This window comes from Petromyzon marinus, unplaced genomic scaffold (assembly GCF_048934315.1).
Source record: "Petromyzon marinus isolate PM22_M1 ecotype Great Lakes invasive population unplaced genomic scaffold, UKy_Petmar_22M1.pri1.0 PM_G_Scaffold_50, whole genome shotgun sequence".
Taxonomy (NCBI): domain Eukaryota; kingdom Metazoa; phylum Chordata; class Hyperoartia; order Petromyzontiformes; family Petromyzontidae; genus Petromyzon; species Petromyzon marinus.
In genome coordinates this window covers 81933-154021 of record NW_027423003.1, presented here as the reverse complement: position 1 = coordinate 154021, position 72089 = coordinate 81933, and the positions used below count along the sequence as shown (strand labels likewise).

Sequence of the window (72089 nt, the reverse complement as noted above, 5' to 3'; positions counted from 1 at the left end):
GCTTTTCAAAAAAAGCTACCGTTATGGAAACGACGAACAGAGAACAATAACTTCGCAAACTTCCCGCTTCTGGACGACTGTGCAAGTAAGATCGAAGATGTGTCTGGAATCGGAGATATTTCTGTATCCACGGAACTGAAGCAAACAATTGCCACGCACTTAGATGAGCTTGCAAAGTCTCTCGACGGATATTTCCCTACAAGAGAGTCATATCCAGCATGGGTGAGACAGCCGTTCACGTTTGCTGTTGAAACAGCAGATGTCAATGATGAATTCCTCGACGAAATCATTGAAATTCAGCAGAGCCAGGTTCAACAGCAACTCTTCAGAACAACAACGCTCTCAACGTTTTGGTGTCGACAAATGAACAAGTATCCAGTTATTGCTAAGAAAGCTCTGGATTTTTGTTATACCATTTGTTACAACATATCTTTGTGAGCAATCCTTTTCGAGGATGCTGGACATAAAAACGAAGAAAAGGAACAGACTTTGCTGTGAAAATGACATGAGAGTGGCACTTGCCAAGGTGGAGCCACGCATATCTGAACTGATCTCTCAAAGGCAACAGCAGAAGTCACATTGATTTCCAGGTATGTAATTTGTTGTGAGTTTATGCATTGTGTTGGTTTTATTCTTTGAACAAGGTAATGTTCATGCACGGCTCATTTTGTGTACCAGTAAAAAACATATCTACGTCTTGAATTTGAAAAAAATCACATTTTATTTTTCACTAAAGAGGGGTTCGGTGAATGCGCATATGAAACTGGTGGGGTTCGGTACCTCCAACAAGGTTAAGAACCACTGCCTGCAGTCACGAAAGCTTTAAATCAAAATGTATTATTATATTATTAGATTACTATTACAATATTCGATTAAAATATTTAATTATTATATATTATATATTTTATATTATATATTGAATGTTATTATAATATTTTATTATTATATTACTATTGTTTTATTATTATATTCTTGGTTCTTTCGGTAAAGTCACCACGTAGAAGGGAAACAATAAAAATATAAAACAATAATGATTTGCAACTCTTTGCCAAGCCACTGCTGTATAAAGGGATCTCCACGTGTTGTAGGTGGAGGAGGGTCAGTGGGCTAGGAGCCAGGATTTTGACTTTGGGGGGGGTTGCTGACTTCAATATTCTGAGACATCTCAGTGTGTTGAGGTTTTACAATGGGCCGCCACAAATGTATAAAACTAATTTTAATTGGATTTGAAAGCGGAGTTCATTAACAGGTGACAGCACACGTGGTGACATCACACGTGGTGGTGACAGCACACGAGGTGGTGACAACACACGTGGTGGTGACATCACACGTGGTGGTGACAACACACGTGGTGGTGACATCACACGTGGTGGTGACATCACACGTGGTGGTGACAACACACGAGGTGGTGACAACACACGAGGTGGTGACAACACACGTGGTGGTGACAACACACGAGGTGACATCACACGTGGTGACATCACACGTGGTGACAGCCTGCAGGGCAGCACACGAGGTCCCCGACTTACGACGGTCCGCGACTTACGACGACCCCCGACTTACGACGATCCCCGACTTACGCTATTTCGATGTTACGATCTTACGCTAAGACAAAATTGTTAAGATATTTTAAATTTCGCGTGGCAGGCAAACGCAGCGACGTGCGAGGTAAGAATCTTGGCGAGTACAGTACAACATACGATACGCTATGTTCAATGCATGTTTAAAGTTGTTATAGCTTAGATAGGATTGTTTCCTGGAAAAAACTTTATATTAAATTGCAGCTCATAGTCTAAGAATTTACCTTGTTTGTTTAACTTTACATTTCACTGTGCAATACAGTATTGTAATAAATACATGCGGTATATAGTTTATACAGTACTACTGTAAATTATCTCTGTTTTTGCTAAATAATCACCATTCTTTAAGACTCCCGGCTAGGCTAAGGACGATATTTCCGAGTTACGGTGTTGGTCGCTGTAACGCAACTCCGTCGTAAGTCGAGGACTACCCTGGAAACGCCTTACACACAATAACAACAACGTTTTATTATTAAACAACGCTTTCTTATTTTAAAGTGCGCTAAAAGGTAAAGAAGAAGAAGTCCAGTGGGCAACGGGAAGTGGACGTCGTTTTGATCACAAGCTTTAAAGATTAACAACAACAATAATAATAACAACAATAAATAGTTTATAACTCACCGCCGTGAGAGAAGGACGTGGCGCCTGCTTCCCCGGCGAGGCGATTCCACACTTTAGGGACCGCGGCGTTTCATTGACCTAGCCAAAAAAAACATTAAATTAAATAATCCGTCCATACAAAAAAAATTGTAATTGCTTTAAAAGAGCCGCTTAATTGATTGATTACTTTATAAATTAATCTTCAACGTGCTATTTTTTTGTGTGTGTGATGCTGTCCGTAACTCGTTAACACCACGCACACGGAGCAGGCGCGCCTCAGACACGCGGCGCCTGCTCGTCGCGCGAGACGATTCCGCAGTTTAGGGACCGCGGCGTTTTTCCCACCTGCACAAAATTTTTTAAAGATGCTGTCCGTAAATCTTATTTTTAATTGCTGGAAAGGAGGCAATGAATTGATTGATGCCGATTTTAATACAGGATATGCATTGTCACCGCGTGCAACATGTGTGATTGATTGGACGACAGGAAGTAGACTACATTTTTATTACAAGAATTTGACCACGACAAACAGGGGAATCAAGTTCGGTAAAAGCGTTGAAATTTTTTTATGAGGGCCAGAAATTACTCCATCGAGAACACAACATTTTAATTCAAACCCAGTCAACATGCAACGTTGAGCCAACGTTGGCATTTGGTTAACATAGATGTACACACACAGTGTGGTTAACATGGTGTACACACACAGTGTGATTAACATGGTGTACACACACACAGTGTGATTAACATGGTGTACACACACACAGTGTGATTAACATGGTGTACACACACAGTGTGGTTAACATGGTGTACACACACACAATGTGGTTAACATGGTGTACACACACAGTGTGATTAACATGGTGTACACACACACAATGTGATTAACATGGTGTACACACAGTGTGATTAACATGGTGTACACACACAGTGTGATTAACATAGGTGTACACACACACAGTGTGATTAACATGGTGTACACACACAGTGTGATTAACATAGTGTACACACACAGTGTGATTAACATGGTGTACACACACACACAGTGTGATTAACATGGTGTACACACACAGTGTGATTAACATGTACACACACAGTGTGGTTAACATAGGTGTACACACACAGTGTGATTAACATGGTGTACATACACACTGTGATTAACATAGGTGTACACACACAGTGTGATTAACATGGTGTACACACACACAGTGTGATTAACATGGTGTACACACACACAGTGTGATTAACATAGGTGCACACACACACAGTGTGATTAACATAGGTGTACACACACATAGTGTGATTAACATGGTGTACACACACAGTGTGGTTAACATGGTGTACACACACACACAGTGTGATTAACATGGTGTACACACACACACAGTGTGATTAACATAGGTGTACACACACACAGTGTGGTTAACATGGTGTACACACACAGTGTGATTAACATAGTGTACACACACAGTGTGATTAACATAGGTGTACACACACACACTGTGATTAACATGGTGTACACATACACAGTGTGGTTAACATGGTGTAGACACACAGTGTGATTAACATGGTGTACACACACAGTGTGATTAACATAGTGTACACACACAGTGTGATTAACATAGGTGTACACACACACACTGTGATTAACATAGGTGTACACACACACAGTGTGATTAACAGGTGTACACACACACAGTATGATTAACATGGTGTACACACACAGTGTGATTAACATAGGTGTACACACACACAGTGTGATTAACATGGTGTACACACAGTGTGATTAACATAGGTGTACACACACAGTGTGATTAACATAGGTGTACACACACAGTGTGATTAACATGGTGTACACACACAGTGTGATTAACATAGGTGTACACACACAGTGTGATTAACATAGGTGTACACACACAGTGTGATTAACATAGTGTACACACACAGTGTGATTAACATGGTGTACACACACACAGTGTGATTAACATAGGTGTACACACACAGTGTGATTAACATGGTGTACACACACACAGTGTGATTAACATGGTGTACACACACACAGTGTGTTTAACATGGTGTACACACACACACATAGTGTGATTAACATAGGTGTACACACACAGTGTGATTAACATAGGTGTACACACACACAGTGTGATTAACATAGGTGTACACACACAGTATGATTAACATGGTGTACACACACAGTGTGATTAACATGGTGTACACACACACAGTGTGATTAACATAGGTGTACACACACAGTGTGATTAACATGATGTACACACAGTGTGATTAACATGATGTACACACAGTGTGATTAACATAGGTGTACACACACAGTGTGATTAACATGGTGTACACACACACAGTGTGATTAACATAGGTGTACACACAGTGTGATTAACATAGGTGTACACACACAGTGTGATTAACATGGTGTACACACAGTGTGATTAACATGGTGTACACACACAGTGTGATTAACATGGTGTACACACACAGTGTGATTAACATAGGTGTACACACACACAGTGTGATTAACATGGTGTACACACATAGTGTGATTAACATGGTGTACACACACAGTGTGATTAACATGGTGTACACACACACAGTGTGATTAACATAGTGTACACACACAGTGTGATTAACATAGGTGTACACACACAGTGTGGTTAACATAGTGTACACACACAGTGTGATTAACATGGTGTACACACACATTGTGATTAACATAGGTGTACACACACAGTGTGATTAACATAGGTGTACACACACACAGTGTGATTAACATGGTGTACACACACACAGTGTGATTAACATGGTGTACATACACACAGTGTGATTAACATGGTGTACACACACACAGTGTGATTAACATGGTGTACATACACACAGTGTGATTAACATGGTGTACACACACAGTGTGATTAACATAGATGTACACACACAGTGTGATTAACATGGTGTACACACACAGTGTGATTAACATAGGTGTACACACACAGTGTGATTAACATGGTGTACACACACAGTGTGATTAACATAGTGTACACACACAGTGTGATTAACATGGTGTACACACACAGTGTGATTAACATAGGTGTACACACACACAGTGTGATTAACATGGTGTACACACACAGTGTGATTAACATGGTGTACACACACAGTGTGATTAACATAGGTGTACACACAGTGTGGTTAACATAGGTGTACACACACAGTGTGATTAACATGGTGTATACACAGTGTGATTAACATAGGTGTACACACACACAGTGTGATTAACATGGTGTATACACACACACAGTGTGATTAACATGGTGTACTGTGATGCCGCCGCCACGGAGCCGATCGGCGGGTGGCCCACTTGCGATCTCGCCGCCCCGAGCGACGAGGCCGACATTGCTCCACCCCACCACCTCCCCACCCCCCCCACCGGAACACGCACGCACGCACTCCCCCCACCATTAGAGCGCGTGGGGAGACACCCTGGCCGACAGGTTTTCACCCAGAAGCCCTCGTAAAGGGATAATCTTCACGGTTTCCTGCGGCCAGGGAATTGGACGGTCTCCTCCGACGCTAACACACACCGTGGCGCCGTGACTTGAGTAGAAATGACATGTTCACGGCGGGGCTGCCCCGCCACCGCGGTTAGTACGCACCTCACGCACACGGGTCGGCAGGGCAGGTAGGGAGGAGGGCAGAGCCACGAGCGGCGGGAAAGCAGGGTCGCCCTCTGGCTGGATGGCCGCTGAGCAGGTAAATTTAGATGCGGACGTCGCTGAAAGCAACGGCCCGGGGGATGCAGGGATACAGATGGGCCTACCGATTGGCGGGTGATCCCAGCGAGCTGATTGGCCCGCGAGTCGGCACCAGGTAGCCCTTTTGATGTCGAAAGAATAAAGCGAGTCAGGGCGAAGGAAAAAGGGTCTCTGGCTACTCGAGTCAACCCCAGGCCCGTCAACTCCCGAGTCCAGCCGCGCGAACGTCCGTGGGACGTATCGACGCGCCGCGAGGACCAGCCGGCAGTGACGACGAACCGTGAGTAAGGGAGGGAGAGAAAGAGGGAGTTGGGACTTAGCTTAAAAAGAAAACCGGAGAGGGTAAAGGGGAGAAGGACAGGTAGAGTATAGTGCAACCGTGAGTAAGGGAGGGAGAGAAAGAGGGAGTTGGGACTTAGCTTAAAAAGAAAACCGGAGAGGGTAAAGGGGAGAAGGACAGGTAGAGTATAGTGCCGACTATCGAGAGATAGATTGGTCCTGCCCCGCCGATCCCGACTAACTCGGTTAAATAAGGGCTCTCCGACCCGGTGGAATAAATCGTCAGCGATTACATAACGGACTGGTGTGGTTTTTGCGAGGGTGTGGAAAGAGAGTGGAAGCGTGGGTGCGCTCGCTGTTCGCGGTGGTCGCCGCGTGTGTGGAGCGGCGCCGCGTGGGGTGTGGGCGCTACAAACCGTCGGCGGCGGACTCCCCCGTTGCGAGCGGATACCCAGCTCGCACGCATGCCCATCGCATAGCCCTTTAAACCCATTTAACCCAATCCCCCCAATCGCCAGAGTGGGTACGAACGACGTCGCTTACCCTCCGACCTCTAACCCCCGGTTACCCGCGTGTGATTGGTGCGTGGGACTGCGCGGGCGGGGAGCGTCGCGTTCGGGTGCCGGCGAAGCGCTAGCGGGCCCCAGGGCGGTCGAGGGCGATGCCTCACCGGCAGGAAACCCGGACTCGGGGGGGGACAGCACAGGGGGGGGAACAGGAGCGCGGCGACCTTTCCCCGCCCGGTGAGGAGTGCAGCGGCGGCAGCTCCCACACTAGTGGGGAGTCTGGGAGCGTCGGTCCTTCGCGGACAGGGTCGCAGGCGGGAGAGATCCCGGGGGCCGGCGACCCTAACAGTACACACACAGTGTGATTAACATAGTGTACATACACACAGTGTGATTAACATAGTGTACATACACACAGTGTGATTAACATGGTGTACATACACACAGTGTGATTAACATGGTGTACATACACAAAATGTGATTAACATAGGTGTACACACACACAGTGTGATTAACATAGGTGTACACACACAGTGTTATTAACATGGTGTACACACACAGTGTGATTAACATAGGTGTACACACACACAGTGTGGTTAACATAGGTGTACACACACAGTGTGGTTAACATAGGTGTACATACACACAGTGTTACTATTATGATGGGCTCATCTTGCCTTAGCAGTAGCGTGACATCAGACGCTGAGTTTGTATTGTATTTTTCTTAAGCAGCTTTGAATTAGCCCAGCTAATTGACCCCGCGGTGTGAAAGTGGTAACTCTACATGTGTGGCTTGCCAGAGGCAGTCTTCACTGCAGTGAGCATTGGTGATACCACACTGATGAGTCTGATCAATGACTACATTGGCCTAGAGTTACCCATCTTTGTATTGGTGATGATACCACACTGATGAGTCTGATCAATGACTAAATGGGCCTAGTTACCCATCTCTGTATTGGTGATACCACACTGATGAGTCTGATCAATGACTACATGGGCCTAGAGTTACCCATCTCTGTATTGGTGATGATACCACACTGGTGAGTCTGATCAATGACTACATGGGCCTAGAGTTACCCATCTCTATATTGGTGATGATACCACACTGATGAGTCTGATCAATGACTAAATGGGCCTAGCGTTACCCATCTCTGTATTGGTGGTGATACCACACTGATGAGTCTGATCAATGACTACATGGGCCTAGAGTTACCCATCTCTGTATTGGCGATGATACCACACTGATGAGTCTGATCAATGACTACATGGACCTAGAGTTACCCATCTCTGTATTGGTGATGATACCACACTGATGAGTCTGATCAATGACTACATGGGCCTAGAGTTACCCATCTCTGTATTGGTGATGATACAACACTGATGAGTCTGATCAATGACTAAATGGGCCTAGAGTTACCCATCTCTGTATTGGTGATGATACCACACTGATGAGTCTGATCAATGACTACATGGGCCTAGAGTTACCCATCTCTCTATTGGTGATGATACCACACTGATCAGTCTGATCAATGACTACATGGGCCTAGAGTTACCCATCTCTGTAAAGGTGATGATACCACACTGATGAATCTGATCAATGACCAAATGGGCCTAGAGTTACCCATCTCTGTATTGGTTCTAACTGACAGTCGGTCAGATTTGCTCAGATTTATTTTGACAGTGACCAAAGGTAAGAGAACCACAATGCACTGCTTAAGAAGAAACCGTTCGTGTTTATTTGCAAGTAAAAAATGATTTTACAACCTGCGCTGTTATGATCGGATTTTTTCGTCAATTACAGGTTTAAATACTCTTTGATGGTGATATTAAAGGAATTATCAACACTGTATCAGGACCACAAATACGAATATCATGCCATGATCGTTTGAGCAGGAAGACAGTTTTATCAGTAACATAATTTTTTTCTAAATTATTAGTCTAAAACAATGAATTATTCCCTTGTCTCACATGCAAGAGATAATTCTGACTCTAAATGCTGTCACCCAGTCACACACAGGATTAAATGTGCCCATTTAAAGTGTACATAATTATCCACAATGAAATTACAGCATTACACCTGTCCGGAGGAGCATCTTTCACATGTCGATGCAGAAAACTGCGAACCTGACTTTGCCATCCCTATAATTACACGTAATTTCATTAATACACGTTCTTTCTGAGAGGTGCATAAGTGATAAGGTCGCAATATATAAAAACAAGTAGCAGACACAGTTCGCACTGTTTAGTGGAAGTGTCTGGGTGGCTTTGGGATAACACTATGCCCCGAAACAGAGACATGAGATTGGTACAAATTGCACGCATGGTTTTTTTGTTTCTCAATTATTTTAACGGCTAAACAGATAGCACATTATGTTCAGTGTATTTGGTAATGTTGTTCAGTGTAGCGCAGTGATAAAAGTGTCCAACCTATAACCAGATAGTTACCAGTTCAATTCCCACACAAGAGGTAGATTCTGCAATTATTCCAGTTTAACACGTAGGCTTTCGCGACCAATTATTCCTCCGGGATTGACGCAGTAAGTACCGCTTTGTGGAACGGCAACGATAGCTTCACAGACATGTCCTTAAAAAATATCTTCACTGGCTGAGAAACTCCCGTGAAAATAAGCATCAACCAATGCTCACTTAGGCTTGAAGACATTTTCTTACTATGTCTCTTTGGCCATTTGAATTCATGGCCAAACATAAAATGGCCAGAGCGGAGCCGGGTCCGAACAGCGTGGCTTTTAACTGCAGGCCGACCCAGTATTTGTCGGCGTTCGGCTGGCCTCTTGACCAGTGGAAGTCATCTTCTTTGGTTCTTTCGGTAAGGTCACGTAGAATGAGAATAAAATAATAAAATAACACAATAAAATTCTCACAACGTTTCGGCCACAACGCAAGCGGCCGTCTTCAGGTGAAAGGTACAGAACTGTCGGGACGACAGAGCTTCAATGAATGATGTTAAGATTCGTAGCGACTTTTAAGCTGGTTGGGAGAAGTCGCTACGAATCTTAACATCGTTCATTGAAGCTCTGTCGTCCCGACAGTTCTGTACCTTTCACCTGAAGACGGCCGCTTGCGTTGTGGCCGAAACGCCGTGAGAATTTTATTGTGTTATTTTATTATTTTATTCTCATTCTACGTGGTGGTGACTTTACCGAAAGAACCAAAGAAGACGAATCCTTGCAGTCACGAAAGCTTCAAATCGAAATTATACAGTGGAAGTCGGTTTGCGATGTCACGGGATTGCGTGCGGCACGACGCCTCATTAACTGAAATTTGCAACCGTCGCGAAGATTCTGCAACGCTTTCGTTGCCGGTAATCTACAGCTCACTCCAGCGCTGTCCTCCAGACAGTCTCGTCCCTTCACCTGATGAAGGCCGCTTGTGTTGTGGCCGAAACGTCGTGAGAATTTTATTATTTTATTTTTTACCTACGTGACTTTACCCAATAGAACCAAAGAGTATGAATCTACAGCCTCCTTGAACACCCCCCACCCCCCCCCACAGCTTGCCGACCAAAGCTCTGACGAGCTGAGGTTTGACCGACAACTCGCTCCGCGTTCTGCATTCCTGAAATCGGTGCCCTGCCGAAAATGCAACATCAATCACCGCACGGCCTGCTGATGTATCTGTTGTGCGGCTCGATGGCCAGGTTCCTGCTGACACGTGGCTTGCGCGGCCAACTCTTGGTCATCCCAAATGTTGCCAAGGGTCTCTTTGCTGAACGGCGGCGGCGACTCCATCTCCTGACCCACCTCCACAGGTGGCGTCTGCACCGACTTGGGCACCAGATGCTGCTCCTCCTGCTGCTGTTGCTGTGGCTGCTGCTGCTGCTACTGTGGCTGCTGCTGTGGCTGCTGCTGCTCCTCCTGCTGCTGTTGCTCCTGCTGCTGTTGTTGTGGCTGCTGCTGCTGTGGCTTCTGCTGCTGCTGCTGTGGCTTCTGCTGCTGCTACTGTTGCTGCTGCTGTTGCTGCTGTTGCTGCTGCTGTTGCTGTGGCTGCTGCTGTTGTTGTGGCTGCTGCTGCTGTTGCTGCTGTTGCTGCTGCTGTTGCTGCTGCTGCTGTTGCTGCTGCTGTTGCTGCTGTAGTGGCTGCGGCTGCTGCTGCTGCTGTTGAGTTGACTGGTGACGAGGCACACGTGGTATGGCTGAGGCTGAGTGGGAGGGCTGCTCAGAGTGGACAGCAGGATTTTCCTGAAGCTCCATGACCTGCTTCCTGTTGAAGTTGTATTTACTGAAGAGTTCGAACACAGGGGGAGGACGTAGAGTTAGAACAGACACACAGGTCCATGCCTGTGTGTCTAATCATGTTAGGTTCAAGCCCATCTTGACATACACAGGTCCATGCCTGTGTGTCTAATCATGTTAGGTTCAAGCCCATCTTGACACACACAGGTCCATGTCTGTGTGTCTAATCATGTTAGGTTCAAGCCCATCTTGACACACACAGGTCCAGGCCTGTGTGTCTAATCATGTTAGGTTCAAGCCCATCTTGACACACACAGGTCCATGCCTGTGTGTCTAATCATGTTAGGTTCAAGCCCATCTTGACACACACAGGTCCATGTCTGTGTGTCTAATCATGTTAGGTTCAAGCCCATCTTGATACACACAGGTCCATGCCTGTGTGTCTAATCATGTTAGGTTCAAGCCCATCTTGACACACACAGGTCCATGCCTGTGGGTCTAATCATGTTAGGTTCAAGCCCATCTTGACACACACAGGTACATGCCTGTGTCTAATCATGTTAGGTTCAAGCCCATCTTGACACACACAGGTCCATGCCTGTGTGTCTAATCATGTTAGGTTCAAGCCCATCTTGACACACACAGGTCCATGCATGTGGGTCTAATCATGTTAGGTTCAAGCCATCTTGTAATCCTTGAACCCAATATCACACCGTGCCCTTGACAGCAATATAATAATTTAACATCAATAAAAACATCTAGGATGTACTGCAGTAATTAACACCACTGCATAGTACTGTCGTTTGTAGTAGTTTGTCCTCAATATAACATAAGTGGAAACAACCCTGGGGCAAAATCTGAAATCCATACTCCCCAATCTCTAAAAATTAAGAGTGTGTAACTTAATGTTGTTATGTTTAAATAACGGTTGCTAAGCACAGGCCCAAAATACTAAGAAGCCAGCAACAGCACCAGAGGAATGTTTAATCGTTTAGCGTTCGTCTGCTTATTTAATTCAGCAAGGTGATGAGAAACCTCAACCATAAGGGCCCATCTACCAATGAGTCACAAGGCACCATGGGTAATGCTGGAGCGCCTCACCGAGTCTCAGGGCATCCGTGATGGACTAGGACGTGAAAATTCGCACGCACAGGAATCCACATATCAGCTTCATTTAGTCGTCATGGATATTGTTTAAAATATTTGCCATCTGTTGCACAATGGCATACTCTTTTCGATTTGAAGCTTTCGTGACTGCAAGGATTAATCTTATTTGGTTCTTTCGGTAAAGTCACCACCACGTAGAATGAGAATAAAATATTAAAATAACACAATAAAATTCTCACGACGTTTCGGCCACAACGCAAACAGGTCTGTACCATTCATCTGAAGACGGCCGCTTGCGTTGTGGCCGAAACGCCGTGAGAATTTTATTATTTTATTATTTTATTCTCACTCTACGTGGTGGTGACTTTACCGAAAGAACCAAAGAAAATGGCATACTCGTTGTTTTTTTAGTAGTCTCTCGTCATGCCAACTTGACAACAGTATTTGTCCTCTGGAGACACTGGCCTCCACCGTGTGACTGTTGAATCGACACGACTACCTCGGTCCCACCGACATCGCTCATTTGACCTGGGAGACAACTTTCACTTTCCTGTGACTAACAGTTAATCTTAAAGCAGTGATGGTTTGGGCAGCAGTGATGGTTCGGGCAGCGACGCATAACCTGTATTCAATTTCCCTTGGGTAAATTCGGCTTGAACGGGTAACCGGTATTGGTTTGTAAACATAAATTGTGGAGAGAAAAGAGCACGTTGCTGCCTCGTGAGCCACAACTCAGCCTTAATAGGTCTCTTAAACGGTCACTTAGGAGAGCTTTGTGTTGTTTTGTTGTGCAAATCACCAAATCAGCTGCTCCACGCACGGCAGGATCATCTCCCAGGCAAGGCCAGTGAAGTGTTGCATGTACAGAGTCCACGCAGAGGGCAGCTTCACTTCTATACGGGCCAATGCTATGCTTGCAGCCGCCACCACGGATGGACGGAAACTCAGGAATACGTGGTCTGCATACACACAAAGACAAAAACCCTCCGTTTAGCCTTAACAGACTTTTGGGGCAAGTGCTGCTAGCGAGTAGCAGCACCTATGAAGGTTGGCACTGTGGCACACGAGGGGGTGGGTGGCCAGCACCACGCCCGGCCGCCTTTGTCTCCCCAGTGCTGGCGATGTTTACACACCACATTGAGTTACTCATTTGAGGCCGAGTCGACCTAGGGGAGGCCCAGGACCGGTTCAGATAATCGTCACCGGTGATAGCCGTGAGCGGGCGTTGGACCAGGGTGTCCAGGGTCGTAGCTGCAGCGTAGCGCTAACCGCTACGCCACCTCTACCCTGCACACAGGAATGACAGACAGGCACACACACAGACGCTTAAACGCACAAGCACCCAGTGAACGAGGAACGTTGGGCCAACGGCACCCTGAACATTTGAACAAACATTCCGACTAAAATTTTGATTTAAAGCTTTTGTGACTGCAGTAATTCATATTCTTAGCTCTTTCGGTAAAGTCACGTTGAAGGGAAACAATAAAATAATAAAATATATAAAACAATAAAAATTCTCACGACGTTTCGACCATAACACAAACGGTCATCATCAGGTGTGAAAAGCAACGGCAAGAAACATTTGAAAGAAGTGTCGGTTCGCATCAAATTATTTATTTTATTAACGGTGTTTGTGTGTGTTTATTTATTTATTTAAACGTTAGCACTACGGGCAGCGATTTGGCAGTTTGTTTAGAAGGACGAGTCCATCTATGTTCTGAAAAGAGGAGGGGGGAGACGAAACATTAATGTATGTTGTCTGAAAGCCACCGTAAGCGTGAACAATCAATTAAGACCTGTTCACGCTTACGGTGGCTTTCAGACAGCATACATTAATTTTTCGTCTCCCCCCTCCTCTTTTCAGAACATAGATGGACTCGTCCTTCTAAATAAACTGCCAAATCGCTGCGCGTGGCGCTGACGTTTTTTTAAATAAATACCCTGTTTTAAAATAAATAAATTAATGCAAACCGACACACCTGATGACGACCGTTTGTGTTATGGTCGAAACGTCGTGAGAATTTTTATTGTTTTATATATATTTTTTATTATTTAATTGTTTCCCTTCAACGTGACTTTACCGAAAGAGCTAAGAATATCAACATTCCGACGTTGGAAAAAAATATATATTCGGTGACGTTTCAGGCACTGTCCCTTCTTCGCTGGTCACCTTAGCGTTGCCTACGAAGCGCTCCTCTACAGCTCTGCGAGCACCTTGCAGGGCGAGCTGAAGGAAGTGGGCCGTGTACTTGGTCGTGTACGCGTGCCGGTAGGACGAGCCTCCAGCCGGGGCGTCCTCACGCCGCGACAGCCACAGGAAGTAGTCCACGAAGTGCGCCGCTGTGGGCGTGCACAGGTTCCAGTCAAGTGTACACAGCAGCAGGAACTGTGCAGGGGGGAGGCAGACGGGAGAGTGGGCTGGCACGGCACAGCTGCCACCACTGCGTGAAGCATTCAGTCCGCCACGCTGCTGTGTGTTGCCTGGAGGGTTTATTTAACTATTCTAGATTTAAAGCTTTCGTGACTGCAAGGATCCATACTCTTTGGTTCTATTCGGTAAAGTCACGTAGGTAAAAAATAAAACAACAAAAATCACGACGTTTCGGCCACAACACAAGTGGCCTTCATCAGGTGAAGGGATCAGGCGGTCTCGAGGACAGCGCTGGAGTGAAACACAGCCACGCTCAGACCGCGACCTTTAAGCTGTGCGCAAGGAAACAAGGTGCCTTGACAAAGGAATTAGCATAAAAATTAGCATTTGATTGGCCGACTTAGCATAGAAGTGGTGTACGTGCGGGTGCACTTGCCAGTTGGCGCGGGGGGGGGGGGGGGGGAGTTTACCTATTGATGGTGTGAAAGGGGAATTTAAGAGCTGCGAAAGTTTGGGGTACCACTACTTGAAAAATATACTGTACCATTGAAAATTAGTTTAATGTTTGGTTCGATTTAGAACATCTTTCCAATGGTTGCTTAACTAGTCGGGTTGGTGCATGGCTCGCAAACAGTTCAAATGTCTGGTCAAGGAGTCAACTCGGCCCTTCGTCTGCACGGGTAAATGCAATGGCCGTCATATTCTTTTGGGTCTTTCGGTAAAAGCCACGTAGATTGAAAAATTAATAAAAAATATCACGACGTTTCCATCGCAACGCAAGCAAATCGTCACGGGGTGATTGTTTTATGGAGAGACTGAGCCCCACCATAGGGAGAATTTCCTGCACTTGTTCCAGCGCCGTGCAAATAAATGAGCACCACTCCACGTTCATTTGTCAGGTCTGCTGTGGTAATGTTATTCTGCAGCTTTTGCCTTCCTGTTATCTAGTAAGAAGACACGCTTCTATATTCAAATTCGGGCTGTACATTCAAATTGTCTACAGAATAATTAGTTGGCATGAAACAGAGATGATGTGTTCATATTCTTTGGGTCTTTGACGTTTCGATCGCAACACAAGCAATCACCTGAGGACGACTGCTTGTGTTGCCATCGAAACGTCGTAATTTTTTAAATTATTTTTCTATCTACGTGACTTTACCGACAGACCCAAAGAGTAAGATTGTAAAGTAACAAGACAAAACAATTGGTTTCTTGAATCAAATCGCGACCTTGAATCATGACAATGCACGGAACGGTTCTGGGGGGTGAAACATTGCATGCCGAATTAACAGGGGCATGCAGCTACCTCCGTCTGCTGCAATTCCTCCTTGGACAGACTCAGCCCTTGCTTGATCATCACCTCCAGCCGGTTCACCCAGTCCAGTCACGGCACGTGCTCATCCATCTCCTCGAACTTGGCTGCGCAGGGTGTCAGGGACACGCATGCCGACGGTGAGCAAGCGACCAAGCGTGCGAGCGAGAGATGAGCGAGTGATCGGGTGGGTGGGTGGGTGGGTCACGTGAGCGATTGACCGACCTGCTATAATGAGGTAGCAGATTGAGCAGGTGTAGAGGCAGCGGACGGTGATGTCGTGGCGGTCCATGAACACGTCTAACATTGCGATGGCCAGGTGGTGCGTGGCCACACTCAGCTGCAGGCGCTCGCTCAGCGTTGCCAGGAGGTCGACGAAGTGGCGACGGAGGTGCAGCTGGGGCGAGCGTGCGCAAAACCGAGGCAGCGACAGCTCCTGCGAGGGGGAAAAAAAACGAGGACACGGGGGTTGGGAGGGCAGTTGGGACGCTGTGGAGTTGGGTCAAGAGGTCAAGAGGTGTTTTGAAACGATAATAGATTATTCTGGGGGTCTAAGGAGGCGACGCGCCCGGTTACGGTGGGCCACAGCATTCAACTTTCGCCGTCACGCAAACCAAGAATGACAAAAGCCACGGCCAAAATTGTCTCCCTGTTCAAGCGAGTGAAAGATGGCGAAGAACTCATTCGGTAGTCCTCAGCCTACGATGAAAAAAAAACACGAGGTGTGGAGATCTGTACCTCCAAAGCACAGCCACTTTTATTCTTCCACAAGGTACCGTATCGCTCGTGTTATAGTCCCCGGAGAGATAGGGGGCCGGGTCGACCCGCTGGCCAGGATTGAACTTGCAACCCTCTCGCTGCGAGTCGAGCACTCGAACGTACATGCCGTGTAAATCAGTTCGTAGGATTTGTGTCTGCGTGTAGGAGGCCTATTGATGAGAGAGGCGGATACCTTCTCTCGAAGGACGCGGTAGATGTCGTCTGCCAACTCGCCTTGCCACCACTCGCTTCTGTCCATGTCTTGGTCCGTCGCTCGCGCCTCGTGCTCAGGAGTTTATTACTCGAACAGGCACGTGCTGGGTACACACAAGTGTTCACGAGTGGAGTTTATTACTCGGACAGGCACGTGCTGGGTGCACACAAGTGTTCACGAGTGGAGTTTATTACTCGGACAGGCACGTGCTGGGTACACACAAGTGTTCACGAGTGGAGTTTATTACTCGGACAGGCACGTGCTGGGTACACACAAGTGTTCACGAGTGGAGTTTATTACTCGGACAGGCACGTGCTGGGTGCACACACAAGTGTTCACGTGACAGATTTGACGTCACAGCTCACTTGCCGTGCAAAAATTAAATGCATTATTGAGCTCCCCCCCCCAAAAAAATAAAGTGTATTTTCATAATTTGTGCATGGTGTACAGTCTGGAAAGTACGCACATGGCAAATTTCCAGTTTGTTGCATGTGGAGAAGCACAAACACACAATCACAACTTTGCCTTTTATATATATGGAGATTACCACAGGTTATGCCACGGGCACTTCGTGCTCAACAGAGCATTAAGAATAAAGGTAGAATTTTCACAACACTTGGAAAAGAAACTACATTTGCATGCGTAAAAAAATGCAATTTGTTACTGACACGTGTGCAAACTTCATAATGTATTTGCTTGAGCAACACCGATTACATTATTGACGAAATCTTAAAAGTGCTCATGCTAAACCGGCTTCCAAACGTCTCAAGCTCACACCCTAGCCCCGCTATGCATGTGGAATAATGTAAAAAATGTGTCCCGTTATGATGAAAAACAAAACAAAGTCTTACCAAACACTGTCCATTATTACACGGCGGGAAGGGAAATCGTTCAATTAACAAACCGTGATTGTTTTAACGCCTCAATATGTCACGATATAGTCTAAATACAGCAAGTTTCAAGTCTTTCACGGTAACTATGGACGGAGCGGGCAGCACGCAGCCACGTGGGAGTCGTCACGTGATGCAGCCGCCGACTCCCAGGACTCTCCACGCCCCGGAAGTGATGCTGAGCGACGGAAGCCGGAGGTGACGCAACGTCCGTGAGCCAGGGACTCCTGATTGGATGAGGTGTGGGCGTGGCCGCACCCGAGGGGTAGGCGACGGCCAGGGGTTAAAGGGGGGGGAGGGAGAGACCCAAAGAGACCCACACAGACACCCACAGAGACTCATAGAGACTCATAGAGACCCACATAGACCCATAGAGACCCACACAGACACCCACAGAGACCCATAGAGACCCACACAGACACCCAGAGACCCACACAGACACCCACAGAGACTCATAGAGACTCACAGAGGCCCACGTAGACTCATAGAGACCCACACAGACACCCACAGAGACCCATAGAGACCCACATAGACTCACATAGACCCATACTCATAGAGACCCACATAGACACCCACAGAGACCCATACTCATAGAGACCCACGCAGACTCACAGAGACTCACAGAGACCCACACAGACACCCACAGAGACTCTAGAGACCCACATAGACTCACAGAGACCCATACTCATAGAGACCCACATAGACACCCACAGAGACCCATACTAACTGAGACCCACACAGACCCACAGAGACCCACACAGACCCACACAGACCCATACTCATAGAGACCCACAGAGCCCCACACAGACCCATACTCACAGAGACCCGCACAGACCCACAGAGACCCACACTAACAGAGACCCACACAGACCCACACAGACCCATACTCAGAGACCCACAGAGACCTACACTCACAGAGACCCACAGAGACCCACACTCACAGAGACCCACACAGACCCACATAGACCCACACTCACAGAGACCCACATAGACCCACACCCACATAGACCCACAGAGACCCACATTCACAGAGACCCACAGAGACTCACACTCACAGAGACCCAGAGAGACCTACACTCACAGAGACCCACATAGACCCACATAGACCCACACTCACAGAGACCCACACTAACAGAGACCCACAGAGACCCACACTCACAGAGACCCACATAGACCCACATAGACCCACACTCACAGAGACCCACATAGACCCACACCCACATAGACCCACATTCACAGAGACCCACAGAGACTCACACTCACAGAGACCCACAGAGACCCACACTCACAGAGACCCACACAGACCCATACTCACAGAGACCCACAGAGACCCACACTCACAGAGACCCACAGAGACCCACATTCACAGAGACCCACAGAGACTCACACTCACAGAGACCCACAGAGACCCACACTCACAGAGACCCACACAGACCCACACTCACAGAGACCCACACAGACCCACACTCACAGAGACCCACAGAGACCCACAGAGACCCATACTCATAGAGACCCACACAGGCCCACAGAGACCTACACTTACAGAGATCCACACTCACAGAGACCCATACTCACAGAGACCCACACTCACAGAGACCCACAGAGACCCACACTAACAGAGACCCACACTCACAGAGACCCACAGAGACCCACACTAACAGAGACCCACACTCACAGAGACACACAGAGACCCACACTAACAGAGACCCACACTAACAGAGACCCACACTAACAGAGACCCATACTCACAGAGACCCATACAGACCCACAGAGACCCACACTAACAGAGACCCACACTCACAGAGACCCACAGAGACCCACACTAACAGGACCCACACTCACAGAGACCCACAGAGACCCACACTAACAGAGACCCAAACTAACAGAGACCCACACAGACCCACAGAGACCCACACTCACAGAGACCCACACTAACAGAGACCAACACTCACAGAAACCCACAGAGACCCACACTAACAGAGACCCACACTCACAGAGACCCATACAGACCCATAGAGACCCACACTCACAGAGACCCACACTAACAGAGACCCACACTCACAGAGACCCATACAGACCCACAGAGACCCACACAAACCCACAGAGACCCACACTCACAGAGACTCACAGAGACCCACACTAACAGAGACCCACACTCACAGAGACCCACACTAACAGAGACCCACACTCACAGAAACCCACAGAGACCCACACTAACAGAGACCCACACTCACGAAACCCACAGAGACCCACACTAACAGAGACCCACACTCACAGAAACCCACAGAGACCCACACTAACAGAGACCCACATAGACCCACATAGACCCACACTCACAGAGACCCACATAGACCCACACCCACATAGACCCACATTCACAGAGACCCACAGAGACTCACACTCACAGAGACCCACAGAGACCCACACTCACAGAGACCCACACAGACCCATACTCACAGAGACCCACAGAGACCCACACTCACAGAGACCCACAGAGACCCACATTCACAGAGACCCACAGAGACTCACACTCACAGAGACCCACAGAGACCCACACTCACAGAGACCCACACAGACCCACACTCACAGAGACCCACACAGACCCACACTCACAGAGACCCACAGAGACCCACAGAGACCCATACTCATAGAGACCCACACAGGCCCACAGAGACCTACACTTACAGAGATCCACACTCACAGAGACCCATACTCACAGAGACCCACACTCACAGAGACCCACAGAGACCCACACTAACAGAGACCCACACTCACAGAGACCCACAGAGACCCACACTAACAGAGACCCACACTCACAGAGACACACAGAGACCCACACTAACAGAGACCCACACTAACAGAGACCCACACTAACAGAGACCCATACTCACAGAGACCCATACAGACCCACAGAGACCCACACTAACAGAGACCCACACTCACAGAGACCCACAGAGACCCACACTAACAGAGACCCACACTCACACAGACCCACACAGACCCACACAGACCCACACTCACAGAGACCCACAGAGACCCACAGAGACCCATACTCATAGAGACCCACACAGGCCCACAGAGACCTACACTTACAGAGATCCACACTCACAGAGACCCATACTCACAGAGACCCACACTCACAGAGACCCAAAGAGACCCATACAGACCCACAGAGACCCACACTCACAGAGACCCACACTCACAGAGACCCACAGAGACCCACACTAACAGAGACCCACACTCACAGAGACACACAGAGACCCACACTAACAGAGACCCACACTAACAGAGACCCACACTGACAGAGACCCATACTCACAGAGACCCATACAGACCCACAGAGACCCACACTAACAGAGACCCACACTCACAGAGACCCACACTAACAGGACCCACACTCACAGAGACCCACAGAGACCCACACTAACAGAGACCCAAACTAACAGAGACCCACACAGACCCACAGAGACCCACACTCACAGAGACCCACACTAACAGAGACCAACACTCACAGAAACCCACAGAGACCCACACTAACAGAGACCCACACTCACAGACACCCATACAGACCCATAGAGACCCACACTCACAGAGACCCACACTAACAGAGACCCAGACTCACAGAGACCCATACAGACCCACAGAGACCCACACAAACCCACAGAGACCCACACTCACAGAGACTCACAGAGACCCACACTAACAGAGACCCACACTCACAGAGACCCACACTAACAGAGACCCACACTCACAGAAACCCACAGAGACCCACACTAACAGAGACCCACACTCACGAAACCCACAGAGACCCACACTAACAGAGACCCACACTCACAGAAACCCACAGAGACCCACACTAACAGAAACCCACACTCACACAGACCCACACAGACCCACATAGACCCACACTCACAGAGACCCACACAGACCCACAGAGACCCATACTCACAGAGACCCACATAGACCCACACTCACAGAGACCCACACAGACTCACAGAGACCCATACTCATAAAGACCCACACAGACCCACACCCACAGAGACCCACACTCAGAGAGCCACAGAGACCCACACTAACAGAGACCCACACCCACAGAGACCCATATTCACAGAGACCCACAGAGACCCACACTCACAGAGACCCACACTCACAGAGACCTACACTCACAGAGACCCACACAGACCCACAGAGACCCACACAACAACAACCGCCATTCGCCACTAAGTGGCGGTGACGTCACCACGACGCTTGTGCCAGGCTATGTGCACCTTGAGGCCACGTGAAGTGTCGAACGCCCGCTGGCAGGAGGTCACGGGGCAGACCCAGGTGCCATGGGTCGACTGACTGAGATGACTGGCTGATGCACCACCTGTGCCCCCTACTGTGCCAACCTGCTGTGCTTTAGCCACCCGGCGCTCCGCTCGTTGCTCTGAGCGTTGCTCCTCCGCCCTCCGTTGTTGTTGGAGGGCGACTGCCTCCAACTGCCCAGTAGCATCCTTCACGAGCCTCCTCCACAGAGGCCGATCTTGACACCGCTGGTACCAGTCATCGGCAAGTCCACTCAGCTCCACGTCCTCCTGTACCACATCACTCCATCTCTTCTCTAGCCCGTGCCGCGCCCGCTTACCCCCCTCAATCCGGCCAAACAAAAGCTGTTTCGGCATGCGGTGGCTGGGCATGCGGGCTACATGACCCAGCCATCGCAGCCTTGCCTGCCGGAGGAGCTCACCGATGGGACCCTGCCCAGATCTTTCAAGGATTTGTGAGCTCCTCACACAATCCAGTCTGGTTAAACCCAGGATGGATCGTAGGCAGGCCAGCCTAAATGTTTCCAACCGGCGAAGATGTTCCATTAGGGGGGTCCACGTTTCGCAAGCGTAGAGAATGGAGGGAATGACCGTGGCCGAGAAGACCTGAAGCTTAGTGCGGAGCGACAGACCAGGTAGCTTCCACACAGCGTTACGCAACCGATGAAAAGATATTGCCGCTCGACTGATTCGGAGTGAGACCTCTGCTGTTAAACTGGAGCCAGTCATAAGCACACTGCCCAGGTATGGGAAACTCTCCACTCTCTCCACAACTGCCCCATCACCGATTGGGAGTTGTGGGGGTGGAGTGTCCGATGGTACAAAATACCCAGGCAGGTGCTTAGTTTTGGTGGGGCTGATGGTAAGGCCCCACCTCTTAGTGGCACGCTCCAGTCTCAGCAGCAGCGTCTCCAACTCCTCCTCTGACTGAGCAGCTATTACCAAATCATCAGCATACATAACGTGGTTGAGCAATAGGGAGCCATCCCTTGACCGCACCCGGGCATCGATCAGCCTCCCATTATATCTGTACCATATGGAGATTCCCCCGGTACAGCTATTGAAGGCTTCACGAACTACGTGGTCAAAATAGATGTTAAATAATGTGGGAGCCAGAGGACATCCCTGTCGCACCCAAAGGTGTACAGGGAATGGCTCTGACTCCCGGCCACGTAGTTTTACCCGGGCCCGCTCACCATCATGAAGGTCCTTAATGATCGTGAGCAGAGGGTCAGGTACTCCAAAAGCACGAAGAACGACCCAGAGCCCAGGCCTACTGATGGTATCATAGGCCTTGACCAGGTCAATAAAGCAGAGATGTAGGTCCTGTTGGAATTCCCTACACCTCTGCTGTAGCAGACGGACAAAAAATATGGCATCTGTGCAGGACCGCCCTTTCCTGAAACCGCATTGGGGCTCCGCAAGCCTCTCCTCAGCGTGCCTGGCAAGGCGATGCTGAATAATCCTTGCCAGGACCTTTCCCGGCACAATGAGGAGTGAGATGCCCCTGTAGTTGTTACAGTCTGTGCGGTCCCCCTTCTTAAAAAGGGGGACCACCAGTGCATCCTTCCAATCCTGCGGAACCCGTCCAGTGGTCCAGAGACCCACACAGACCCACAGAAACCCACACTCACAGAGACCCACACTCACAGAGACCCACACTCACAGAGACCTACACTCACAGAGACCCACACAGACCCACAGAGACCCACACAGACCCACAGAAACCCACACTCACAGAGACCCACACTCACAGAGACCCACACTAACAGAGACCCACACTCACAGAGACTCACAGAGACCCACACTAACAGAGACCCACACTAACAGAGACCCTAAGTAAAACTAAACTAAGTGTATTGCCACCAGGGTGTAAGGGAGCCCCCCACTGAGCTGCTGTGCCAATCTTGATCCACGCGAGCGGCCTGCCCTGCACCAAGTGAAAGCAGCTCCGTCAGGTCGCTCGTCGAGTGGGAACGGCGTTAGAGCGGCCAGGAGAATAATCCTCGCACTCTTAAGACGCACCGCTCGGATCGCTAGGGATGGGTTAGCGCGTCTCCCACGTGCGTGTGAATATACACAGAGGGTGGACGTGGATGTAAGATAATTTTGTCGTGACGGTGGTCGCAGCTGCTGCGAGCTGCTAAGAGACACTTGCCCCTACAGTCTGTTAGAGGCCACACCGGGGACCTTCACTGGAGGGGTTTGCTTTGCCGCACCAACGCTCCCCACACACACAGTGCACACACGGTGAACTCGTAAAGTGATGACAGGAAACGATGAGGTAAAATGTGCAAAAGTTTAATATGTTAAACGGCAATAAACGCATTCAAGAGTGCGAGTGAGGTAAAAAAATAGAATTTCTACATTGAGGTAAACATTTTTTTTATATTCTGAGGTAAAAGCAAATCTTTTTTACATTGAGGTAAAAAAAATAACATTCTGAGGTTAATTTTTTTATAAACATTCTGAGGGGTGTGTCTGTCGGGTTCAGCAGCCACGCCCCATCCCTCGACATATAGCCCTGATTCATTAACATAACTTATTCAATTACAGAGCCGCTCGTGGCAGGGGTGTGTCTCTTACCCTGGAATGGCGTCATGTTACCCACGTGACGTCGCGAGGTAACAGGAGGCTGCCGATCCACGCTTGCACTGAAATCTGAGGTGGTGGTCTTTGTTGTTGTTATTTATCAAGGTAGAGCCTCTCTCTCTCTCGTAGGGATGTCAGTTGAGTAGCAGCGAGCATGGGAATCGATGTCCAGGTTGGAACTTTACAACGCGGGGCCTAGCCACGCGGGGCCTTGCCTCCTGCCCTCGCCTGATTGCATTCACTTTAATTATCTCGCTTAAGTTTAATTTGTCTTCACCCGGCTCGCCACTTTGTAACTTTGTTTTATTGTAAATATTCACGCAGTTTTTATTTTTTTCACCAGGCCAAGCCCGCTTGAGCTGCTATACCGCTCTTGTTATCAGAAGCGACCTGCCCACAACAACACAAGGTGAGGCTTTGTCAACGTGTGTGAATGTTTTGACTTAAAACTTTGGTGACTGCAGGAATTAATATTCTTGATTCTTTCGGTAAAGTCACGTAGATAGAAAATAAAATAAAAATAACAATAAAAAATAGTAAATAAAGCAAAAAAAACCCACGTTTTGATTGCAACACAAGTAGTCTTTATTTAATTTAATTGTATTATCTGTTATTGTTATTATCTGTTATTGTTATTTCCTATCTACGTAACTTTACTGAAAGAACCAAGAATACGTGTGTCAATGTCTATCGGTCAAAGACGCGCAAACTCCAGATATACAGCAGGCGTCAGTGTCGGGATCGAACCCACGACTTCCTGTATACCAGGTGAGGTAGTTAACATCTCACCACGGAGAGAGACACGCAAACTCCAGTTAGCCTCGGTTATGTTAATTGATCCTCGATTAATTACATGGTGGAGTGAGGAAGCATTCATGCCAAGCAGATGAAGGTGGCCAGGCGTGATTCTAGACACGCCACCGCCTGTTTACCCAGTGACAGTGTACAGTTTGTGTTTGCAGTAACGTCTATTAACTCTGTTGAACACGGAGGTTATAGCGTAACAATAGTTTATTTTTGTTTTCCTCTGGAACTCTTTATAAGAATGGAAACAGGAGGTGAACACAGCACACACATTCAGCTGAAGTCAGAACTGTTCATCCCCAGCATTCAAGGACATCTGAGCCTGGATTCACACCTCTGCAAATAGTATTGTTTTCAACACCCTTTGCTATGTCAGCTGAATTTGGCTCTCATAAATATTCCTTTTGTAGACAGACAGCCGAAATTGTGTGCTCGGAGTTTTGGGTGAACATTAATTTTGAAGATACGAGGACTTCCAGGCATGTTTATGACCATTTGCCCTCTCATTGTGTGCCATAACAGCCCTGTGATGAATTTGGGAAACGTTTTTACTACATCCTGAATATATGAATAAGTATAGACATGTAAGTCACGTGTGACTATATGCATTCCTCTGTGCCTCGATACTGTCGTGTAGATGGTGTGGATATTATTTTTTTCTGTCTGCAGCTGACGCTGGTCTGATGGAGCAAAGGCAGTCAGCACAGCAGCTCGGTACTACAAGGCTCCAATGCGACCGGTGTGCATACAGCACGGATCGGACTGGAAATTTGACACGGCACGAGAGAACTCACACAGGAGAGAAACCCTTCAAATGTACTGTGTGTGGGAAGGCGTTTGCATGTTCATCTGTTGTTAAAACACACCAGAGAACACACACGGGAGAGAAACCCTTCAAGTGCAGTGTGTGTGAGAGGGCGTTTGCACAGTCATCTATTGTTAAAAAACACCAGAGAACACACACGGGAGAGAAACCCTTCAAGTGCACTGTGTGTGGGAAGGCGTTTGCAGATTCATCAAATCTTCAAGTACACCAAAGAACACACACGGGAGAGAAACCCTTCAAGTGCACTCCGTGCGGGATAACTTTTTCACAGCAACAACATCTTCAAGTACACCAGAAAACACAGAAGCATCAGAAGATTCACAAGGAGTGGAGTCTGAAATCAGCTTGTGAAAGTCAAAGTGCCATCATGAGCCCATCCCTCATGAAACAAGAACCGGAAGAAAATCCCAGCTTGGACACGATTAAAGGTATCGAAGTGAAATATGAAGAGGTGATGGTGAAGAGAGAAGAAGTGATGGTGAAGAGCGAAGACGTGAAGGTAAAATGTGAAGGTGAAGATTCAACTCCAAAATGGGACCTTCACATCGTGAAGCAGGAGGAGAATTCTGACTGTGAGGCAGAGCGAGGCAACTCCCAGCAGTTTGTGGAAGTGGAGGTGTGGGTGGACTTCCTCCGAGACAATACAAAGTCAAGTGGAGACCCGGTAGATGTGTAAGCCAGAGACGATGTCGCTCCAATAGATGCACCTTTGTCACAGGCCTTTAATGACAAGAACGTGAAGTTGAACACTTTGTGGGCCCATGGGTTGGGTAGATCTGTAACCAGGAGCGAGAGACAATAAGCTCCCAAGCATTCACTATGTTATAACAATTGCATTTACACGGTGCTTGCTTTATCGCCTCAGCAACTCAAAGTTTCGTGTCGTACCTTGTCTGAAACACTCGAAGAGCATCCCCAAGTAGCAGCTGCCCCTGTGTGGCACAAGGTCGTGGCCCTGCACCAGCCTGCATGTAGACAAGAGCCTGTCAGTAGGGGGCAATGATTGATGCGTCATCTCAGTTGTGTAGTTTGTAGGCAATCTGGATTCGAAGCTTTCGTAACTGCAGGAATCCACACTCTTGAGTTATTTCGGTAAAGTCACCACGTGGGTAGAAACAAAACAGATCACGGCATTTAGATCACAACACAAGCAATCGTCATCAGGTGGGACAACCACAGCAAGAGGAACTGCTGAAGTAGTAGGCGCCTACTCCAGCAGTTTCTTCTTATTGCTGCTGTGCTTGTCCCACCTGATGACGATTGCTTGTGTTGCCATCAAAACGCCGTGATTTATTATTTGTAGCGTAATGTTTAGAATTTGCTACATTTTGACCCAGACGCCAGCATGCAACGGCCTACTCGTTTTGAATGACGCAACAATAGTACGTTGTACATACACTGTTAAGCAGACGGTGCGTATTTGTAAAATAACTTCTTGTTAATACGATGTAACGTGATGCAGTCAATTTCGCTGCAGTAATTCAATGTTAATATGCCCGTCAATAATTTAGAATTAATACTTGTCTGATTGTGCGCGTACATGTAACATTTTGTCTGAGGGTCACACATTGAATAAGTGATGTTAGGACAAAGTGTGTGTGTGTTTTGGAAGTAACCTGTACAGAGAACTCGGGTGAGACCCGTTGTTCTTGTGATACAGGTCAAAGGGTACTTTTGTGTTTCACGAAGCGTCTGCCTCTGGAGCAACTCATTGTCTTTGAAATAGGTAGCACGCTCGGATCATTCATCAGTTACAAGGCATACCACTTGAAAGTTACACGTATAGGAGGAGGTACATTCTCTACAACACGAATTGTAGTTTTGTCTTACGTGTTGACGTGGATTTTGTCTAACTGGGACTAGAAGTGCTCCTTGCTGATTGACGTCTGGATGTTCGTACCTATCACTTGAAGCAAACCCCACTGCGGTTGTTGAGACATTGTGCACCAATAAGGGTCCAACACATTGACGGCCTTCAGGCCAGGAAAGTCACAACATTTGCACACGAAGGACGCATTCACGCAAATACCCCATGCTCCGTTTTGAAGTTTTAAAATGAAACATCTTTGAATTGTGTTGTGTTTTGAATTAGATGATTTTATTTCTTCATTAAAAGCTTGTATCAATTTACATGTGGAAGACTTCATTGAAAAGGACATTTCGTGTGAATTTTCTCTCGTCGTTAAGTGGATGGCCTTGCAGGGGGTTCGGTTCAATGTGGACACAAACAGTGTACACACACAGTTTATACACAGTGTACACACAGTGTATACACACAGTGTACACACACACAGTGTACACACACACAGTATATACACTGTACACACACAGTGCACACACACACAGTGTACACACACACAGTGTACACACAGTACACACACACACAGTGTACACACACAGTGTATACACAGTGTACACACACAGTGTACACACACACAGTGTACACACACAGTGTATACACAGTGTACACACACAGTGTACACACACAGTGTACACACACACAGTGTATACACACAGTGTACACAAACACAGTGTACACACACACAGTGTACACAAACAGTGACACAGCGACACACAGTGACAAAAACAAAGATACAAAGATCCCCCATATAGCCTTAGACTATAGGAGCAAGTGCTGTTAGCGAGCACCTATGAAGGCCTGAACGGTACACGAGGGGGTGGGTCCCCAGCACCACGCCCGACCGCCTTTGTCTCCCTAGTGGCAATGTTTACACACCGCACCAGGTACTCATTTTAGGCTGAGTCGACCTAGGGGAAGCCCGGGACCGGTTCAGAAAATCGTCACTGGTGTTGGCCGTGAGCGGGAATCGAACCCAGGTCGCCAGGTTCATAGCGCAGCGCGCTAACCGCTACACTATCGCTCCCCACACACAGTGACACAGCGACACACACACAGTGACACAGAGTACACACACACAGTGTACACAGAGTGACACACAGTGACACACAGTACACACACACAGTGTACACACACACAGTGTACACACACAGTGTACACACACACAGTGACACACAGTGTACACACACACAGTGTACACAAACAGTGACACAGCGACACACATAGTGACACACGTGGTGTCAATAAAGTTACAGACACCACGTGGTGTCAATAAAGTTACAGGAACCGCGTGGTGTCACTAAAGTTACAGCCACCACGTGGTGTCAGTAAAGTTTACAGCCACCACGTGGTGTCAATAAAGTTACAGCCACCACGTGGTGTCAATAAAGTTACAGCGGCCTAGAGGGGCGGACCGCGAAGCCTCGGCGAAAACTTCGTGCCGGTAAAACCCCTCACACCCCCTAGGCAGGGATCCCCTTGACCCCTCACACCCCCTAGGTAGGGATCCCCTTGACCCCTCACACCCCTAGGCAGGGATCCCCTTGACCCCTCACACCCCTAGGCAGGGATCCCCTTGACCCCTCACACTCCTAGGCAGGGATCCCCTTGACCCCTCACACCCCTAGGCAGGGATCCCCCTGACCCCTCACACCCCCTAGGCAGGGATCTCCTTGACCCCTCACACCCCCTAGGCAGGGATCCCCCTATGGGTAGTGTTGAGTCTATGGGACAGTGCTGAGTCTATGGTGCAGTGTTGAGTCTATGGTGCAGTGTTGAGTCTATGGTGCAGTGTTGAGTCTATGGTGCAGTTTTGAGTCAGTGGGCAGTGTTGAGTCTATGGTGCGGTGTTGAGTCTATGGTGCAGTGTTGAGTCAGTGGGCAGTGTTGAGTCTATGGTGCGGTGTTGAGTCTATGGTGCAGTGTTGAGTCAGTGGGCAGTGTTGAGTCTATGGTGCGGTGTTGAGTCTATGGTGCAGTGCTGAGTCTATGGTGCAGTGTTGAGTCTATGGTGCGGTGTTGAGTCTATGGTGCAGTGCTGAGTCTATGGTACAGTGTTGAGTCTATGGTGCAGTGTTGAGTCTATGGTGCAGTGTTGAGTCTATGGGTAGCAGTGTTGAGTCTATGGTGCAGTGTTGAGTCTATGGTGCAGTGTTGAGTCTATGGTGCAGTGTTGAGTCTATGGTGCAGTGTTGAGTCTATGGGCAGTGTTGAGTCTATGGTGCGGTGTTGAGTCAGTGGGCAAACATACAAAATCAGCAGGGGATCAAATACTTTTTTCCCTCACTGTAGTAGAGACGAAGGGACAAAGGGGTGTATCTACTTGATGTATTTTTGGTAAGCCGTATAATCTTGGTGGCCTGGCAGCAGAAGGTTTCAAAGATAACTGTTTGGTTTGATCAATTAATGTGGTTGAATCAGAAATGATTTTGGTTTGTATGACGAGGCTGTTGGTGGGATCTCTTTTTATTTTTGTATAGCTACCATCATTGAGTAATTCTTGAATTTTGTTGTTATATTCTATTTTATCCATGATGACAGTGGCGTTGACCTTGTCGGCTGAGAGGATGACAATGTAATCCCTCTTTTTTTAATTCATATAATAATCAAATTTGATTATTTTTATTTATTTATTCTTATTTAAATATAATCAAATTTGCTTAGTTAAATTTTAAACGAAATGTTATATATTTATTATTTGAAATAATCAAATGTGATTATTTGTAAGTTTTATTTATTATTACTTTAAAATATTAAAATTAGGTTATAAAGAAAGGCGAAATTATTAATTAAATATTTCTGCCTTTATTTATTATGTAAAAGTGATCGAAATTGGGCAATTATTTTCATATTTATTCATTATTATTTAATAATCCAATTTGATTATTTTAACATATAATGTATATTTGTTTATTATTTAATAATAATTACATTTCATTATTTTAGTTTATACATTTTTATTTATTTATGCTTATTTTAAAAATAATCAAATTTGTTTTTTTTAATTTATTCTTATTTAAAAGTAATCAAATTAGATTATTTTTAAGTTATTTTTATTTATTTATAATGATTTTACAATAATCAAATTTGAGTACTTTTATGTATCATTTTTATTATTATTTATTTAATATTATAAAAATATAATCAAATTTAATTGTAGTCCGAGTCCGACCTAGGGGGAGGCCCACGACTGCTTCAAATCTCCGTCGCCGGCCCCAGTCGGCCGAGAGAGGCGTCACGTGACGAGTGGCTGTGGGGTCACACCAAGCCGCGCGAACATCGCCAGAGGACACATCGATCCGAGAATCGATGTCACGCGTTGGAATCGCCCCGCCGCCGCCGCCCGCTGCTGCCGCTGACGCTCGGCGATCCGCGCAGTCGTCGATTTTAGCGACAGGATCGCGAATCGATTCCCTCCAGCGCTCCACGCCATCACGACGATGTTGACCACCGCCGCCTCCGCCGCCCGGCACGCGGCCAAGCGCCTGGGAGTCAATGGCGAAGGCAACGACCGCGTCCAGGCGGGCGCGATGGTGAGCGTCAGTGACGAGCGACTTGACGAGGTGTTTTTATAACGAGAAGATGTTTATTTTACTCCTCGCCCAGAGCCTCGTTGTGAGGCCTGGGCCAGAGGCTTCACTCAGGCGACGTGCCACCACCACCACCAGCCGTGTTTATATTATTTAACGTGATTGTTTAGCTTTGTAACTCGCAGATTCCAGTGCCGTTGCGAAGAGCTTCTCGTTGTTGGTGTTGGGGATGGACCACGCGGACCACAGCATCGCTAGGCTCTGCTTACGTTCAGTAAAACGCGTTTTGGTAAACGTGGATTTCGTGTTCGTTAACACTTTGGGCTATTTCCAGTGTAATTTTTTTATACGGCGTTTTCTCTTCTAAGGGTGTGTATTCTCTTTGCACTGAACTAAAATAATAAAAAAATATGAAACAATAAAAACATTACTCATTGTTTTTTTCGGTAAAGTCACGTATGTAGAAATACAATAAAATTATATTAAAACAGAAAACAATCACGACGTTTCGATCACAACGCAAGCGATCTTCATCAGGTGTCAAGAACAAATCACGGAGGTAAATACAGCAAAAGATGAGAGACGAGAATTCAACAAACCTGAAACAACATTACGTGAAGCACATCCAGTCAGGCCAACGACACAGACACTTCCTGGCGGACCACGAATAAAAACATTGCCTACCAGGAGAGATTCGTTCATGAGGCTATCCACATATACAAGCACAGAGACAATTTCAACCGAGAAGATGGATTCTGGCTTAGCAATCATTGGAAGGATTTGATAAACCATTTCGGGTCTTAATTGTTCACGCTTACGGTGGCTTTCAGACCGCATCCATTATTTTCGTCTCCCCCCTCCTCTTTTCAGAACATAGATGGACTCGTCCATCTGAACAAACTCTCAAATCGCTCTCCGTGGTGCTGACGTTAAAAAAACGCCACTTTTATTCAAATTTTCTTGCTGTGGTTTTCACACCTGACGATGATTGCTTCTTGTGTTGCAGTCAAAACGTCGTGAGAATTGTATTGTTTTATATTTTTATTATTTTATTGTTTCCCTTCTACGTGGTGACTTTACCGGAAGAACCAAGAATATTAATCCCTGCAGTCACGAAAGCTTTAAATCAAAAGTTAAAATACTAATTAAGTTAAAATACCGATGTGTTAAATGTCCCACGCGATGGCGTCGTGGGGTAGCTCTTCGACCCTCCCCAATGTGATTAAAAACTTTGCGGAATAATAAAACTTTACAGCGTCTACAAAAGCGCACCTGGCGGTGGGGGATGCGAGTTCCAGAGTTTGAAACTCGAGGGCCGTTTAGATTTAAACTTAAACTCGCGAACGTTCTTAGCAATTACTGAAATGATGGCACTGAGCTATGGACATTTTTTGCCAAACGGATGCAGATTTAAAAACCCCTTTAATGCAAGTGTCTGCATCTGCTCCGATATCACTTGCCGGCGATGTTAGCCGTGGCTTTATTTTGGTGATTTTGAAAAAGTTTTATGGTTTGGCCATGTTTGTTTTGTTGTAGTATGGAGTTAGACTGATGGCCTTAATCTAAGTTGTCTTGTGGTTGTTGTTGTTAGACTTGGATCCCACTGGGATTTTTGCACACAGCGTTGGTGTACGGTGCTATTTCAAGGATTATTTTGCTGTTTTTTCCTGGATTTTCTGTTTGCACAGTCAAATAATCACTGTAAGATGTTTTTCTTGTTCATGTTTTTGTTTGTTGCGGTTGCACCCGATTCAAGAGCCGAATGGCTCACAGGGCTATACCAAATAAATGAAACTGAAAACTGTCTTCTCGGTATAGGAGGAAACAACAGCTTTGCACAATAGTCGTGTTGAGTTTGCTTCCTTGCCGACGTGCACAGGACACGTTTGAGGACCCACACAAGCCCCCACCGTCGGCTGTGGTTCACGTGCGGGGACTCTTGGACACAGCCCTCGAGTCGGACCTCGTGGAGGCCGTGCGGCACTTTGGCCTAGTCAGGTGACCAGTCGGTGGTGACCGTTGCCCGCATGGGGAAGGAAGCTGTATTATTATTATTGTTGTTTACCGAAAACACCAAAGATTAATTCCTGCAGTCACGAAAGCTTTGAACCAAGTTTAAACCGCCTCTACGGGGAGGTATAAGGTCTGTATCTTTGTGTCTGTCTTTGTGTTGTCTTGTGTTGTCTGTGTGTTGTCTCTGCTTGTGTATCTGCCTTTGTGTCTGTGCTTGGATTTGTTTCTCTGTGCTGTCTCTGCCTGTGTGTCGGTCTTGGTGCTTCCGAATGTTTGCTGCCGTGCTCCACTTTGCTCTATGCATACCTCATGCTAAAATGTCCCATTGTCTCTCAGCCTTGCCTTCTCATGCTAATATGTCCCATTGTCTCTCAGCCTTGCCTTCTCTGCCTATTTAAGGCGACTTCACTGTGTGCTTGTACCTGTGCTGGTCCGCTCTACTTGAATGTCTATGTGTGTGTGTGCCATCTGTATCTTAAATTTCATACTTAACTTGCAATTTAGCAATCTTTGAAATAACGTAATCAACCAGGCTTTGCGTTAATTGTGTTTTGACCGACCGTCTGTGTTGCTTTATTTGGTTTCCAAATTCTGCTAAACTCTTGTTTGTTTGGTATGCTTCTCTCTCTGTGTCCCCTATTGTGTCGGTGTTAGTTCCCCCCTACTTGGGTGTCTGTATATACATCTGAGGTTATGTGTCTCCCCTCTCTCGTAAATTTAGCTCTTCTGTACCTGATGATGGCTGCTTGTGTTGCAACCGAAACGTCGTACGCTATTATGTTATTTTATTATTTCTTATTTATACGTGACTTTACCGAAAAAAACAAAGATTATTGTTATTATAGTTGTTATTATTATTGGTGTTATTATTGTTATTATTATTGTTGTTATTATTGTTGTTATTGTTATTATTGTTGTGGTGGTGGTGTTTGCGGACGTGGAGTGAACTTGGACCTTGGAAATTCGAATATTACCGATTTTCGCTTCGACAACTCAAGAAATTGCATAACACGAAAATACTCGATGGTTCTTAAGCACGGGGTGGGAGATGCCCTTTCTGGGGGCGCAAGACATGCCAGATTATTTTTAACAAGGTAAATCATCGAAACACATTGAGCACGGGCACGTAAGCACCGCTACTTTGTTCCATCAAACCTCTAAATTAATAAACATTGTACGTTTTAAAAAAAATATTGAGAACCAAAGGGGGGGTGGCAAGGCTGCAGGTTAAAGCTCAAGAACCACTTCCGTAAATAAAAAGCCGTGGCCGCGTGTGGCGGTGGACGAGAGGGCGCGGTGTTGCCCACGTCACGGCGTGATCGGCGACGCCGTGCGTGGCTTACTCGGGGCCTTTACAGCCTGAAGTGACCAAACAAAAACTGCTTCATCTTCTTTGGGGTTCTTTCGGTAAAGTCACCACCGCGTAGAATGAGAATAAAATAATAAATTAATAAAACTTAAAATAACACGATAAAATTCTCACGACGTTTCGGGCTACAACACAAGCGGCCTTCATCAGGTGAAGGGACGAGACTGCCAAACTGAAATGGGACAGTCTCGTCCCTTCACCTGATGAAGGCCACTTGTGTTGTGGCCGAAACGTCGTGAGAATTGTGTTATTTTATTGTATTATTTTATTCTCATTCTACGTGTTGGTGACTTTACCGAAAGAACCAAAGAAGATTAATCCTTGCAGTCACGAAAGCTTTAAATCGAAACAAAAAACCGTTTGTTTTTCAATTTTTCCAAGTCACGAATTCCCTCCGAATTAAAGTGCCGCTGCTGCTTTTGTTGTGCCGTCTGACAAAAGCGGCACACGTTCAAATGTGATTAGTAACCGTGTTAAAAATTAATATCTTGTATTGAAATGGTGCACACATACCTTGTTTATGTACGTTTGAAGAGGCTTCCTTTATCAGGTGATACATCGACAGAAGAAGACTACATTACCCTCAAGATGTATTCTAAATCTAATTATATTGTTACAGTACATTCAATTCCAACGCACTACACTGCCAAACTGAAATGGGACGTGGCATCTAACCTGCATCCAACCAGTCTCCACTCCGTTGCATGCATTGAAACATTTCTTGAGATCAAATGAGGTGACTTGGAGCAGACCAACCTCGTGTTTAACATCAACAACAGGCACGCATTTTAAAGTCGGCCACATCTTTGAATAACGGCACTCGTTTGAATCGCTCCCTCCGTGCAGCTACGTGGTGATGATGCCCAAGACGCGGCAGGCGCTGGTGGAGTTTGAAGACCCGGAGAGCTCCCGCAGCTGCGTCGACTACTCGTCCACGGGCTCCGTCTACGTGTGCGGGCAGCCGGCCTATTTTAACTTCTCTACCAGCCAGAAGCTTTGGCGCCCTGGCGTCCCGGGGGATAACGGCAACAGCAACCACGTCCTGCTCTTCACCATCCTCAACCCCATCTACCCCATCACCACGGTGGGCATTGTTACGCTCACAGCAGCTGGACATTCACTCGTGAATAATTTGTCGGGTGTGCCATGCGCACACGCGCGCACACACACGTGTGTTTCATTTTTACGAGTGAAATTATGTCCGTTTTGGATTACAGTGAATGGCTTTGCTAAGGAAATTACATCGATCCTTTGGTTCATTTGAGGCAATTGAAGTCGTGTTTTTTGTTTGTGCTTTGAAGTCTACCAATGGCATTGAATAAAAAAAATATATATAGACCTAATGTTGATTTTGGAAAGCGTTGATGTCCTGTATGGCTCGATCTTAAAAATTCACTGGAAAAAAAGCTTTTCAAATTTACTTGGTAATGCGTGCAAAATCACCTCGCTGCGTTTGTGTGCTCCATGTGGTCCTGCAGGATGTGCTTTACAACATTTGCAAACCATTTGGGCCTCTGCAACGCATTGTGATCTTCAGGAAGAATGGCCTGCAGGCCTTTGTGGAATATCCTTTCAACGAGATGCATAACCGTAACGACATGTCCGCCATTCACGTAATTTTACGTGTTATTTTGGAGATGCTAAATGTATTGTTTTTAAAATGAAATGGTCGTGTTTTCCTTAATTTTTGGCCACGTTTGTTTCGGTTGAGAGCGCCGAGAGAGCGAACTCATCTCTGAATGGAGCAGACATCTATTCGGGCTGCTGTACTCTTATAGTGGACTATGCGAGGGCAAGTACAACCGATACTTTGTACATTCACAAGTGTGTGCACCACAACCTGGGTTTTTTCACCCGCAGACCAAAGATTAATTTAATATTCTGAATTGACCACTTTGGTGAGCAAATAATGCTGAATACACACGGCAATTCATTGCCAGATGAGGGCTTCCGCACTCGACGCCTGTTGTGGGGTTATTTGACTTGTGTGCGGGGTAAAGGAGTGTAGCATATTTTGTGGCAGCATAGAAATACAATGCACCCAGTGGGTTTTACAGCTGCCCACCACACAGCCGCACAACCTACAACAACCCATTGTGCATGACGGTCATCCTTGCCGTTGTCTAAAGTCAAACTTTTCCTAATTGATATTACCGTGAGGGTGGTTCTCATCTGAGCCAGTGCCCTGAGCCAGTTAGTGGAAAATTCGCATCCAGTGGGAAGGGTAGAGTTGGTTTTTAATTCAATTTTATTTGGTGACGGGTGATTAACATTCAGCCATAGGCTGCTTTGCGAGACCTGCAGAGTACTTGAGGGGAGATGTTACATTGTTAGCAGGAAATAAAATTACAGAACAGTAATAACGAATGCATCATTTTCATAACGGGGTTATGGCACTTCAACATTTTTGAGGTATACGATCAAGGCTAACGCTTCACAGTACACGAGGAACACCGCGAATAAATAATACCAAGTTAGGCAAAGCATGCCAAACTTATGTGCAATTAAACAAGTTTGGAATTTAAATAGGCCACCGAGGGTTAGCAATTTTTATCTGCAAACACGAAGGGAGCTTGTTCCAACGAAGAGGGATAATCAACACGTGATCTTAAAAAAAAAACGGTGGCAGAATGGCCACTGTTTCCCACAACTCCGATAAGCACGCTTTTATTTCGATTTAAAGCTTTCGTGACTGCAAAACCAAAGAAGAAGCACGCTTTTGCTACGTACGGCGCGAAAGTTTAGCTTACCGTTGACTTCCTACATGTGGCAGCTTTTATTCATTCATCTCCCAGGAGGTGAAGGGTTGCGTTAAGTACCTCGGTTTCACCGCAAGTTGCATGCCGTAATTGTCTCGGGGGTAATGACTTGCTTAATAATTATTATGCTTGTACATTTTAAATGGTTCTAAAGTTTCGATTTAAAGCTTTCGTGACTGCAAGGATTCATCTTCTTTGGTTCTTTCAGGTAAAGTCACCACCACGTAGAATGAGAATAAAATAATAAAATAACACAATAAAATTCTCACGACGTTTCGGCCACAACACAAGGTCGGGACGACAGGTTTCTTCCTGATTTAAAACTTTCGTGACTGCAGTAATTCATATTCTTAGTTTTTTCGGTAAAGTCACGTTGAAGAGAAACAACAAAATAACAAAATATATATAAAACAATAAAAAATTCTCACGACGTTTCGACCATAACTCAAACGGTCATCATCAGGTGTGTCGGTTTGCATGATCAGGTGTGTCGGTTTGCATGCAAACCGACACACCTGATGATGACCGTTTGAGTTATGGTCGAAACGTCGTGAGAATTTTTTATTGTTTTATATATATTTTGTTATTTTGTTGTTTCTCTTCAACGTGACTTTACCGAAAAAACTAAGAATATAGGTTTCTTCCTTTCACCTGAAGAAGGCCACTTGTGTTGTGGCGAAACGTCGTGAGACTTTTATTGTTTTAGTTTATTATTTTATCCTCATTCTACGTGATGACTTTACCGAAAGAACCAAAGAAGGTTCTAAAGTTATATAATTTTTTTCCGAGCATCTATGCCCTATATGCTGGCCACGAATAATGTTTATCTTTTCCCCCTGCTGTGTCCTCTTTACAGGCGACGCGTCTGAATGTGTTTAAAAATGACTCTGAGACCTGGGACTTCACCAACCCTGGCCTCAAGCAAGGTAAGACCAATATTGAGCATATCAGAGCCGCGCTCTCTCGACAGCTGGTGGTGGTGAGCCCTCGGTGTGTGGGGGGGGGGGGGTGACGTTTTTAACGCAAGGGGTGGGGGGTGTGCACGGCGTGATGAAACAGGCATTGACTATTTCTGTACGCAGCCGGCTTTGCCGTGTTATACTTGAAGATCCGTGGCCAAGTAGAGGGGGAAGTTTGGAGCGTTCTCAAGAGGATAATGCAGCTTCTGCACTTGAGATTTTGGTTGCAGAAAAATGTCACACCTGCAGACACTTGGTTGTCTTGAAGCACATTGGTGTACTGTTTACAATCTACAGAACTTGTCTTCTTTGGTTCTTTCGGTAAAGTCACGTAGAATGAGAATAAAATAATAAATTGATAAAATAAAATAACACAATAATATTCTCACGACGTTTCGGCCACAACACAAGCGGCCTTCATCAGGTGAAGGGGGCGAGACTGTCTGGTAGGACAGCGCTGGAGTGAGAGAGCCACGTTCAGATCACGGCTTTTAAGCTGTGTGAGAGGAACAAAGAGACTTGACAAAGGAATTAGCATAAAATTTAGCATTGAAATGGCTGAATGATTAGCTTGTGACTGGTCACAGAAATAGCTATGTTAAAAGTTAAAGCATACACATCCGCAGAGGCACCCATTGTTAAAAGGAATTAGCATAGAATTTAGCATTGAAATAGCTAAGTTAAGGCATACACATCCGCAGAGGCACCCCTTGACAATGGGATTAGCATAGAATTTAGCATTGAAATGGCTGAGTGATTCGCTTGTAACTGCTACAGAAATAGTTACGTTGAAGTCAGAGCATACACATTCACCGAGGCACTTAGTACAAATCAAACAGGAGAATTTAGCATTGAAATAACTAGGCGAATTTAGCATTGAAATAACTGGGTGATTTGCTAGTGACTGGTCACAGAAATGACTACACATCTGAGCTATTCACAGTACTATATAGTGAACCAATAAAAACTAAAATATAAATTACCTTCATGTTATCAATAAACTCTATATTCTCCAATCAGCTAAGCTACCAACCATAAGTCGTTATATATCACAATGCTATATGGCGAAAAAATGGGTGGATTCTTACCCTCAAATTTCCGTACCACGGATAGCTACGGGCCCCGTTCAGACGGACGAGTTCGTCCATGGTCGGAACAGAGGAGGGGGAGAGAGACAGCTGCGAAGCCCTAGTATACTCCATGTTGTAAACCATACCATTAACCGTGGTGTGAGAGGTATTAAGAGGCAATGCTGGCGAAAGAGCTGCGGTCTGAAGGTCATCGTAAAATTACAATTAATTAAGAACAGAAATGATTTAACACATCTTTCCAGTGGTTACTAAGCCTGAATCCATCTTCTCGGTTGAAATTGTCTCTGTGCTTGTATATGTGAATGGCCTCATGAACGAATCTCTCATGGTAGCCAGTTGGTTTGCAAAGAACCTCCGTCTTGGAGAAGTCAATGTCATGTGAGCCCACTGAATTGTAACAGTGATCTGCCACGGCAGAGGAGTTCGTCTTACCGTGTTTCAAGTCTGCTTTATGTTCGCGGATGCGGTCCGAGATATGTCTTTTGGTTTCTCCAATGTAGCTACTACCACAGAGGCACTTTAGTTTGTAAACGCCCGGGTACTGTATGTCTGGAAGAGCATCTTTTACAGATGGAACTAAATCATGGATTTTGTGTACTGTGTTGAATCGGACCTGGATCTTGTGTTTATTCAGGATTTTGGAGATCTTTTTAGTGACCCCTGCAATGTAGGGTAAGGTGATGGTTTTGAGTGGCTCCACAAGAGGATCCTTCTTCATGACTGGAGTGATGGCTTTGCGGATTGTGTAGTCGGAGTAGCCATTAGCCCTGAGAGCCTGGTGTACGTGCTTGAGTTCACTGGTAATGTGTTCCTGGTCGGAAATGCATTGGGCTCTATGGTATAGAGCAGGGGTCGGGAACCTTTTTGACTAAGAGAGCCATGAAAGCAAAAAATTTGGAAATTTATTTCAGTGAGAGCCATATAATATATTTTAAAAGTGAATTCAACTAAATGTCAGTATAATAAGCCTCTGAATTTATTCTTTTAAATAATGTTGTTATAACACTCACCATTAATGCGACTTTTGGTGCTGCATGGATTTGCTGATGTCTTTGTAGTCGGGTTGGTACCTTGTAGTCGGGTTGGTACTTGGTGAGGTTAAGCTTCATGCAAGCGTTGAGGCTTTCATCCGTTAAACGTGATCGTAGGTTGGACTTGATGTTTTTAAGATGTGAGAATGACTTCTCACATGCATACGTAGATCCAAACATGGTCAATACAGCAATACTCACACGCTGCAGTGTGTGGTATGTGACAGGAAGCGCGTTCCAAGTTTTGAGAATCAGCTGGTCTTCGGGTTGGAGTTTTTTCATTTCTGTCCACATGTGCTTGCTCGCCAACTCCGCTTTCTGTCGTGTGATTCTTTCCAAATCTTCATTCAGTGACTTGAACTTATTCACCCACATGTCTGAGGCCTTCAGGTCAGCCACTTCTGCTTCAAAATCTCTGACGGAGACACCAGGGATGTAATTCAGGTCGGCTGTGTTCAGTGAACACTCGTTTGGATGGGTGATGAACTTAAAAAGACGAGTGTGCTCACGAAATTCTCCAAAGCGTGCTTTGAAGGACTGTAGGAGACTGGATGTGCAGCCAGCTAGCTGGTGGAGATCAAGGTTTTGAATGGGCTCACTTGCTGTGCATGCATCTTTAAATTGGCTCAGTTTTTCAAAATGTAGTAAACGACCTGTTTCAAGATCCGTGATGAAAAGCTCCAGCTTGTTTTCAAAAGCAAATACAGCTTGTTGAAGGGATAACACTGTATTTCCAATGCCTTGCATTTTCACGTTGAGCTGGTTCAGATGTTCAGTCAGATCTACGAGATAGTAAAACTTGAGGAGCCACTCGGTGTCGGCTAGCTCAGGATGCCCGACGCCTTTCATTTCAAGGAAAGTCCGGATTTCGTTCAGGCAAGCCGCAAAACGGCTAAGCACCTTCCCTCTTGACAACCAACGCACATTGCTGTGCAAAAGCAGACCAGGATAGTTATTTACAACTTCATCCAGCAGTGTTTTAAACTGGCGATCATTTAAGGCTCGGGCAACAATAAAGTTGATCACACGAATGACCAGCGACATCACTTCGCCAAACTGCCTGTCACACATCTGAGCACAAAGTGCCTCCTGGTGTATAATGCAATGGAAACTTAGGATGGGTCTATTTTCATGTTCACGGAGAAGCGCCACAAATCCTTTGTTTTTCCCCACCATACACGGAGCACCATCAGTACACACTGAGAGAAGTTTATCCATAGGTAGACTTTTTTCTTGAGCAAACTCCATGAAAGACTTGAATAAATCCTCACCTCTTGTAGACCCTTTTAATGGCAGAACAGCAAGACTTTCTTCGCGCAGTGTGTCACCAACAGCATATCTTGCAATCACGCTGAACTGCGACAAATGGCTCACGTCTGTTGACTCATCCAAAGCCAGAGAAAAGAACGGCGCTGCATTTATGTCCTTCACTTGCGTTTCCTCCACTTTGTTTGCCATCACGATGGTACGATCATGAACAGTTCTTGCCGACAGAGGCATGTCTTGTATCCGTTTGATTATCTTGTCTTTGTTCGGAAGATCATCAAAAAGTTCATTGGCTACATCCAGCATGAACGTTTTAGCATACTCGCCATCTGTGAATGGTTTTCCATTCCTCACTATTGCTAAAGAACCAGCAAAGCTAGCCGAATTATAGTCACCTTGCCGGGTCCATACGCGGAGTTGCTGCTGGCTAGCTTGCACCCTGCTCAGAAGCTCTTGGCACGCTTTCTTTCTGCTGTCTCCCGCAGGGTATTTTGATGCAAAGGTAGCGTGGCGCGTGCCGAAGTTCCGCTTTACATTCGACCGTTTCAACGATGTAATTTTGTCATTGCAAATTAGACACACCGCAGAACCCGCTCTCTCCACAAAGGCGAATTCTTCGGTCCATTCGTCCTGAAATGTACGATACTCGTCGTCTTTTTTTCTTTTCGCCATCTTCTTCGTCGAAGGGTTAGCTTTGAGCTAATGACCGAGCAGACGCAGTCTCAGACTGATTCAAAAGGGGGCGTTTACCTGTTTTACCCAGCAACGGCAAACGTAGGCCAGTATCATCCAATTAAAATAATGGACAATTGCTCCTGCAGCCCTGAACAGGACATGCGCAGTGAAAAATCGATGGATGGATTAAAACAAGTGAGAATATTTTGTTTTATCTGCGAGCCATATGCAATCATCAAAAGAGCCACATCTGGCTCGCAAGCCATAGGTTCCCGACCCCTGGTATAGAGTCTTGATGAGGCAGTTCTTCTGGGATGGATGGTGGTGGGAATCCGGTTTCAAGTAAGCATCTGTATGGGTAGCTTTCCTGTAGACAGAGTGGCTCATTGAACCATCATGTCTCCTTTTAATTAAGACATCCAGAAAGGGTAGTTTGCCATCTTTTTCGACCTCCATGGTAAATCTGATGGCTGGGTGTATGGAATTGATGTGGTCGCGGAATTGGTCTAGAGCAGGCTGGCCATGTGGCCAGATGACAAAGGTGTCATCAACGTACCTCTTCCATAAGGTCGGGCGTAGAGTGGCAGTCTGGATGGCGTCAGTTTCAAATTTTTCCATGAATACGTTGGCTACAACCGGAGATAGGGGGGAGCCCATTGGGGTGCCCTCAGTTTGTTTGTAGAAAGTTCCATTCCAGGTGAAGTATGTGTTGGTTAAGCAATGTCTCACCAGGGGGGGTACATCAGTATGCAGTCCTTGATGAACCAGGTCTTCAATGATAGCGATGGTGTCAGGTACTGGGACTTTGGTGAACAAGGACACCACATCAAAACTGACAAGCAGGTCGTTTGGGGACAGGGAAATGTCTTTGATTGTCGATACCAGGTGAGTAGAATTTAGTACCGCAGAGGTGGTTTTTCCAGTGAAAGGTCGCAGTATATCAGCCAGAAAACGTGCCAGTTTGTAGGTGGGGGAGCTGATAGTAGAGACGATGGGACGAAGGGGTGTATCTTCTTTGTGTATCTTTGGAAGGCCATATAATCTTGGTGGTCTGGCAGCAGAGGGTTTCAACAAGAACTGTTTGTTCTCATCAATTAATGCTGTTGAATCAGAGATAATTTTGTTCGTTTTTGTGACCAGGCTGTTGGTGGGATCTCTTTTTATTTTTGTATAGCTGCCATCGTTGAGTAGTTCTTGAATTTTGTTGTTATATTCTGTTTTGTCCATGATGACAGTGGCATTGCCTTTGTCGGCTGAGAGAACGACAATATCATCCCTCTTTTTTAATTGAGATAATTCAAAACGTTCGTCTTTGCTGATGTTGCTAGGTGGCAACTTAGCGTTTTTGAGGGTTGCAGCGATTTCAGATCTTGCTACGTCTGTAGAGATGTGACTCAAGCCCTTGAGTGCAACGTCGACATGGGCAATGATATCATTAACCGGTAAGTGTCTCGGTGTGACAGCAAAGTTTAGACCTTTAGCTAAAACGGATTTCAGACCATCAGAAATGGAACTGTTACTGCGATTAATTACGACTTTGTTGACGTCTATCTTTTCGGTGTGTGGATCCGATTTTTTGCTGGAGAGGTGATTGAATTTGGAAATCAAATTGTCCCTACATTTGTTCGACATAGTGGCAGCCGAAGAGGTAGTCATTGTCTACATGTTCCCAATCCGATGTAGACATTGTTGCTGTCAATTTTAAGTGTGATTTGTAGAGTGTCTTGTCTAACTGATCGAGTTCGGTGCGTGTAAGTCTGATTTTTTCCGAGATAAGAGCGAAGCTAGTTCTAGCTAGAATTCGTTTTGCATTGAGAGAAGTTGCAACAGCAGAGGTTAGTGTAAATGCGGTTGGTATTACCTTAGAGTCGCGGCATCTCTTCAGAAAGGTGAGTGACTCGATTAGTTGACCGCATCCGCGAACATAAAGCAGACTTGAAATACGGTAAGACGAACTGCTCTGCCGTGGCAGATCACTGTTACAATTCAGTGGGCTCACATGACATTGACTTCTCCAAGACGGAGGTTCTTTGCAAACCAACTGGCTACCATGAGAGATTCGTTCATGAGGCCATTCACATATACAAGCACAGAGACAATTTCAATCGAGAAGATGGATTCAGGCTTAGTAACCACTGGAAAGAACCAAAGAAGATGAATCATTGCAGTCACGAAAGCTTTAAATCGAAATTTAACCGCCTCTACGGGGAGGGATTCCACACATCCTTAAGATCATTCAACAGACTTCGGGATAAGAAGGCTCAACTAATCGAGTCTCTCACCTTTCTGAAGAGATGCCGCGACTCTAAGGTAATACCAACCGCATTTACACTAACCTCTGCTGTTGCAACTTCTCTCAATGCAAAACGAATTCTAGCTAGAACTAGCTTCGCTCTTATCTCGGAAAAAATCAGACTTACACGAACCGAACTCGATCAGTTAGACAAGACACTCTACAAATCACACTTAAAATTGACAGCAACAATGTCTACATCGGATTGGGAACATGTAGACAATGACTACCTCTTCGGCTGCCACTATGTCGAACAAATGTAGGGACAATTTGATTTCCAAATTCAATCACCTCTCCAGCAAAAAATCGGATCCACACACCGAAAAGATAGACGTCAACAAAGTCGTAATTAATCGCAGTAACAGTTCCATTTCTGATGGTCTGAAATCCGTTTTAGCTAAAGGTCTAAACTTTGCTGTCACACCGAGACACTTACCGGTTAATGATATCATTGCCCATGTCGACGTTGCACTCAAGGGCTTGAGTCACATCTCTGCAGACGTAGCAAGATCTGAAATCGCTGCAACCCTCAAAAACGCTAAGTTGCCACCTAGCAACATCAGCAAAGACGAACGTTTTGAATTATCTCAATTAAAAAAGAGGGATGATATTGTCGTTCTCTCAGCCGACAAAGGCAATGCCACTGTCATCATGGACAAAACAGAATATAACAACAAAATTCAAGAACTACTCAACGATGGCAGCTATACAAAAATAAAAAGAGATCCCACCAACAGCCTGGTCACAAAAACGAACAAAATTATCTCTGATTCAACAGCATTAATTGATGAGAACAAACAGTTCTTGTTGAAACCCTCTGCTGCCAGACCACCAAGATTATATGGCCTTCCAAAGATACACAAAGAAGATACACCCCTTCGTCCCATCGTCTCTACTATCAGCTCCCCCACCTACAAACTGGCACGTTTTCTGGCTGATATACTGCGACCTTTCACTGGAAAAACCACCTCTGCGGTACTAAATTCTACTCACCTGGTATCGACAATCAAAGACATTTCCCTGTCCCCAAACGACCTGCTTGTCAGTTTTGATGTGGTGTCCTTGTTCACCAAAGTCCCAGTACCTGACACCATCGCTATCATTGAAGACCTGGTTCATCAAGGACTGCATACTGATGTACCCCCCCTGGTGAGACATTGCTTAACCAACACATACTTCACCTGGAATGGAACTTTCTACAAACAAACTGAGGGCACCCCAATGGGCTCCCCCCTATCTCCGGTTGTAGCCAACGTATTCATGGAAAAATTTGAAATTGACGCCATCCAGACTGCCACTCTACGCCCGACCTTATGGAAGAGGTACGTTGATGACACCTTTGTCATCTGGCCACATGGCCAGCCTGCTCTAGACCAATTCCGCGACCACATCAATTCCATACACCCAGCCATCAGATTTACCATGGAGGTCGAAAAAGATGGCAAACTACCCTTTCTGGATGTCTTAATTAAAAGGAGACATGATGGTTCAATGAGCCACTCTGTCTACAGGAAAGCTACCCATACAGATGCTTACTTGAAACCGGATTCCCACCACCATCCATCCCAGAAGAACTGCCTCATCAAGACTCTATACCATAGAGCCCAATGCATTTCCGACCAGGAACACATTACCAGTGAACTCAAGCACGTACACCAGGCTCTCAGGGCTAATGGCTACTCCGACTACACAATCCGCAAAGCCATCACTCCAGTCATGAAGAAGGATCCTCTTGTGGAGCCACTCAAAACCATCACCTTACCCTACATTTCAGGGGTCACTAAAAAGATCTCCAAAATCCTGAATAAACACAAGATCCAGGTCCGATTCAACACAGTACACAAAATCCGTGATTTAGTTCCATCTGTAAAAGATGCTCTTCCAGACATACAGTACCCGGGCGTTTACAAACTAAAGTGCCTCTGTGGTAGTAGCTACATTGGAGAAACCAAAAGACATATCTCGGACCGCATCCGCGAACATAAAGCAGACTTGAAACACGGTAAGACGAACTCCTCTGCCGTGGCAGATCACTGTTACAATTCAGTGGGCTCACATGACATTGACTTCTCCAAGACGGAGGTTCTTTGCAAACCAACTGGCTACCATGAGAGATTCGTTCATGAGGCCATTCACATATACAAGCACAGAGACAATTTCAACCGAGAAGATGGATTCAGGCTTAGTAACCACTGGAAAGATGTGTTAAATCATTTCTGTTCTTAATTAATTGTAATTTTACGATGACCTTCAGACCGCAGCTCTTTCGCCAGCATTGCCTCTTAATACCTCTCACACCACGGTTAATGGTATGGTTTACAACATGGAGTATACTAGGGCTTCGCAGCTGTCTCTCTCCCCCTCCTCTGTTCCGACCATGGACGAACTCGTCCGTCTGAACGGGGCCCGTAGCTATCCGTGGTACGGAAATTTGAGGGTAAGAATCCACCCATTTTTTCGCCATATAGCATTGTGATATATAACGACTTATGGTTGGTAGCTTAGCTGATTGGAGAATATAGAGTTTATTGATAACATGAAGATAATTTATATTTTAGTTTTTATTGGTTCACTATATAGTACTGTGAATAGCTCAGATGTGTAGTCATTTCTGTGACCAGTCACTAGCAAATCACCCAGTTATTTCAATGCTAAATTCGCCTAGTTATTTCAATGCTAAATTCTCCTGTTTGATTTGTACTAAGTGCCTCGGTGAATGTGTATGCTCTGACTTCAACGTAACTATTTCTGTAGCAGTTACAAGCGAATCACTCAGCCATTTCAATGCTAAATTCTATGCTAATCCCATTGTCAAGGGGTGCCTCTGCGGATGTGTATGCCTTAACTTAGCTATTTCAATGCTAAATTCTATGCTAATTCCTTTTAACAATGGGTGCCTCTGCGGATGTGTATGCTTTAACTTTTAACATAGCTATTTCTGTGACCAGTCACAAGCTAATCATTCAGCCATTTCAATGCTAAATTTTATGCTAATTCCTTCGTCAAGGCTCTTTGTTCCTCTCACACAGCTTAAAAGCCGTGATCTGAACGTGGCTCTCTCACTCCAGCACTGTCCTACCAGACAGTCTCGCCCCCTTCACCTGATGAAGGCCGCTTGTGTTGTGGCCGAAACGTCATGAGAATATTATTGTGTTATTTTATCAATTTATTATTTTATTCTCATTCTACGTGACTTTACCGAAAGAACCAAAGAAGATGAATCATTGCAGTCACGAAAGCTTTAAATCGAAAAATCTACAGAACTTGGTCGATGTCACAGGAAGTTATTTGAAACGCCACTCCCCTCTTCTGTATCAAACATGCAATCACTGCAATTGTGTAGAGCTGGTCAAGGTTATTTTCGTTTATACCTATCTTCTCCATATATATAAAAGGCAAAGTTGTGATTGTGTGTGTCTGTTCAAAATGTTTAGCGTACTTCCCGACATGCAACAAACTGGAAATTTGCCATGTGGGTACTTTCCAGACTGTACACCGTGCAAACATTATAAAAATACACTTTTTTTCTGGGGGGTGGGGGGGAGCTCAATAATGCACTTATTTTTTGTACGGCAAGTGAGCTGTGACGTCAAATCTGTCACGTGACCCGTAGTGTAGCGGTTAGCGTTACGCTGCGCTATGAACCCGGCGACCCAAGTTCGATTCCTGCTCACCGCCACCGCCGGTGACGATTATTTTAACCGGTCCTGGGCCTCCCCTAGGTCGACTCAGCCTCAAACGACTAACTGCTGTGGTGTGTGAACATCGCTACTGGGGAGACAAAGACGGCCGGGCGTGGTGGATCCAAGTCCCGGGCGAAGCCGGGTAGTAACAGCTAGCGCAACATATAACTAAATAATCTTTGTGTTTTTTTAGCCCATGCTAAGCTTGCGTAGTTTACTCTGGGCAGATTGGTTTTAAACTCGTGCCCGTGTACTTTGTTTTTCTAGTTTACCCTTCAGAACAATGTGGCAGTATAAGTGAATGTTGTGAAGAACAGGATTCACAAGGAGGCATGTGGCTGCTGGAGTGTTCAATAATCCATTGGATTCATTTTTATGTTACCATTAAAGCTGTTGCCCTGGTACTGGACATGCGATAGACATTGCCATTAAGTTGGTGGCGTTTTAGATTTTGATCAGCTTTGAAGATTTTCCCAACGTCAAGTGCATGTGGCCCATAGGCGGGTACTCGGTTGTTCGGGGTGTATCAAGGCTGGGCATTATAACACTTCAGTGTAAAACCTTGCATTGCGAGCATAATTCGTTCCGGGAACGTGTTTGTAATCCAAAGCGCTCGTACATCAAAGCACTCGTCTATCAGTTGTGTGATCACGTGACTCACGGCAGTACAAAGTGTGTCTACACGTACACTGCTCGTATTGCAAGACCTCGCTCGTTTATCAAGTTAATATTTATTTACAATTTTAGCTCGTCTTGCAAAACACTTGCAGACCAAGTTACTCGCAATCCAAGGTTTTACTTTTATATTTAGATTTACCAGGGTGTGTGTCTGTTGGATCAGAAGTAGGTGCCAACTTTCACTGGCATATTTGAGGTGGACATTGCACGTTGCGTTTTTATATTTTGTAGGGTTGAGAAACCTTGACTGCATTATGTGGTGTCTGGATACTAAGCGGAGAAGCTTAGAGGATGTCAGAAAAGCCGATATTTACGATTGAAAATATCACTTATTATAAAGTAACCCTTTTAATTTGGTACGATTGAGCCTGAACAGGAAAATGTATCTTTGTCCCGAGTACATTGTGCGTACGCACAGATATTAGTTTCCGAAGAGGTAAGTCTCGCCACTTTATCAAGGGAGCTTCAGGGACACGGTGCGGTTTGATTTTATCGCCAAATTTCCGTAAACGCTTCGAAGAGTATTTTCCTCACTCCAAACATCAACGCTACAAGGAGCATCTGCGAGCATTGCCGCACACAGAAGCACACGGAGGCAATTTGCAAGCAACACACGAGCAATCAAGCGCCCGGCAGCCAACAGCCACCGACGTGAACGGCGACGACACGAACGGCGACATTGGCGACATCCTCGTCGGCACTTGGGAGGCACCGGGGACCAAGCAACCAACACGCCGCCGCCGCTGTGACACGCACGGCCGACCCGCGCCCCCCACGCCTGCAGCGCCACGTCACAGAACACTCGGCGCAGCACGCCGCATCCGCTGCACCGCAACCGCCAAGTGCCGCTTGGCAGAGGCCATCGGATAACCCGCGTCCAGCCGCAGGCACCGGGGGGACACGGCGCTGACAGACCGGCAAAGTACCGGCATCGCCGCGAAGAAGCCGGGAACGACAAAAGCCCGCATTCACCGCGAACGGGACTTGGAAATAAACCGAACGGAACGCGTGCCGATGCGTTTGGGGCTTAAAATCGCTCCGTTGGTGAGAATTTACCTCGACGCTCGTACGTTTAGACTGCCTTGCTAAAGTTTTGTTTGCAAACGAGGCTTTTTACATTGCAGATGCCAGACACAACGCATTTCGCATCGGTTTATAAGCGGCGATCTTTTTCATTTTAAAGGTTTGTAAGGCCCCGTCGCCCACTTCAATTGTCCCAATTTTAAGCCCCAAACCAAAAAGGGTCGCCGGAGAGCGAGAGGTGCGGTGGCACGGACAACGCGGGGGGGTCCATTTGTGCCGAGCGTGACTGCTGTTGGCGCAGGAAAGAAGGCGCCGGCCTTTCTGTTGCATCCTCCTCGCGATGGGTCGTCAGCCGCCGCCCGACTCTGGGCAACTTTGTGTTCCCGTCGAAGCGTAGACTGGGTAAGAAACGAGCGGGCATCGCAGGCGGCAACCACGGATACTCGCTGACGCCGCACCTCGGAACAATTTGTCGCGTGCATCTGTACACCTCCAATAAAAAAAATTTCTTCTTCTTGCGATGAGCGTTTCTTTACGCGCTGTATTTTGTATGGTGCTCGTTATTTATGTTGCGCCGTGTGAAATCTGCATTTTAAAAATACCGCCGATTGTTTTTATCGACAGACGCAGCGCGCCGCCTTGTGGAATGTGCCCGGAATTTCTTAATGTGTTGGTAGTGTGAATGTTCTGGGTGCAGAATGATTTTTTTGGATTGTCATATTTTGTGCAGCAGTGAGCGCTTATGTTTCCCGTGGGTGAATTTGGTGATCGTTTTTTTGTTTGTTTTCAGAGGACAATGCAGTGATGCCAGCGAAGCAAACGTCTCTCCTTGGCGACCATCCCAAAGCACACGCTTGCGGTGGTGGCGACTGTGGAGGTAATCCCCTTGTTGCGAATGCTATAATTTCGGTTTCCTTCAGCTTGCTGTCAGATTGAAAGAACCTGCTGCCTGTTGAGAACATTTCTTATTTGGAATTAGTGTTAAGGTGCATCCTAAAAACCTTTTTTTGCGGTTAACAATTGCAACGTACGAGTTGCTTTGTGTTTTAAAGAGACGATATTTCCAACAGTTATCAGATGTATTGGGTATTTAAAACAAGCTATGCTGAATAAGAGCTCTAGCTTGGTGGGCCTCAACCTAAAATAAAAACTAGTTTAGTCTATTCCCTAGGCAACTGAGTCTTCTGGACCAATGTTTTCCAGTGTCTCCAAGGGGTAGAGTGGTGAATCCTGGGTTACCTGATCTTATAGGAAAGGGCACACGTGTGTGTAAGATGATGGCTGTGGTAAATCTGTTTTTCAGAGAAGTTTAGAGAGTTTCAGCTAGTTCACGATGCGTTTCCCCCTCTTGTGTGTTTGCGTCACAGGCCACCAGCAGCCACCGCCACCGGGCCTCGACTACGGACCTGGCGGCGACGGCATGGGCATGGGCGGTGGGGGAGGAATGGGCATGGGAGGAATGGGCATGGGCAACCTGGGTGGGCCCCAGGGCCAGCACGTGCAGGCCATGATGAACCAGCAGGCCGGCAACAAGGTCCTCATGGTGTACGGCTTGGATGCCGAACGCTTCAACTGCGACCGCGTGTTTAACATCCTCTGCCTCTTCGGCGACGTGGAGAAGGTGCCTTCGCTGGGTGTTGCGCGCGCCTGCTTTGAAATGAGTCCCCGTTTTTTTCCTTCCAAAGGTTCAACCGCGGTGCAACGCGTACGCACGCGTGTGGTGCACGTCGTGCGCTCATCGTGTTATATAAAGTGGGAGATTCACACGACCAAATTTGTTCACCGGTTGACAACATACACATTTGCTCTTTTTTCTTTACAAAAATGTACCCAATGCGAAGTGTTCTTTGTGCATGTTTTCTAATGGCCCCTCAGCCAACACTTCACATTTCAACGATGCGTTACAACGAAACTTGTAGATATTTTCGTACAAGATTGCGCGATGCTGAACCGTGTTACGGGTTGTTATTCTTGTAGGTTAAGTTCCTGAAGAGCAAGCCGGGAGCCGCCATGGTCGAGATGGGAGATCAGTACGCCGTGCACAGGGCGGTTTTTCACCTCAATATGTCTCAGATCTTTGGAAATAAAATCAACCTCTGGTGAGCCGTTTTGTTCCCGTGTTAAAATGGTAAATGTAACTCGTCATATCCTGTTAATGTAATTGGATACTGCTTTCCCTTTAGAGAAGACAACTTTAGTAAATATTTAGTGCAAGTGGCTAAATTTTAGGACGGTGAAAAAGAGAGCTGATAAATACCGTGAACGAAACACTTGTCACAGCTCACGAGGACCCCGATGACTTGCTGTCCAGAGCCTTTTTTGAAGTGGCGAAACGTGAAATTTGGATTCTAGATTTGAAGCTTTACGGAGAGGGCCTTTATTGAAATAGCGAACGTGAAATTTGGATTCTAGATTTGAAGCTCTACGGGGAGGGTTTTCACCTATCTGTTAGAGCAGGGGTCGGGAACCTTTTTGACTAAGAGAGCCATGAAAGCAAAAAATTTGGAAATTTATTTCAGTGAGAGCCATATAATATATTTTAAAAGTGAATTCAACTAAATGTCAGTATAATAAGCCTCTGAATTTATTCTTTTAAATAATGTTGTTATAACACTCACCATTAATGCGACTTCTGGTGCTGCATGGATTTGCTGATGTCTTTGTAGTCGGGTTGGTACTTGGTGAGGTTAAGCTTCATGCAAGCGTTGAGGCTTTCATCCGTTAAACGTGATCGTAGGTTGGACTTGATGTTTTTAAGATGTGAGAATGACTGCTCACATGCATACGTAGATCCAAACATGGTCAATACAGCAATACTCACACGCTGCAGTGTGTGGTATGTGACAGGAAGCGCGTTCCAAGTTTTGAGAATCAGCTGGTCTTCGGGTTGGAGTTTTTTCATTTCTGTCCACATGTGCTTGCTCGCCAACTCCGCTTTCTGTCGTGTGATTCTTTCCAAATCTTCATTCAGTGACTTGAACTTATTCACCCACATGTCTGAGGCCTTCAGGTCAGCCACTTCTGCTTCAAAATCTCTGACGGAGACACCAGGGATGTAATTCAGGTCGGCTGTGTTCAGTGAACACTCGTTTGGATGGGTGATGAACTTAAAAAGACGAGTGTGCTCACGAAATTCTCCAAAGCGTGCTTTGAAGGACTGTAGGAGACTGGATGTGCAGCCAGCTAGCTGGTGGAGATCAAGGTTTTGAATGGGCTCACTTGCTGTGCATGCATCTTTAAATTGGCTCAGTTTTTCAAAATGTAGTAAACGACCTGTTTCAAGATCCGTGATGAAAAGCTCCAGCTTGTTTTCAAAAGCAAATACAGCTTGTTGAAGGGATAACACTGTATTTCCAATGCCTTGCATTTTCACGTTGAGCTGGTTCAGATGTTCAGTCAGATCTACGAGATAGTAAAACTTGAGGAGCCACTCGGTGTCGGCTAGCTCAGGATGCCCGACGCCTTTCATTTCAAGGAAAGTCCGGATTTCGTTCAGGCAAGCCGCAAAACGGCTAAGCACCTTCCCTCTTGACAACCAACGCACATTGCTGTGCAAAAGCAGACCAGGATAGTTATTTACAACTTCATCCAGCAGTGTTTTAAACTGGCGATCATTTAAGGCTCGGGCAACAATAAAGTTGATCACACGAATGACCAGCGACATCACTTCGCCAAACTGCCTGTCACACATCTGAGCACAAAGTGCCTCCTGGTGTATAATGCAATGGAAACTTAGGATGGGTCTATTTTCATGTTCACGGAGAAGCGCCACAAATCCTTTGTTTTTCCCCACCATACACGGAGCACCATCAGTACACACTGAGAGAAGTTTATCCATAGGTAGATTTTTTTCTTGAGCAAACTCCATGAAAGACTTGAATAAATCCTCACCTCTTGTGGACCCTTTTAATGGCAGAACAGCAAGACTTTCTTCACGCAGTGTGTCACCAACAGCATATCTTGCAATCACGCTGAACTGCGACAAATGGCTCACGTCTGTTGACTCATCCAAAGCCAGAGAAAAGAACGGCGCTGCATTTATGTCCTTCACTTGCGTTTCCTCCACTTTGTTTGCCATCACGATGGTACGATCATGAACAGTTCTTGCCGACAGAGGCATGTCTTGTATCCGTTTGATTATCTTGTCTTTGTTCGGAAGATCATCAAAAAGTTCATTGGCTACATCCAGCATGAACGTTTTAGCATACTCGCCATCTGTGAATGGTTTTCCGTTCCTCACTATTGCTAAAGAACCAGCAAAGCTAGCCGAATTATAGTCACCTTGCCGGGTCCATACGCGGAGTTGCTGCTGGCTAGCTTGCACCCTGCTCAGAAGCTCTTGGCACGCTTTCTTTCTGCTGTCTCCCGCAGGGTATTTTGATGCAAAGGTAGCGTGGCGCGTGTCGAAGTGCCGCTTTACATTCGACCGTTTCAACGATGTAATTTTGTCATTGCAAATTAGACACACCGCAGAACCCGCTCTCTCCACAAAGGCGAATTCTTCGGTCCATTCGTCCTGAAATGTACGATACTCGTCGTCTTTTTTTCTTTTCGCCATCTTCTTCGTCGAAGGGTTAGCTTTGAGCTAATGACCGAGCAGACGCAGTCTCAGACTGATTCAAAAGGGGGCGTTTACCTGTTTTACCCAGCAACGGCAAACGTAGGCCAGTATCATCCAATTAAAATAATGGACAATTGCTCCTGCAGCCCTGAACAGGACATGCGCAGTGAAAAATCGATGGATGGATTAAAACAAGTGAGAATATTTTGTTTTATCTGCGAGCCATATGCAATCATCAAAAGAGCCACATCTGGCTCGCGAGCCATAGGTTCCCGACCCCTGTGTTAGAGCTTTCAACAGACAACGGGACAAGAAGTCAAAGCTCATCGAGACGCTGACCTTCCTCAAAAGATGCCGCGACAACAAGCTTAAAGGACTCGACCTGGGCTTTGCTGTCTTCACTCCAACGCTGTCCTCTGGACAGCCCGGTCCCTTCACCTGATGAAGGCCACTTGTGTTGTGGCCGAAACGTCGTGATTTTTTGTTATTTTATTTTTACCTACGTGACTTTACCGAATAGAACCAAAGAGCACTTGAAATTTGGAACATGATAAAATAAATAAAAACAGTTTCTTCGCGCTATTCCCTCCCTTCCGCCCTCGTCTCGGCAGCGCGTCGAGGCAGCGGTCGATTGCGCCGGGCCAGGCGTTCGAGCTGCCGGACGGCACCGACAGCTACAGGGACTACGCAGGTTCTCGCAACCACCGCTACGCCGACAGCGAGAAGGCGGCGAAGAACCGCAACCAGCGTCCCACCGCGGTGCTGCACTTCTTCAACGCGCCCACGGACATCACGGCCGAGATGTTCGCGCAGGTCCGTGCCCCCGCCGCCCCTTCAGCCTGCTGCCAGCAGCGCAGAAGGGGAGCGCGTTCGGTTTCTTTAAAAGTTTTCCCAGGTGAAGCTTTTATAAATATTCAAGTCCAAAGTTTGCACGTGAAACAATCGTGGGTTTTTAAGATGAGCCTATTGATGTTGTGGAGTTTGTGGTGGCCCATGACACGTTTCCTGTGACGGGACAAATGTAAAATGGTGTAATGTAGTTTCCTTTCAGCGGTTAAAACATAAGATGTATAAATAATGCAATCGATGTTCCAAAGGGACTTTTTTGTTACAGACTAGACAACACCTCGCGTTAATTTGTCCTGTTTAATACATTACGATTCATATTCATTTGTATTCGAAAGGTTTACATTTCAGTCTTTGGACATTGTTTCTGCAAATGGTTGCATTCCCCCTGAGTCTATGCTTGGTGTTCACAATAATCTGAGCACTTTGAAAGACTGCTCCAAAGCTGGCGAATGTAAATTTAAAAATGGACAACGGGATTTGTGCCTGCAATTAAAATGACATCTCCCGAATGCTTTACCGGTGCACGTTAACTGTTACCAACTATAACGTGAACGCCGCCCGTTCTGTCCCCGCAGCTGTGCGACGAAATGTCGATTGCGAGGCCCCGCTCTTTCAAAGTGTTTTCTGGAAAAAGTAAGTCCCGCAAAGTATGTTTATTATTTATCTTACGTGTCATGGCACAGAATAAATCGTGTACTGTATTCTCCATGCAATCGTCGCTTGATTTACAGCACGACACCAGATGATCTGCAACGTGTGCTATGAGGCCATGCTCAAGAAACCCTGTGAAAAATTCTCTCCCGAGAGCAGTCCTTGCTATTCACTCGTGCCCAAGCTGACTGAAGCGTGTTAGCGTAGCCAAGGCATCGGACTGAAGCCTTCCTGCTGCAGAAATTCACCGACGACTGACACCACCCTTTAAACACGGCTTCTTTAGGTAAAGTCACGTAGAAGGGAAACAACAAAATAATAAATATATACAAACACAGACAATTTCAACCGAGAAGATGGATTCTGGCTTAGCAATCATTGGAAGGATTTGATAAACCATTTCGGGTCTTAATTGATTGTTCACGCTTACGGTGGCTTTCAGACCGCATCCATTATTTTCGTCTCCCCCCTCCTCTTTTCAGAACATAGATGGACTCGTCCATCTGAACAACTGCCAAATCGCTCTCCGTGGTGCTAACGTTAAAAATAACCGCCACTTTTTTAAAATGTTCTTGCTGTGGTTTTCACACCTGATGATGATTGCTTGTGTTGCAGTCGAAACGTCGTGAGAATTTTATTGTTTTATATTTTTATTATTTTATTGTTTCCCTTCTAACGTGGTGGTGACTTTACCGAAAGAACCAAGGATATGAATCCCTGCAGTCACGAAAGCTTTAAATCAAAATGGCGAAGGGTGTTGCGTTTTACACGACCCAAATTACTCTATGAGCGACGGTCCGTCCACGTGTCCAGCCGATAGGAGCGTGTCCGGCCTGATGGAGTGGGAGACCAAGAACGATGCCATGGAGGCTCTGGCGTGCATTAACCATCACCCCCTGAAGAACGCAAGTAAGTTGTGGGGTGTTGGCCATTTGTGTTGGTGCGATGACATTGAAGCGGTGCTGCATTATCGGCAAATCTTTGGTCGTACGCTCTGTTGAGCACCTAATGTTCAGATTTGGGGGGGGCGCTTGTTATTACCATAGCACCATCTGTGTACACTGGCTGCCTAGCAGCCTTGGGTGAAATTGCAGGAAGCGAAAGCAGTTGTAGATTGTTGTATTATATATTAACAGGTTGTTATTTATGGGCGATTTGGATTTCGTTGTTGTTGTTTGCATATACAGAATGGAATTGAAAGTTGACATAGCCAAGCACTTTCACTTATCACAACTCAACGTTATCTTAGCTCCCTGAACGATTTTGTTAACATCAACAAAGACCCTCCTAAGAATCGCTTCATTGTTTTAAGTTTTTGTGTGCTCCAGTGAAGACGTCATGTGGCTCCCCTGTTTTTATTTTCTCAGATGTTCCATACCTCTACACCCTCAAACTGTGCTTCTCCACTGCCCAGCCTTCATAGAAGACAACTCAACATGTTTCATGCCATATTGAACGTCGGTGTCAACATCATTGTCACTTTGTGTAATATTTGTGAATGTCCCATCACTCTTGTTGAAAGTTAACCGTGGGTATAGGTCGAAAGTGCAATTTGACGCGTTTACATTTTAGTTGTCATTTTTTGGAGGATTAATTTAGATTTCTATATTGACTGCACCGAAAGATTTTAAAGGTCGCAGTGGAAATGAAGAATGTTGAAATTAAAATAATTATGATTAGTCTCCTTAACCTGCCGAGTTTGTCTGCCGTGTGCATTGCTATTTTGTCCATGAGCCCCAAACCAGATTTCACTTGGCAGTCCTCGGGTGCCGTAACTTTAGCGGCTCCAATTAATTTACAATTTGGGGGGGTTCTCAACTTGCTCATAGCCAAAGTTTTTGCTCCCACCACGAGTGATGCTCCTTTCTTGCTGTAGCCCATGGCACTAATATTGCCCATTTAATTTCATAACGGAGAGCTCTGAAATAAATGCCAAAGAGACCCTTTTGGGGGGGGGCTGGTAAAAATATACCCCGACTCATTGAAAATCCCATTGAAAAACATGGGTTGGCATTCTGTACAGTGCGTGTTTTTAGCAGGTTAATACGCTTGCAAATATAAACCCCAAGAGAAAATAGAACCGTGTTTGAAAATAAAAGCATGGAGAGATGCATGTTTGACATCGAACTGGAATCGATTGAACATGAGCGTGGAGACATGAAGGAAGTTGGGCATAGGGTAGGTGAGTGACTGAGTGAATGAGTGACTGAGTGTGTGGGTGGCTAGGTGAGTGACTGTGTGTGTGGCTAGGTGAGTGACTGAGTGTGTGGGTGGCTAGGTGAGTGACTGTGTGTGTGGCTAGGTGAGTGACTGAGTGTGTGGGTGGCTAGGTGAGTGACTGTGTGTGGCTAGGTGAGTGACTGAGTGAATGAGTGACTGTCTATGTGGGTGGCTAGGTGAGTGACTGCGTGAATGAGTGACTGTGTGGGTGGCTAGGTGAGTGTCTGGGTGGCTAGGTGAGTGACTGAATGACTAAGTGTCTGTATGGATGGCTAGGTGAGTGAATGAGTGACTGAGTGTGTGGGTGGCTAGGTGAGTGACTGAGTGTGTGGGTGGCTAGGTGAGTGACTGAGTGAATGAGTGACTGTGTGTGTGGCTAGGTGAGTGAGTGACTGAGTGTGTGGGTGGCTAGGTGAGTGACTGTGTGTGTGGCTAGGTGAGTGACTGAGTGTGTGGGTGGCTAGGTGAGTGACTGTGTGGCTAGGTGAGTGAATGAGTGACTGTCTATGTGGGTGGCTAGGTGAGTGACTGCGTGAATGAGTGACTGAGTGTGTGGGTGGCTAGGTGACTGAGTGTGTGGGTGGCTAGGTGAGTGAATGAGTGACTGTGTGGGTGGCTAGGTGAGTGACTGAGTGACTGAGTGTGTGGGTGGCTAGGTGAGTGAGTGAATGAGGGACTGTGTGGGTGGCTAGGTGAGTGAATGAGTGGCTAGATGAGTGACTGAATGACTTAAGTGTCTGTATGGTTGGCTAGGTGAGTTACTGAGTGAATGAGTGACTGAGTGTGTGGGTGGCTAGGTGACTGAGTGTGTGGGTGGCTAGGTGAGTGAATGAGTGACTGTGTGGGTGGCTAGGTGAGTGACTGAGTGACTGAGTGTGTGGGTGGCTAGGTGAGTGAGTGAATGAGTGACTGTGTGGGTGGCTAGGTGAGTGAATGAGTGACTGTGTGGGTGGCTAGGTGAGTGACTGTGGGTGGCTAGGTGAGTGACTGAATGAGTGACTAAGTGTCTGTGTGGGTGGCTAAGTGAGTGACTGAGTGAGTGTGTGGGTGGCTAGGTGAGTGAGTGTGTGGGTGGCTAGGTGAGTGACTGTGTGGGTGGCTAGGTGAGTCACTGAGTGAATAAGTGACTGTGTCTGTAGGTGGCTAGGTGAGTGAATGAGTGACTGTCTATGTGGGTGGCTAGGTGAGTGACTGCGTGAATGAGTGTGTGGGTGGCTAGGTGAGTGTCTGGGTGGCTAGATGAGTGACTGAATGACTAAGTGTCTGTATGGTTGGCTAGGTGAGTGACTGAGTGAAAGAGTGACTGTGTGGGTGGCTAGGTGAGTGACTGAGTGAGTGACTGAGTGTGTGGGTGGCTATGTGAGTGACTGAGTGAATGAGTGACTGTGTGAGTGTCTAGATGAGTGACTGAGTGAATGAGTGACTGAGTGTGTGGGTGGCTAGGTGAGTGACTGAGTGAATGAGTGACTGTGTGGGTGGCTAGGTGAGTGCGTGAATGAGTGACTGTGTGGGTGGCTAGGTGAGTGACTGTGGGTGGCTAGGTGAGTGACTGAATGAGTGACTAAGTGTCTGTGTGGGTGGCTAAGTGAGTGACTGAGTGAATGAGTGAGTGTGTGGGTGGCTAGGTGAGTGAGTGTGTGGGTGGCTAGGTGAGTGACTGTGTGGGTGGCTAGGTGAGTCACTGAGTGAATAAGTGACTGTGTCTGTAGGTGGCTAGGTGAGTGACTGAGTGAATGAGTGTCTTTGTGGGTGGCTAAGTGAGTGACTGAGTGAATGAGTGACTGAGTGTGTGGGTGGGTAGGTGAGTGAATGAGTGACTGTGGGTGGCTAGGTGAGTGAGTGACTGTGTGGGTGGCTAGGTGAGTGAATGAGTGACAGTGTCTGTGTGGGTGCGTAGGTGAGTGTGTGTCTGTGTGGGTGGCTAGGTGAGTGAGTGACTGAATGTGTGGGTGGCTAGGTGAGTGAGTGAATGAGTGACTTGAGTGTCTGTGTGGGTGGCTAGGTGAGTGACTGTGTCTGTGTGGGTGGCTAGGTGAGTGAGTGACTGAGTGTGTGGGTGGCTAGGTGAGTGAGTGACTGAGTGTGTGGGTGGCTAGGTGAGTGACTGTGTCTGTGTGGGTGGCTAGGTGAGTGAGTGACTGAGTGTGTGGGTGGCTAGGTGAGTGGGTGACTGAGTGTGTGGGTGGCTAGGTGAGTGACTGTGTGGGTGGCTAGGTGAGTGAGTGACTGTGTGCGTGGCTAGGTGACTGTGTGGGTGGCTAGGTGAGTGAGTGACTGTGTGGGTAGCTAGGTGAGTGAGTGAATGAGTGAGTGTGTGGGTGGCTAGGTGAGTGAGTGTGTGGCTAGGTGAGTGACTGTGTGTGTGGGTGGCTAGGTGAGTGAGTGACTGAGTGTGTGGGTGGCTAGGTGAGTGAGTGAATGAGTGACTGAGTGGGTGGGTGGCTAGGTGAGTGAGTGACTGTGGGTGGCTAGGTGAGTGAGTGACTGTGTGTGTGGCTAGGTGAGTGAGTGACTGAGTGTGTGGGTGGCTAGGTGAGTGACTGTGTGTGTGGCTAGGTGAGTGACTGAGTGTGTGGGTGGCTAGGTGAGTGACTGTGTGGCTAGGTGAGTGAATGAGTGACTGTCTATGTGGGTGGCTAGGTGAGTGACTGCGTGAATGAGTGACTGTGTGGGTGGCTAGGTGAGTGTCTGGGTGGCTAGATGAGTGACTGAATGACTAAGTGTCTGTATGGTTGGCTAGGTGAGTGACTGAGTGAATGAGTGACTGAGTGTGTGGGTGGCTAGGTGACTGAGTGTGTGGGTGGCTAGGTGAGTGAATGAGTGACTGTGTGGGTGGCTAGGTGAGTGACTGAGTGACTGAGTGTGTGGGTGGCTAGGTGAGTGAGTGAATGAGTGACTGTGTGGGTGGCTAGGTGAGTGACTGAGTGAATGAGTGACTGTGTGGGTGGCTAGGTGAGTGACTGTGGGTGGCTAGGTGAGTGACTGAATGAGTGACTAAGTGTCTGTGTGGGTGGCTAAGTGAGTGACTTAGTGAATGAGTGTGGGTGGCTAGGTGAGTGAGTGTGTGGGTGGCTAGGTGAGTGACTGTGTGGGTGGCTAGGTGAGTCACTGAGTGAATAAGTGACTGTGTCTGTAGGTGGCTAGGTGAGTGAATGAGTGACTGTCTATGTGGGTGGCTAGGTGAGTGACTGCGTGAATGAGTGTGTGGGTGGCTAGGTGAGTGTCTGGGTGGCTAGATGAGTGACTGAATGACTAAGTGTCTGTATGGTTGGCTAGGTGAGTGACTGAGTGAAAGAGTGACTGAGTGTGTGGGTGGCTAGGTGACTGAGTGTGTGGGTGGCTAGGTGAGTGACTGAGTGAATGAGTGACTGTGTGGGTGGCTAGGTGAGTGACTGAGTGAATGAGTGACTGAGTGTGTGGGTGGCTAGGTGAGTGACTGAGTGAATGAGTGACTGAGTGTGTGGGTGGCTAGGTGAGTGACTGAGTGAATGAGGACTGTGTGAGTGTCTAGATGAGTGACTGAGTGAATGAGTGACTGAGTGTGTGGGTGGCTAGGTGAGTGACTGAGTGAATGAGTGACTGTGTGGGTGGCTAGGTGAGTGCGTGAATGAGTGACTGTGTGGGTGGCTAGGTGAGTGACTGTGGGTGGCTAGGTGAGTGACTGAATGAGTGACTAAGTGTCTGTGTGGGTGGCTAAGTGAGTGACTGAGTGAATGAATGAGTGTGTGGGTGGCTAGGTGAGTGAGTGTGTGGGTGGCTAGGTGAGTGACTGTGTGGGTGGCTAGGTGAGTCACTGAGTGAATAAGTGACTGTGTCTGTAGGTGGCTAGGTGAGTGACTGAGTGAATGAGTGTCTTTGTGGGTGGCTAAGTGAGTGACTGAGTGAAGGAGTGACTGAGTGTGTGGGTGGGTAGGTGAGTGTGTGAATGAGTGTGTGGGTGGCTAGATGAATGAGTGACTGAGTGTGTGGGTGGCTAGGTGAGTGACTGAGTGTGTGGGTGGCTAGGTGAGTGAATGAGTGACAGTGTCTGTGTGGGTGCGTAGGTGAGTGTGTGTCTGTGTGGGTGGCTAGGTGAGTGAGTGACTGAATGTGTGGGTGGCTAGGTGAGTGAGTGAATGAGTGACTTGAGTGTCTGTGTGGGTGGCTAGGTGAGTGACTGTGTCTGTGTGGGTGGCTAGGTGAGTGAGTGACTGAGTGTGTGGGTGGCTAGGTGAGTGAGTGACTGAGTGTGTGGGTGGCTAGGTGAGTGACTGTGTCTGTGTGGGTGGCTAGGTGAGTGAGTGACTGAGTGTGTGGGTGGCTAGGTGAGTGGGTGACTGAGTGTGTGGGTGGCTAGGTGAGTGACTGTGTGGGTGGCTAGGTGAGTGAGTGAGTGTGTGGGTGGCTAGGTGAGTGAGTGACTGTGTGCGTGGCTAGGTGACTGTGTGGGTGGCTAGGTGAGTGAGTGACTGTGTGGGTAGCTAGGTGAGTGAGTGAATGAGTGAGTGTGTGGGTGGCTAGGTGAGTGAGTGTGTGGCTAGGTGAGTGACTGTGTGTGTTCGTGGCTAGGTGAGTGAGTGACTGAGTGTGTGGGTGGCTAGGTGAGTGAGTGAATGAGTGACTGAGTGTGTGGGTGGCTAGGTGAGTGAGTGACTGTGGGTGGCTAGGTGAGTGAGTGACTGTGTGTGTGGCTAGGTGAGTGAGTGACTGAGTGTGTGGGTGGCTAGGTGAGTGACTGTGTGTGTGGCTAGGTGAGTGACTGAGTGTGTGGGTGGCTAGGTGAGTGACTGTGTGGCTAGGTGAGTGAATGAGTGACTGTCTATGTGGGTGGCTAGGTGAGTGACTGCGTGAATGAGTGACTGTGTGGGTGGCTAGGTGAGTGTCTGGGTGGCTAGATGAGTGACTGAATGACTAAGTGTCTGTATGGTTGGCTAGGTGAGTGACTGAGTGAATGAGTGACTGAGTTTGTGGGTGGCTAGGTGACTGAGTGTGTGGGTGGCTAGGTGAGTGAATGAGTGACTGTGTGGGTGGCTAGGTGAGTGACTGAGTGACTGAGTGTGTGGGTGGCTAGGTGAGTGAGTGAATGAGTGACTGTGTGGGTGGCTAGGTGAGTGACTGAGTGAATGAGTGACTGTGTGGGTGGCTAGGTGAGTGACTGTGGGTGGCTAGGTGAGTGACTGAATGAGTGACTAAGTGTCTGTGTGGGTGGCTAAGTGAGTGACTGAGTGAATGAGTGAGTGTGTGGGTGGCTAGGTGAGTGAGTGTGTGGGTGGCTAGGTGAGTGACTGTGTGGGTGGCTAGGTGAGTCACTGAGTGAATAAGTGACTGTGTCTGTAGGTGGCTAGGTGAGTGAATGAGTGACTGTCTATGTGGGTGGCTAGGTGAGTGACTGCGTGAATGAGTTTGTGGGTGGCTAGGTGAGTGTCTGGGTGGCTAGATGAGTGACTGAATGACTAAGTGTCTGTATGGTTGGCTAGGTGAGTGACTGAGTGAAAGAGTGACTGAGTGTGTGGGTGGCTAGGTGACTGAGTGTGTGGGTGGCTAGGTGAGTGACTGAGTGAATGAGTGACTGTGTGGGTGGCTAGGTGAGTGACTGAGTGAATGAGTGACTGAGTGTGTGGGTGGCTAGGTGAGTGACTGAGTGAATGAGTGACTGTGTGAGTGTCTAGATGAGTGACTGAGTGAATGAGTGACTGAGTGTGTGGGTGGCTAGGTGAGTGACTGAGTGAATGAGTGACTGTGTGGGTGGCTAGGTGAGTGCGTGAATGAGTGACTGTGTGGGTGGCTAGGTGAGTGACTGTGGGTGGTTAGGTGAGTGACTGAATGAGTGACTAAGTGTCTGTGTGGGTGGCTAAGTGAGTGACTGAGTGAATGAGTGAGTGTGTGGGTGGCTAGGTGAGTGAGTGTGTGGGTGGCTAGGTGAGTGACTGTGTGGGTGGCTAGGTGAGTCACTGAGTGAATAAGTGACTGTGTCTGTAGGTGGCTAGGTGAGTGACTGAGTGAATGAGTGTCTTTGTGGGTGGCTAAGTGAGTGACTGAGTGAATGAGTGACTGAGTGTGTGGGTGGGTAGGTGAGTGTGTGAATGAGTGTGTGGGTGGCTAGATGAATGAGTGACTGAGTGTGTGGGTGGCTAGGTGAGTGACTGAGTGTGTGGGTGGCTAGGTGAGTGAATGAGTGACTGTGGGTGGCTAGGTGAGTGAGTGACTGTGTGGGTGGCTAGGTGAGTGAATGAGTGACAGTGTCTGTGTGGGTGCGTAGGTGAGTGTGTGTCTGTGTGGGTGGCTAGGTGAGTGAGTGACTGAATGTGTGGGTGGCTAGGTGAGTGAGTGAATGAGTGACTTGAGTGTCTGTGTGGGTGGCTAGTTGAGTGACTGTGTCTGTGTGGGTGGCTAGGTGAGTGAGTGACTGAGTGTGTGGGTGGCTAGGTGAGTGAGTGACTGAGTGTGTGGGTGGCTAGGTGAGTGACTGTGTCTGTGTGGGTGGCTAGGTGAGTGAGTGACTGAGTGTGTGGGTGGCTAGGTGAGTGGGTGACTGAGTGTGTGGGTGGCTAGGTGAGTGACTGTGTGGGTGGCTAGGTGAGTGAGTGAGTGTGTGGGTGGCTAGGTGAGTGAGTGACTGTGTGCGTGGCTAGGTGACTGTGTGGGTGGCTAGGTGAGTGAGTGACTGTGTGGGTAGCTAGGTGAGTGAGTGAATGAGTGAGTGTGTGGGTGGCTAGGTGAGTGAGTGTGTGTCTAGGTGAGTGACTGTGTGTGTGGGTGGCTAGGTGAGTGAGTGACTGAGTGTGTGGGTGGCTAGGTGAGTGAGTGAGTGACTGTGGGTGGCTAGGTGAGTGAGTGAATGAGTGACTGTGTGTGTGTGGCTAGGTGAGTGAGTGACTGAGTGTGTGGGTGGCTAGGTGAGTGACTGTGTGGGTGGCTAGGTGAGTGACTGAGTGTGTGGGTGGCTAGGCGAGTGACTGTGTGTCTGTGTGGGTGGCTAGGTGAGTGAGTGACTGTGGGTGGCTAGGTGAGTGAGTGAATGAGTGACTGTGTGTGTGTGGCTAGGTGAGTGAGTGACTGAGTGTGTGGGTGGCTAGGTGAGTGACTGTGTGTGGGTGGCTAGGTGAGTGAGTGACTGAGTGTGTGGGTGGCTAGGTGAGTGAGTGACTGAGTGTGTGGGTGGCTAGGTGAGTGTGTGTCTGTGTGGGTGGCTTATCAGGGACGGGTCCCGTGTGGCCAGTGGTCGAGACCTGTACCTTGGCTGGGTCAGGTCAGACTAGCCTCCCCTAGGACCCCCTTAGCCGGAGGACCCCGAGACCCTAGCCCAGGAATAGGGCGAGTTAGACCGAAGCCGTACCTCCTCAGCTAGCAGCGGGTGAAGGGGCCGTTACCCCTTCAAGTAGAAGGCTGCATTGTATTGTTAAGCACCTTTGTAATAAATAAGCGTTGCCTCTACCGATTTGTCTCTACGCCGTCTTAAAGAACCCACTACACATGTACAGGCATAGCTCTTACGTCTTTAACCATTGAACTTGTTTTAAATATATAAAATGCTCTAAACATTTATCATGTGCACAGTATCGTAATTAAGGCGGGTACTGATACCCCAATGAAGTGCTCATATTTGGTCAGAGGAAAACTAATGCTCATTCGGTAATGCATCTCCATTGGAAGCACGTTATCAGAATCAGAAAGGGTTTTATTCGCCATGTAAGTTCACACCGACACGGAATTTACTTTGGCAGGATGGTGCATACATTCAACATATAGGAATCTAAAATCTTAAATAAGTTTTAAACAAGTCTTACTATAATAAGGGTTAAAAGTCTAACACTAAGGGGCTGAAGTATATAAAATTAAATAAATATCGAATATAAAATAGCTTTAAGATATAATTTAAAAATACAAATAGGGAAACATAGTTAATATCAGCAACGTGTCGTTATGTAGATCAAATGTTAAAAACAGTGTTAGCCCTTGGCCTTGTTTAACAGGCCAGCAGCAGATGGGAAGAAACTGTTTTTATGGCGTGAGGTTTTGGTCCTGATGGACCGAAGCCTTCTGCCGGAGGGGAGTAGCTGAAAGAGAGAGTGTCCAGGGTGGGAGAAATCGGCCATAATCTTCCTCGCTCGCCTCATAGACCTTGTCGTGTGCAGGTCCTCGAGGGTCGGTAGATTGCAGGCAATTACCTTCTCAGCAGTGTGGATGATACGCTGCAGTCTGCTCTTGTCCTTGGCAGTGGCAGCAGCGTACCAGACGGTTATGGAGGAGGTGAGGATGGATTCAATGATCGCTGTATAGAATTGCACCATCATTGTCTTTGGCAGGTTGAATTTCTTCAGCTGCCGTAGAAAGTACATCCTCTGTTGAGCTTTCTTGGTGAGGGAGCTGATGTTCAATTCCCACTTGAGGTCCCGGGAGAGAATAGTGCCCAGGAAGCGGAAGGACTCTACAATTTTGACTGGGGAGTCTAACAGGGTGATGGGGGTGAGTGGTGCTGTATTCTTCCTGAAGTCCACAACCATCTCAACTGTCTTTAGAGCATTTAGCTCTAAGTTGTTCTGGCTACACCAGGTCACCAGATTGTCAGCTTCCCACCTATAGTCAGACTCATCCCCACCAGAGATCAGCCCAATGAGGGTGGTGTCATCCGCAAACTTCAATAGTTTGACGAACAGATGATTGGAGGTGCAGCTGTTAGTATACAGGGAGAAGAGCAGAGGGGAAAGGACGCAGCCCTGAGGAGTTCCGGTGCTGATGGACCTGGAGCCAGAGACTTGTGTTCCCAGCTTAACGCACTGCTTCCTGTCAGACAGGAAGTCTGTGATCCATTTACAGGTGGTGTATGGCACGTTCAGCTGGAAGAGCTTGTCCTGAAGCAGGGCAGGGATGATGGTGTTGAAGGCAGAGCTGAAGTCCACAAACAGGATCCTGGCGTAGGATGCTGGGGCGTCCAGATGCTGTAGGGTGAAGTGGAGGGCCATGTTAACTGCATCATCCACAGACCTGTTGGCTCTGTAGGCAAACTGAAGGGGGTCCAGGAGAGGGTCTGTGATGGCTTTGAGGTGTGCCAGGACCAGGCGCTCAAAAGACTTCATTACCACAGATGTAAGGGCGACCGGTCTGTAATCATTTAGTCCTGTTGGCCTTAGCTTTTTGGGCACAGGGATGATGGTGGAGGACTTGAGACAGGCTGGTACATGGCATGTCTCCAGGGAGGTGTTAAAGATGTTGGTGAACACCGGAGACAGCTGGTCAGCGCAGTGCCTGAGGGTGGCTGGAGAGACAGAGTCCGGCCCGGCTGCTTTGCGTGGATTCTGCCTCTTGAAAAGTCTATTAACTTCTCCCTCCTGAAAGGAGATAGTCGTCTCTGTAGTATTGGTGGGGGATGGGGCCTCTTGGGTTGGAAGGGGTGGTTCAGGACAGTCCAATTGTCTTTCAAATCTACAGTAGAACTCGTTCAGGTCGTTGGCTAGGTGGGAGTCGTTAGTGGTATGGGGGGCTCTGGGTTTGTAGTTGGTGATCTGCCTGAGCCCTCTCCAGACAGAAGCAGCGTCGTTTGTAGAGAACTGGTGTTTTAGTCTCTCTGAGTACAGTCGTTTAGCCTCTCTCACCGCTTTGCTAAACCTGTTCTTCGACTCCTTGAATCTGTCTCTATCTCCACTCCTAAACGCTTCCTCCTTCTCCAACCTCAACCTTCTGAGCTTTGCTGAGAACCAGGGCTTATTGTTGTTAAAGTTCACCCTGGTACGTGTTGGGATACAGCAGTCCTCACAGAAGCTGATGTAGGACGTCACAGCCTCTGTGAGTTCATCCAGACTATTGGTAGCAGTCGTGAACATATCCCAGTCAGTACAGTCTAAGCACGCCCGCAAATCTTCCACAGCCTCACTGGTCCACTGTTTAGATGTCCTCACAGCAGGTTTACAGAGTTTTAGTTTCTGCCTGTATGCAGGAATCAGGTGGACCATGGCATGGTCAGAGTGTCCTAGTGCTGCTCGGGGGACGGCGTGGTAGGCTCTACTGACTGTAGTGTAGCAGTGATCCAGAGTGTTCCCTTCTCTGGTTGGGCATTTAATGAATTGTATGTATTTGGGGAGTTCGTGGCTGAGATTACCTTTGTTAAAGTCGCCAAGTACGATAACCAACGAATCTGGATTTGCTCGCTCCACACTCAGAATCTGATCGGCGAGCATGCGTTGGGCCTCTTTAACCTGAGGACAAGGCGGCAAATAAACTCCGACCAAAATGAGCGACGCGAACTCGCGAGGCGAGTAAAACGGTTTACAGGTTATAAAAATTGATTCAAGGATTGGAGAACAATGTTGCAGAATCACTGTGACATCTACACACCAGCCACTGTTAATGTAAAAACAAATACCACCGCCTTTCGTCTTGCCGGAGAGTGCTATGTCACGATCCGATCTTACAAGATGGAATCCTGCTAGTTGTAGCGAAGTGTCCGGAATCAAATCACACAGCCATGTTTCCGTGAAGCACAATGCAGAAGCTGAAAGAAAGTCTTTGTTTTTTACCATCAGTAGCTGAAGTTCATCCATTTTGTTGTACAGTGAACGTACGTTGGAGAGGAAAAAGCTCGGAAGCACTGTTCGGATCCCGCGTCTGCGTAGCCGTACTAGAGCCCCCGACCGTTTACCCCTTGGGCGGCGTTTCGTTGCTTGAGCAAAGCCTAGCGCGGCATTGACTAGAATGCCTACTAATTCTGCCGCTGGAAGCAGAAAAGTAGGAATTAAATCCACAGGAGTTGTTTCCCTGATATTTAAAAGTTCGTCTCTTGTTAGAGAACTCCGAAAATCTTGGCAAAACACTGAATTGACAGACAAAACAAGACAAAACAGGGCGCACCGACCGGCTGAGGCTACCATCATCAGCGCCATCTTCGCACCAGCACGGGTGTGCTGAACAGCAGGACTCTCTCACCAGCACTGGTGTGTTGAACAGTAGGCCCCTCTCACCAGCATGGGAGTGGTGAACAGCAGGCCCCTCTCACCAACACGGGTGTGATGAACAGTAGGCCTCTCTCACCAGCATGGGAGTGAACAGCAGGCCCCTCTCACCCACACGGGGGTGATGAACAGCACGCCCCTCACACCAGCACGGGTGTGATGAATAGTAGGCCTCTCTCACCAGCACGGGTGTGATGAACAGCAGGCCCCTCTCACCAGCACGGGTGTGTTGAACAGCAGGCCCCTCTCACCAGCACGGGTGTGTTGAACAGCAGGCCCCTCTCACCAGCACGGGTGTGTTGAACAGCAGGCCCCTCTCACCAGCACGGGTGTGTTGAACAGCAGGCCCCTCTCACCAGCACGGGTGTGCTGAACAGCAGGCCCCTCAACACGGGTGTGCTGAACAGTAGGCCTCTCTCACCAGCACCGGTGTGCTGAACAACAGGCCCCTCTCACCAACACGGATGTGATGAACAACAGGCCCCTCTCACCAACACGGATGTGATGAACAGCAGGCCCCTCTCACCAGCACGGGTGTGCTGAACAGCAGGCCCCTCAACACGTGTGAGCTGAACAGCAGGCCTCTCTCACCAGCACGGGTGTGCTGAACAGCAGGCCCCTCTCACCAGCACGGGTGTGCTGAAAAGCAGGCCCCTCTCACCAGCACGGGTGTGTTGAACAGCAGGCCTCTCTCACCAGCAAGGGTGTGCTGAACAGCAGGCCCCTCAACACGGGTGTACTGAACAGCAGGCCTCTCTCACCAGCACGGGTGTGATGAACAGCAGGCCCCAATACAGCAGGCCTCTCTCACCAGCACGGGTGTGATGAACAGCAGGCCTCTCTCACCAGCACGAGTGTGTTGAACAGCAAGCCCCTCTCAAGACAAAACAAGACAAAACAGGGCGCACCAACCGGCCGAGGCTGCCATCATCGGCGCCATCTTGACCTCCTACAGCGCTGTTTCATGAAGTGTTCCGTTTATTAAGAACGCATCCTGAGCGCCATAAGTGGCTCGCATATAACTGAAGGCCGCCTGGGATCAAACTTACAAAATAAGCGGATGAGAGCAGGTTGGTGCGCTTTTGGAAAATGTAACTTGATAATGAAACGCAAGACCCAATCTAGATGTGACTCACTTGCAGCACTCCACTGCCCCTACTCCACCCCCTCCACTCTTTATCTCTCCTCCCTGGCTCCTCACCCCCTCTCTTACCTACATAGCCTCTTGTCACAGCAGCCCTTTTGCCCACTTCAGCAATTGTTTTCTTGCTGTGGTTGTCCCACCTGACGGCGGACGCTTGTTGTGTTGCGCCCGAAACGTCGCGGATTTAATTTATTTTATACCTACTACGTGACTTTACCTAAAGAGCCAAAGAGCGAGGCCCAATGTTTAGAGAGTTCAAGGGTATGTAAAGCAAGGCCAAAGGCACGTAGAGGCACAACCATAAGATAACATAACACGTTCTCCTGCGGAGGGAGCTGGTAGTAGGAACGTTGAGTTGCTCGGTCAATGGCCAGGGTCAACAACGGCGGCACCACCACGTGGTGTGTTCAGCACAATATGCCCGACTGTGAGGGCGGGCACAAGCCGGCGTGAGTAGGTTAAACGTTGAGTTTTATAAGGGCACCACGGGGTGACCAGCCCTTCCCCACTCAGCCCCTCCCTCCCCACCCTCCCCACCCAGCCCCTCCCTCCCCACCCTCCCCACCCAGCCCCTCCCCTCCCCACCCTCTCCACCCAGCCCCACCCCTCCCATTTTTGGATGCACGACGGACGGACACAACAATAATCCCCTGTGGGCTGGTGGTGTAATAACCAGGAGGTTCCTACCAGTATTAACTTTATAACCAAGTGTAAGCCCAGAGTCTCGATGTATTTTATTTCAGTGAGCACTGGGTCAGCACTCATGAAACATCACGAAAGCACAGCAAGTACAAAGCAATTTTAAAAGCAGTTGCAGTAACAGCTAAGAATATATTAGAATACATTTCACAACATTTTACAATTAACATTGCCGAAAAGGTCTAACTAAAATCTGAAAACTCATACTATCTATGCAACAAATCTGAAAAGCGCTCAAATTTATAACATCCAATTATGGAATTAATAGCTTATTAAAAACCAATAAAATCCTAAGGTTGGGGGTTGACTCAGCCTATGAGACCTCAAGGGCCAATTCAATTAGTACCACTAAGTAGGGAAGTAAACAGTGGTTGTCCTATGGGTCGACTCACACCCATCATTGAAATGTGACATTTCTAACACTGGATAAGGGCTGTAAACACAACATCATTGCACATTTGAGCAGGAAAGCAACTTTCACTTGACAATTATAAAAACTGAGTGGGCCAGGATCATGTTTAGATGTTATACAAATGTGATATAATTCCACGTGTGGAGGAGCGTTGTGCGTGAAGGATTAGCCAACAATTTGTATTTCAGTTTTGGAACCTGGCATATGAATGTTTCAAGTGCTGGCCTCGTGTAAGACCCCTGCCAAACACGCACATCTGCACCTCCACAAATGGTGGAGTCCTCCGGCTCGAT

The 72089-nt window shown here is 47.2% G+C and overlaps 3 protein-coding genes across 9 annotated transcripts; 1 reads left to right on the top strand and 2 right to left on the bottom strand.

Annotated features, from left to right (window-relative positions):
• Positions 1–9470: 9470 nt before the first annotated feature.
• On the bottom strand, positions 9471–15783 carry LOC142917429 (cyclin-J-like). Its single transcript, XM_076062098.1, has 4 exons — positions 15710–15783; positions 14247–14418; positions 12832–12991; positions 9471–10971 (listed from the first exon to the last, which is right to left on the bottom strand). Exons 1-4 carry the CDS (start codon positions 15758–15760, stop codon positions 10689–10691), a joined length of 666 nt encoding a protein of 221 aa, XP_075918213.1. The 5' UTR covers positions 15761–15783; the 3' UTR covers positions 9471–10688.
• Positions 15784–15787: 4 nt separating this feature from the next.
• LOC142917428 (cyclin-J-like) lies at positions 15788–17726 on the bottom strand. Its single transcript, XM_076062090.1, has 4 exons — positions 17540–17726; positions 16668–16791; positions 15941–16151; positions 15788–15822 (listed from the first exon to the last, which is right to left on the bottom strand). The coding sequence occupies exons 2-4, from the start codon at positions 16731–16733 to the stop codon at positions 15788–15790; spliced, it is 312 nt and encodes a 103-aa protein (XP_075918205.1). The 5' UTR covers positions 16734–16791; positions 17540–17726.
• An 11585-nt stretch (positions 17727–29311) lies between these two features.
• LOC116937193 (heterogeneous nuclear ribonucleoprotein L-like) lies at positions 29312–58523 on the top strand. 7 transcript variants are annotated; one of them, XM_076062092.1, is made up of 14 exons: positions 29312–29409; positions 31126–31498; positions 33375–33493; positions 35724–35961; positions 36356–36441; positions 36573–36669; positions 38493–38562; positions 51126–51212; positions 51703–51956; positions 52313–52434; positions 55508–55709; positions 56321–56378; positions 57210–57305; positions 57764–58523. In XM_076062092.1, exons 2-14 carry the CDS (start codon positions 31406–31408, stop codon positions 57817–57819), a joined length of 1578 nt encoding a protein of 525 aa, XP_075918207.1. In that variant the 5' UTR covers positions 29312–29409; positions 31126–31405; the 3' UTR covers positions 57820–58523. The 7 variants fall into 7 exon arrangements, with proteins under 7 accessions (XP_075918207.1, XP_075918206.1, XP_075918209.1 ...); XM_076062091.1 differs by having other exon boundaries at positions 31126–31528; XM_076062094.1 differs by lacking the exon at positions 33375–33493 and having other exon boundaries at positions 35746–35961.
• The last annotated feature ends 13566 nt before the right edge of the window (positions 58524–72089 follow it).

Coding starts and splice junctions, on each gene's coding strand:
- LOC142917429 (XM_076062098.1), bottom strand. CDS start 15,760: ATGATCAAGCAAGGGCTGAGTCTGTCCAAGGAGGAATTGCAGCAGACG. Junction 14,419..15,709: donor AGGAATTGCAGCAGACGGAG/GTAGCTGCATGC, acceptor CCCCCTGCACAG/TTCCTGCTGCTGTGTACACT. Junction 10,972..12,831: donor TGCGTGGAGCAGCTGATTTG/GTGATTTGCACA, acceptor CGAACTCTTCAG/TAAATACAACTTCAACAGGA.
- LOC142917428 (XM_076062090.1), bottom strand. CDS start 16,733: ATGGACAGAAGCGAGTGGTGGCAAGGCGAGTTGGCAGACGACATCTAC. Junction 16,152..16,667: donor ACCGCGTCCTTCGAGAGAAG/GTATCCGCCTCT, acceptor TCCCCCTCGCAG/GAGCTGTCGCTGCCTCGGTT. Junction 15,823..15,940: donor CTGCTACCTCATTATAGCAG/GTCGGTCAATCG, acceptor CACCCTGCGCAG/CCAAGTTCGAGGAGATGGAT.
- LOC116937193 (XM_076062091.1), top strand. CDS start 31,406: ATGTTGACCACCGCCGCCTCCGCCGCCCGGCACGCGGCCAAGCGCCTG. Junction 38,563..51,125: donor CAACCCTGGCCTCAAGCAAG/GTAAGACCAATA, acceptor GTTTGTTTTCAG/AGGACAATGCAGTGATGCCA. Junction 57,306..57,763: donor TCACCCCCTGAAGAACGCAA/GTAAGTTGTGGG, acceptor TTATTTTCTCAG/ATGTTCCATACCTCTACACC.